The 72,089-nt window shown below is 37.1% G+C and overlaps 3 long non-coding RNA genes across 3 annotated transcripts; all 3 read left to right on the top strand.

Annotated features, from left to right (window-relative positions):
• Nucleotides 1–19,445: 19,445 nt before the first annotated feature.
• On the top strand, nucleotides 19,446–21,965 carry LOC141627812 (uncharacterized). Its single transcript, XR_012537062.1, has 3 exons — nucleotides 19,446–19,613; nucleotides 19,711–19,818; nucleotides 21,589–21,965. It is a non-coding gene; the product is annotated as an uncharacterized LOC141627812 (long non-coding RNA).
• A 6,372-nt stretch (nucleotides 21,966–28,337) lies between these two features.
• On the top strand, nucleotides 28,338–30,340 carry LOC141627818 (uncharacterized). Its single transcript, XR_012537064.1, has 2 exons — nucleotides 28,338–28,445; nucleotides 30,205–30,340. It is a non-coding gene; the product is annotated as an uncharacterized LOC141627818 (long non-coding RNA).
• A 6,351-nt stretch (nucleotides 30,341–36,691) lies between these two features.
• On the top strand, nucleotides 36,692–39,144 carry LOC141627814 (uncharacterized). The gene is made up of 3 exons (XR_012537063.1): nucleotides 36,692–36,857; nucleotides 36,955–37,062; nucleotides 38,828–39,144. It is a non-coding gene; the product is annotated as an uncharacterized LOC141627814 (long non-coding RNA).
• The last annotated feature ends 32,945 nt before the right edge of the window (nucleotides 39,145–72,089 follow it).

Below are 72,089 nucleotides of genomic sequence, written 5' to 3'. Positions count from 1 at the left end.
AACTGTCTAATATTACGCTTTTAACTCCGAAACATCTTAATAATGATAAATGAAAAAACTTTAATAATCGGTAGTAGGAGTATGACCATCGACGCACGTATCGTATTTATGCTTTCCGAAAGTCGAGATTTCGTTTGATGGTCTCGGTTTTAGGAAATTTTCAAACTGTCTAATATTGCCGTTTTAACTCCACGAATGTCTTAATAATGATAAATGAAGAAACTTTAATAAATGGAGTATGACCATCCGACGCACGTATGTTGATTTATGCCTTCCGAAACTCGAGATTTCGTTTGAGGGTCTCGGTTTTGGAAATTTTCAAACTGTCTAATATTGCGTTTTAACTCCGAAATGTCTCAATAATGATAAATGAAGAAACTTTAATAAATGGAGTAGGAGTATGACCATCAGACGCACGTATGTGTATTTATGCTTTCCGAAAGTCGAGATTTCGTTTGATGGTCTCGGTTTTTGGAAATTTTCAAACTGTCTAATATTGCAGTTTTAACTCCACGAATGTCTTAAAAATGATAAATGAAGAAACTTTAATAAATTGAGTATGACCATCAGACGCACGTATGTTGATTTATGCCTTCCGAAACTCGAGATTTCGTTTGAGAGTCTCGGTTTTTTGAAATTTTCAAACTATCTAATATTGCAGTTTTAACCCCATGAATGTCTTAATAATGATAAATAAAGAAACTTTAATAAATGGAGTATGACCATCAGACGCACGTATGTTGATTTATGCCTTCCGAAACTCGAGATTTCGTTTGAGGGTCTCTGTTTTTAGGAAATTTTCAAACTGTCTAATATTGCAGTTTTAACCCCATGAATGTCTTAATAATGATAAATGAATAAACTTTAATAAATGGAGTATGACCATCAGACGCACGTATGTTGATTTATGTCTTCCGAAACTCGAGATTTCGTTTGACGGTTTCGGTTTTAGGAAATTTTCATACTGTCTAATATTGCAGTTTTAACTCCATGAATGTCTTAAGAATGATAAATGAAGAAACTTTAATAAATGGAGTATGACCATCAGATGTACGTATGTTGATTTATGCCTTCCGAAAGTCGAGATTTCGTTTGAGGGTCTCGGTTTTAGGAAATTTTCAAACTGTCTAATATTGCAGTTTTAACTCCATGAATGTCTTAATAATGATAAATGAAGAAACTTTAATAAATGGAGTATGACCATCGAGACACGTATGTTGATTTATGCCTTCCGAAACTCGAGATTTCGTTTGAGGGTCTCGGTTTTAGGAAATTTTCAAACTGTCTAATATTGCAGTTTTAACTCCACGAATGTCTTAATAATGATAAATGAAGAAACTTTAATAAATGGAGTATGACCATCAGACGCACGTATGTTGATTTATGCCTTCCGAATGTCGAGATTTCGTTTGAGGGCCTCGGTTTTTGAAAATTTTCAAACTGTCTAATATTGCAGTTTTAACTCCACGAATGTCTTAATTTGATAAATGAAGAAACTTTAATAAATGGAGTATGACCATCAGACGCACGTATGTTGATTTATGCCTTCCAAACTCGAGATTTCGTTTGAGGGTCTCGGTTTTGGAAATTTTCAAACTGTCTAATATTACGCTTTAACTCCGAAACATCTTAATAATGATAAATGAAAAAACTTTAATAACTGGAGTAGGAGTATGACCATCAGACGCACGTATGTGTATTTATGCTTTCCGAAAGTCGAGATTTCGTTTGATGGTCTCGGTTTTAGGAAATTTCCAAACTGTCTAATATTGCAGTTTTAACTCCACGAATGTCTTAAATTTGATAAATGAAGAAACTTTAATAAATGGAGTATGACCATCAGACGCACGTATGTTGATTTATGCCTTCCGAAACTCGAGATTTCGTTTGAGGGTCTCGGTATTTGGAAATTTTCAAACTGTCTAATAGTACAGTTTTAACACCAGAAATGTCTTAATAATGATAAATGAAAAAACTTTAATAATGGAGTAGGAGTATGACCATCGACGACGACGTATGTGTATTTATGCTTTCCGAAAGTCGAGATTTCGTTTGATGGTCTCGGTTTTAGGAAATTTTCAAACTGTCTAATATTGCCGTTTTAACTCCACGAATGTCTTAATAATGATAAATGAAGAAACTTTAATAAATGGAGTATGACCATCCGACGCACGTATGTTGATTTATGCCTTCCGAAACTCGAGATTTCGTTTGAGGGTCTCGGTTTTGGAAATTTTCAAACTGTCTAATATTGCGTTTTAACTCCGAAAATGTCTTAATAATGATAAATGAAGAAACTTTAATAAATGGAGTAGGAGTATGACCATCAGACGCACGTATGTGTATTTATGCTTTCTGAAAGTCGAGATTTCGTTTGATGGTCTCGGTTTTTGGAAATTTTCAAACTGTCTAATATTGCAGTTTTAACTCCACGAATGTCTTAAAAATGATAAATGAAGAAACTTTAATAAATTGAGTATGACCATCAGACGCACGTATGTTGATTTATGCCTTCCGAAACTCGAGATTTCGTTTGATGGTTTCGGTTTTAGAAAATTTTCAAACTGTCTAATATTGCAGTTTTAACTCCACGAATTTCTTAATAATGATAAATGAGAAAACTTTTGAAAATGGAGTATGACCATCAGACGCACGTATGTTGATTTATGCCTTCCGAAAGTCGAGATTTCGTTTGAGGGTCTCGGTTTTAGGAAATTTTCAAACTCTCTAATATTGCGATTTTAACTCTATGAAGGTCTTAATAATGATAAATGAAGAAATTTTAATAAATGGAGTATGACCATCAGACGCACGTATGTTGATTTATGCCTTCCGAAACACGAGATTTGGTTTGAAGGTCTCGGTTTTTGGAAATTTTCAAACTGTCTAATATGCAATTTTAACTACATGAATGTCTTAATAATGATAAATGAAGAAACTTTAATAAATGGAGTATGACCATCATACGCGCGTATGTTGATTTATGCCTTCCGAAAGTCGAGATTTCGTTTGAGGGTTTCGGTTTTTGGAAATTTTCAAACTGTCTAATATTGCAGTTTTAACTCCACGAATGTCTTAATTTGATAAATGAAGAAACTTTAATAAATTGAGTATGACCATCAGACGCACGTATGTTGATTTATGCCTTCCAAACTCGAGATTTCGTTTGAGGGTCTCGGGTTTTGGAAATTTACAAACTGTCTAATATTACGTTTTAACTCCGAAACGTCTTAATAATGATAAATGAAAAAACTTTAATAATCGGGTAGGAGTATGACCATCAGACGCACGTATGTGTATTTATGCTTTCCGAAAGTCGAGATTTCGTTTGATGGTCTCGGTTTTAGGAAATTTTCAAACTGTCTAATATTGCAGTTTTAACTCCACGAATGTCTTAATAATGATGAATGAATAAACTATAAAAAAAGGAGTATGACCATCAGACGCACGTATGTTGATTTATGCCTTCCGAAAGTCGAGATTTCGTTTGAGGGTCTCGGTATTTGGAAATTTTCAAACTGTCTAATAGTACAGTTTTAACTCCAGAAATGTCTTAATAATGATAAATGAAAAAACTTTAATAACTGGAGTAGGAGTATGACCATCAGACGCACGTATGTGTATTTATGCTTTCCGAAAGTCGAGATTTCGTTTGATGGTCTCGGTTTTAGGAAATTTTCAAACTGTCTAATATTGCAGTTTTAACTCCACGAATGTCTTAATAATGATAAATGAATAAACTTTAATAAATGGAGTATGACCATCAGACGCACGTATGTTGATTTATGCCTTCCGAAACTCGAGATTTCGTTTGAGGGTCTCGGTTTTTGAAATTTTCAAACTCTAATATTGCGCTTTTAACTCCGAAAATGACTTAATAATGATAAATGAAAAAACTTTAATAACTGGAGTAGGAGTATGACCATCAGACGCACGTATGTGTATTTATGCTTTCTGAAAGTCGAGATTTCGTTTGATGGTCTCGGTTTTTGGAAATTTTCAAACTGTCTAATATTGCAGTTTTAACTCCACGAATGTATTAAAAATGATAAATGAAGAAACTTTAATAAATTGAGTATGACCATCAGACGCACGTATGTTGATTTATGCCTTCCGAAACTCGAGATTTCGTTTGATGGTTTCGGTTTTAGAAAATTTTCAAACTGTCTAATATTGCAGTTTTAACTCCACGAATTTCTTAATAATGATAAATGAGAAAACTTTTGAAAATGGAGTATGACCATCAGACGCACGTATGTTGATTTATGCCTTCCGAAAGTCGAGATTTCGTTTGAGGGTCTCGGTTTTAGGAAATTTTCAAACTGTCTAATATTGCGCTTTTAACTCTATGAAGGTCTTAATAATGATAAATGAAGAAATTTTAATAAATGGAGTATGACCATCAGACGCACGTATGTTGATTTATGCCTTCCGAAACACGAGATTTGGTTTGAAGGTCTCGGTTTTTGGAAATTTTCAAACTGTCTAATATGCAATTTTAACTACATGAATGTCTTAATAATGATAAATGAAGAAACTTTAATAAATGGAGTATGACCATCATACGCGCGTATGTTGATTTATGCCTTCCAAAGTCGAGATTTCGTTTGAGGGTCTCGGTTTTTGGAAATTTTCAACCTGTCTAATATTGCAGTTTTAACTCCACGAATGTCTTAATTTGATAAATGAAGAAACTTTAATAAATTGAGTATGACCATCAGACGCACGTATGTTGATTTATGCCTTCCAAACTCGAGATTTCGTTTGAGGGTCTCGGGTTTTGGAAATTTACAAACTGTCTAATATTACGCTTTAACTCCGAAACGTCTTAATAATGATAAATGAAAAAACTTTAATAACCGGAGTAGGAGTATGACCATCAGACGCACGTATGTGTATTTATGCTTTCTGAAAGTCGAGATTTCGTTTGATGATCTCGGTTTTAGGAAATTTTCAAACTGTCTAATATTGCAGTTTTAACTCCACGAATGTCTTAATAATGATGAATGAATAAACTATAAAAAAGGAGTATGACCATCAGACGCACGTATGTTGATTTATGCCTTCCGAAAGTCGAGATTTCGTTTGAGGGTCTCGGTATTTGGAAATTTTCAAACTGTCTAATAGTACAGTTTTAACTCCAGAAATGTCTTAATAATGATAAATGAAAAAACTTTAATAACTGGAGTAGGAGTATGACCATCAGACGCACGTATGTGTATTTATGCTTTCCGAAAGTCGAGATTTCGTTTGATGGTCTCGGTTTTAGGAAATTTTCAAACTGTCTAATATTGCCGTTTTAACTCCACGAATGTCTTAATAATGATAAATGAATAAACTTTAATAAATGGAGTATGACCATCAGACGCACGTATGTTGATTTATGCCTTCCGAAACTCGAGATTTCGTTTGAGGGTCTCGGTTTTTGGAAAGTTTCAAACTGTCTAATATTGCAGTTTTAACTCCAGAAATGACTTAATAATGATAAATGAAAAAACTTTAATAACTGGAGTAGGAGTATGACCATCAGACGCACGTATGTGTATTTATGCTTTCTGAAAGTCGAGATTTCGTTTGATGGTCTCGGTTTTGGAAATTTTCAAACTGTCTAATATTGCAGTTTTAACTCCACGAATGTCTTAAAAATGATAAATGAAGAAACTTTAATAAATTGAGTATGACCATCAGACGCACGTATGTTGATTTATGCCTTCCGAAACTCGAGATTTCGTTTGATGGTTTCGGTTTTAGAAAATTTTCAAACTGTCTAATATTGCAGTTTTAACTCCACGAATTTCTTAATAATGATAAATGAGAAAACTTTTGAAAATGGAGTATGACCATCAGACGCACGTATGTTGATTTATGCCTTCCGAAAGTCGAGATTTCGTTTGAGGGTCTCGGTTTTAGGAAATTTTCAAACTGTCTAATATTGCAGTTTTAACTCTATGAAGGTCTTAATAATGATAAATGAAGAAATTTTAATAAATGGAGTATGACCATCAGACGCACGTATGTTGATTTATGCCTTCCGAAACACGAGATTTGGTTTGAAGGTCTCGGTTTTGGAAATTTTCAAACTGTCTAATATGCGCTTTAACTACATGAATGTCTTAATAATGATAAATGAAGAAACTTTAATAAATGGAGTATGACCATCATACGCGCGTATGTTGATTTATGCCTTCCGAAAGTCGAGATTTCGTTTGAGGGTTTCGGTTTTTGGAAATTTTCAAACTGTCTAATATTGCAGTTTTAACTCCACGAATGTCTTAATTTGATAAATGAAGAAACTTTAAAAAATTGAGTATGACCATCAGACGCACGTATGTTGATTTATGCCTTCCGAAACTCGAGATTTCGTTTGAGGGTCTCGGGTTTTTGGAAATTTACAAACTGTCTAATATTACAGTTTTAACTCCAGAAACGTCTTAATAATGATAAATGAAAAAACTTTAATAACTGGAGTAGGAGTATGACCATCAGACGCACGTATGTGTATTTATGCTTTCCGAAAGTCGAGATTTCGTTTGATGGTCTCGGTTTTAGGAAATTTTCAAACTGTCTAATATTGCAGTTTTAACTCCACGAATGTCTTAATAATGATGAATGAATAAACTTTAAAAAAAGGAGTATGACCATCAGACGCACGTATGTTGATTTATGCCTTCCGAAAGTCGAGATTTCGTTTGAGGGTTTCGGTTTTTGGAAATTTTCAAACTGTCTAATATTGCAGTTTTAACTCCACGAATGTCTTAATTTGATAAATGAAGAAACTTTAATAAATGGCGTATGACCATCAGATGTACGTATGTTGATTTATGCCTTCCGAAAGTCGAGATTTCGTTTGAGGGTCTCGGTTTTAGGAAATTTTCAAACTGTCTAATATTGCAGTTTTAACTCCATGAATGTCTTAATAATGATAAATGAAGAAACTTTAATAAATGGAGTATGACCATCAGACGCACGTATGTTGATTTATGCCTTCCGAAACTCGAGATTTCGATTGAGGGTCTCGGTTTTTGGAAATTTTCAAACTGTCTAATATTACAGTTTTAACTCCAGAAACGTCTTAATAATGATAAATGAAAAAACTTTAATAACTGGAGTAGGAGTATGACCATCAGACGCACGTATGTGTATTTATGCTTTCCGAAAGTCGAGATTTTGTTTGATGGTCTCGGTTTTAGGAAATTTCCAAACTGTCTAATATTGCAGTTTTAACTCCACGAATGACTTAAATTTGATAAATGAAGAAACTTTAATAAATGGAGTATGACCATCGAGGCACGCACGTATGTTGATTTATGCCTTCCGAAACTCGAGATTTCGTTTGAGGGTCTCGGTATTTGGAAATTTTCAAACTGTCTAATAGTACGTTTTAACTCCGAAATGTCTTAATAATGATAAATGAAAAAACTTTAATAACTGGAGTAGGAGTATGACCATCGACGCGCACGTATGTGTATTTATGCTTTCCGAAAGTCGAGATTTCGTTTGATGGTCTCGGTTTTAGGAAATTTTCAAACTGTCTAATATTGCCGTTTTAACTCCACGAATGTCTTAATAATGATAAATGAATAAACTTTAATAAATGGAGTATGACCATCGACGCACGTATGTTGATTTATGCCTTCCAAACTCGTGATATCGTTTGAGGGTCTCGGTTTTGGAAATTTTCAAACTGTCTAATATTGCGTTTTAACTCCGAAAATGTCTTAATAATGATAAATGAAAAAACTTTAATAACTAGAGTAGGAGTATGACCATCAGACGCACGTATGTGTATTTATGCTTTCCGAAAGTCGAGATTTCGTTTGAGGGTCTCGGTTTTGGAAATTTTCAAACTGTCTAATATTGCAGTTTTAACTCCACGAATGTCTTAAAAATGATAAATGAAGAAACTTTAATAAATTGAGTATGACCATCAGACGCACGTATGTTGATTTATGCCTTCCGAAACTCGAGATTTCGTTTGATGGTTTCGGTTTTAGAAAATTTTCAAACTGTCTAATATTGCAGTTTTAACTCCACGAATTTCTTAATAATGATAAATGAGAAAACTTTTGAAAATGAAGTATGACCATCAGACGCACGTATGTTGATTTATGCCTTCCGAAAGTCGAGATTTCGTTTGAGGGTCTCGGTTTTAGGAAATTTTCAAACTGTCTAATATTGCAGTTTTAACTCTATGAAGGTCTTAATAATGATAAATGAAGAAATTTTAATAAATGGAGTATGACCATCAGACGCACGTATGTTGATTTATGCCTTCCGAAACACGAGATTTGGTTTGAAGGTCTCGGTTTTTGGAAATTTTCAAACTGTCTAATATGCAGTTTTAACTACATGAATGTCTTAATAATGATAAATGAAGAAACTTTAATAAATGGAGTATGACCATCATACGCGCGTATGTTGATTTATGCCTTCCGAAAGTCGAGATTTCGTTTGAGGGTTTCGGTTTTTGGAAATTTTCAAACTGTCTAATATTGCAGTTTTAACTCCACGAATGTCTTAATTTGATAAATGAAGAAACTTTAAAAAATTGAGTATGACCATCAGACGCACGTATGTTGATTTATGCCTTCCGAAACTCGAGATTTCGTTTGAGGGTCTCGGGTTTTTGGAAATTTACAAACTGTCTAATATTGCAGTTTTAACTCCATGAATGTCTTAATAATGATAAATGAAGCAACTTTAATAAATGGAGAATGACCATCAGACGCACGTATGTTGATTTATGCCTTCCGAAACTCGAGATTTCGTTTGAGGGTCTCGGTTTTGGAAATTTTTAAACTGTCTAATATTGCGCTTTAACTCCATGGATGTCTTAATAATGATAAATGAAGAAACTTTAATAAATGGAGTATGACCATCAGACGCACGTATGTTGATTTATGCCTTCCGAATGTCGAGATTTCGTTTGAGGGCCTCGGTTTTTGGAAATTTTCAAACTGTCTAATATTGCAGTTTTAACTCCACGAATGTCTTAATTTGATAAATGAAGAAACTTTAATAAATGGAGTATGACCATCAGACGCACGTATGTTGATTTATGCCTTCCGAAACTCGAGATTTCGTTTGATGGTCTCGGTTTTGGAAATTTTCAAACTGTCTAATATTACGCTTTTAACTCCAGAAACGTCTTAATAATGATAAATGAAAAAACTTTAATAACTGGAGTAGGAGTATGACCATCAGACGCACGTATGTGTATTTATGCTTTCCGAAAGTCGAGATTTCGTTTGATGGTCTCGGTTTTAGGAAATTTTCAAACTGTCTAATATTGCAGTTTTAACTCCACGAATGTCTTAATAATGATGAATGAATAAACTTTAAAAAAAGGAGTATGACCATCAGACGCACGTATGTTGATTTATGCCTTCCGAAAGTCGAGATTTCGTTTGAGGGTTTCGGTTTTTGGAAATTTTCAAACTGTCTAATATTGCAGTTTTAACTCCACGAATGTCTTAATTTGATAAATGAAGAAACTTTAATAAATGGCGTATGACCATCAGACGCACGTATGTTGATTTATGCCTTCCGAAACTCGAGATTTCGTTTGAAGGTCTCGGTTTTTGGAAATTTTCAAACTGTCTAATAGTACACTTTTAACTCCAGAAATGTCTTAATAATGATAAATGAAAAAACTTTAATAACCGGAGTAGGAGTATGACCATCAGACGCACGTATGTGTATTTATGCTTTCCGAAAGTCGAGATTTCGTTTGATGGTCTCGGTTTTAGGAAATTTTCAAACTGTCTAATATTGCAGTTTTAACTCCACGAATGTCTTAATAATGATAAATGAACAAACTTTAATAAATGCAGTATGACCATCAGACGCACGTATGTTGATTTATGCCTTCCGAAACTCGAGATTTCGTTTGAGGGTCTCGGTTTTTGGAAATTTTCAAACTGTCTAATATTGCAGTTTTCACTCCACGAATGTCTTAATAATGATAAATGAAGAAACTTTAATAAATGGAGTAAAATCATCAGACGCACGTATGTTGATTTCTGCCTTTCGAAAGTCGAGATTTCGTTTGAGGGTCTCGGTTTTAAGAAATTTACAAACTGTCTAATATTGTAGTTTTAACTCCACGAATTTCTTAACAATGATAAATGAAGAAACTTTATTAAATGGAGAATGACCATCAGACGCACGTATGTTGATTTATGCCTTCCGAAACTCGAGATTTCGTTTGAGGGCCTCGGTTTTTGGAAATTTTCAAACTGTCTAATATTGCAGTTTTGACTCCACGAATGTCTTAATAATGATAAATGAAGAAACTTGAATAAATGGAGTATGACCATCAGACGCACGTATGTTGATTTATGCCATCCGAAACTCGAAATTTCGTTTGATGGTTTCGGTTTTAGGAAATTTTCAAACTGTCTAATATTTTAGTTTTAACTCCACGAATTTCTTAATAATGATAAATGAGAAAACTTTTGAAAATGGAGTATGACCATCAAACGCACGTATGTTGATTTATGCCTTCCGAAAGTCGAGATTTCGTTTGAGGGTCTCGGTTTTAGGAAATTTTCAAACTGTCTAATATTGCAGTTTTAACTCTACGAAGGTCTTAATAATAATAAATGAAGAAACTTTAATAAATGGAGTATGACCATCAGACGCACGTATGTTGATTTATGCCTTCCGAAACTCGAGATTTGATTTGAGGGTCTCGGTTTTTGGAAATTTTCAAACTGTCTAATATGCAGTTTTAACTCCATGAATGTCTTAATAATGATAAATGAAGAAACATTAATAAATGGAGCATGACCATCAGATGTACGTATGTTTATTTATGCCTTTCGAAAGTCGAGATTTCGTTTGAGGGTCTCGATTTTAGGAAATTTTCAAACTGTCTAATATTACAGTTTGAGGGTCTCGGTTTTAAAAAATTTTCAAACTGTCTAATATTGCAGTTTTAACTACATGAATGTCTTAATAATGATAAATGAAGAAACTTTAATAAATTGAGTATGACCATCAGACGCACGTATGTTGATTTATGTCTTCCGAAACTCGAGATTTCGTTTGACGGTCTCGGTTTTAGGAAATTTTCATACTGTCTAATATTGCAGTTTTAACTCCATGAATGTCTTAATAATGATGAATGAAGAAACTTTAATAAATGGAGTATGACCATCAGATGTACGTATGTTGATTTATGCCTTCCGAAAGTCGAGATTTCGTTTGAGGGTCTCGGTTTTAGGAAATTTTCAAACTGTCTAATATTGCAGTTTTAACTCTACGAATGTCTTAATAATGATAAATGAAGAAACTTTAATAAATGGAGTATGACCATCAGATGTACGTATGTTGATTTATGCCTTCCGAAAGTCGAGATTTCGTTTGATGGTCTCGGTTTTTGGAAATTTTCAAACTGTCTAATATTGCAGTTTTAACTCTATGAAGGTCTTAATAATGATAAATGAAAAAACTTTAATAAATGGAGTATGACCATCAGACGCACGTATGTTGATTTATGCCTTCCGAAACTCGAAATTTGGTTTGAGGGTCTCGGTTTTTGGAAATTTTTAAACTGTCTAATATGCAGTTTTAACTCCATGAATGTCTTAATAATGATAAATGAAGAAACATTAATAAATGGAGCATGACCATCAGATGTACGTATGTTTATTTATACCTTCCGAAAGTCGAGATTTCATTTGAGGGTCTCGATTTTAGGAAAATTTCAAACTGTCTAATATTACAGTTTGAGGGTCTCGGTTTTAAAAAATTTTCAAACTGTCTAATATTGCAGTTTTAACTACATGAATGTCTTAATAATGATAAATGAAGAAACTTTAATAAATGGAGTATGACCATCAGACGCACGTATGTTTATTTATGTCTTCCGAAACTCGAGATTTCGTTTGACGGTCTCGGTTTTAGGAAATTTTCATACTGTCTAATATTGCAGTTTTAACTCCATGAATGTCTTAATAATGATAAATGAAGAAACTTTAATAAATGGAGTATGACCATCAGATGTACGTATGTTGATTTATGCCTTCCGAAAGTCGAGATTTCGTTTGAGGGTCTCGGTTTTAGGAAATTTTCAAACTGTTTAATATTGCAGTTTTCACTCTACAAATGTCTTAATAATGATAAATGAAGAAACTTTAATAAATGGAGTATGACCATCAGATGTACGTATGTTGATTTATGCCTTCCGAAAGTCGAGATTTCGTTTGATGGTCTCGGTTTTTGGAAATTTTCAAACTGTCTAATATTGCAGTTTTAACTCTATGAATGTCTTAATAATGATAAATGAAGAAACTTTAATAAATGGAGCATGACCATCAGACGCACGTATGTTGATTTATGCTTTCCGAAAGTCGAGATTTCGTTTGATGGTCTCGGTTTTTGGAAATTTTCAAACTGTCTAATATTGAAGTTTTAACTCCATGAATGTCTTAATAATGATAAATGAAGAAACTTCAATAAATGGAGTATGACCATCAGACGCACGTATGTTGATTTATGCCTTCCGAAACTCGAAATTTTGTTTGATGGTCTCGGTTTTAGGAAATTTTCATACCGTCTAATATTGCAATTTTAACTTCATGAATGTCTTAATAATGATAAATGAAGAAACTTTAATAAATGGAGCATGACCATCAGACGCACGTATGTTGATTTATGCCTTCCGAAAGTCGAGATTTCGTTTGATGGTCTCGGTTTTTGAAATTTTCAAACTGTCTAATATTGCAGTTTTAACTCCATGAATGTCTTAATAATGATAAATGAAGAAACTTTAATAAATGGAGTATGACCATCAGGCTCATGTATGTTGATTTATGCCTTCCGAAACTCGAGATTTCGTTTGAGGGTCTCGGTTTTAGGAAATTTTCATACTGTCTAATATTGCAGTTTTAACTCCATTAATGTCTTAATATTGATAAATGCCGAAACTCGAGATTTCGCTTAAGGGGTCTCGGTTTTAGAATTTCAAACTGCCTAATCTTGCAGTTTTAACACCATGAATGTTTTAGTAATGATAAATGGAGAGACTTTTGTAAATGGAGTATGAGCATCAGACGCACGTATGTTGATTTATACCTTCCGAAAGTCGAGATTTCGTTTATGGGTCTCGGTTTTAGGAAATTCTCAAACTGTCTAATACTGCAGTTTTAACTCCATGAATTTCTTAATAATGATAAATGAGGAAACTTTTGTAAATGGAGTATGACCATCAGACGCACGTTTGTTGATTTATGCCTTACGAAAGCCGAGATTTCGTTTGAGGGTCTCGGTTTTTGGAAATTTTCAAACTGTCTAATCTTGCGGTTTTAACTCCATGAATGTCTTAATAATGATAAATGAGGAAACTTTTGTAAATGGAGTATGACCATCAGACGCACGTATGTTGATTTATACCTTCCGAAAGTCGATATTTCGCTAGAGTGTCTCGGTTTTAGGAAATTTTCAAACTGTCTAATCTTGCAGTTTTAACTCCATGAATGTCTTAGTAAATATAAATGAGGAAACTTTTGTAAATGGAGTATGACCATCAGACGCACGTATGTTGATTTATACCTTCCGAAAGTCGAGATTTCGTTTATGGGTCTTGGTTTTAGGAGATTCTCAAACTGTCTAATATTGCAGTTTTAACTTCATGAATTTATTAATAATGATAAATGAGGAAACTTTTGTAAATGGAGTATGACCATCAGACGCACGTATGTTGATTTATGCATTCCTATAGTCGAGATTTCGTTTGAGTGTCTCGGTTTAGGAAATTTTCAAACTGTCTAATTTTCCAGTTTTAACCCCATGAATTTATTAATAATGATAAATTGGGAAACTTTTGTAAATGTAGTATGACCATCAGACGCACGTATGTTGATTTATACCTTCCGAAATTCGAGATTTCGTTTGAGTGTCTCGGTTTTAGGAAATTTTCAAACTGTATAATCTTGCAGTTTTAACTCCATGAATGTTTTCATAATGATAAATGGGGAATTTTTTTTAAATGAAGTATGACCATCAGACGCGCGTATGTTGATTTATGTCTTCGAAAGTCGAGATTTCGTTTAAATGTCTCGGTTTTAGAAAATTTTCAAACTGTCTAATCTTACAGTTTTAACTCTATAAATGTCTTAATAATGATAAATGAGGAAACTTTTGTAAATGGAGTATAACCATCAGACGCACGTAGGTTGATTTATGCCTTCCGAAAGTCGATATTTCGTTTCAGTGTCTCGGTTTTAGGAAATTTTCAAACGGTCTAATATTCCAGTTTTAACTGCATGAATGTCGTAAAAAAGATAAATTAAGAAAGTTTTGTAAATGGAGTATGACCATCAGACGCACGTATGTTGATTTATGCCTTCCGAAAGTCGAGATTTCGCTTAAGGGTCTCGGTTTTAGAAAATTTTCAAACTGCCTAATCTTGCAGTTTTAACTCCATGAATGTCTTAGTAATGATAAATGAGGAGACTTTTGTAAATGGAGTATGAGCATCAGACGCACGTATGTTGATTTATGCCTTACGAAAGTCGAGATTTCGTTTGAAGGTCTCGGTTTTAGGAAATTTGCAAACTGTCTAATCTTGCGGTTTTAACTGCATGAATGTCTTAATAATGATAAATGAGGAAACTTTTGTAAATGGAGTATGACCATCAGACGCACGTATGTTGATTTATTTCTTACGAAAGTCGAGATTTCGTTTGAGGGTCTCGGTTTTTGGAAATTTTCAAACTTTCTAATCTTGCGGTTTTAACTCCATGAATGTCTTAATAATGATAAATGAGGAAACTTTTATAAATGGAGAATGACCATCAGACGCACGTATGTTGATTTATTTCTTCCGAAAGTCGAGATTTCTTTTGAGGGTCTCGGTTATAAGAAATTTTCAAACTGTCTAATCTTGTAGTTTTAACTCCATGAATGCCTTAATAATGATAAATGGGGAAACTTTTGTAAATGGAGTATGACCATCAGACGCACGTATGTTGATTTATGCCTTACGAAAGTCGAGATTTCGTTTTAGTGTCTCGGTTTTTGGAATTTTTCAAACTGTCTAATCTTGCAGTTTTGACTACATGAATGTCTTAATAAAGATAAATGAGGAAACTTTTGTAAATGGAGTATGACCATCAGACGCACGTATGTTGATTTATACCTTCCGAAATTCGAGATTTCGTTTAAGGGTCTCAGTTTTAGGAAATTATCAAACTGTCTAATCTTGCAGTTTTAACTCCATGGATGTCTTAATAATGATAAATGAGGAGACTTTTGTAAATGGAGTATGAGCATCAGACGCACATATGTTGATTTATGCCTTCTGAAAGTCGAGATTTCGTTTAAGGGTCTCGGTTTTAGGAAATTATCAAAATGCCTAATCTTGAAGTTTTAACTCCATGAATGTCTTAGTAATGATAAATGAGGAGACTTTTATAAATGGAGTATGACCATCAGACGCACGTATGTTGATTTATGCATTCCGATAGTCGAAATTTCGTTTGAGTGTCTCGGTTTAGGAAATATTCAAACTGTCTAATTTTCCAGTTTTAACCCCATGAATTTCTTAATAATGATAAATTGGGAAACTTTTGTAAATGGAGTATGACCATCAGACGCACGTATGTTGATTTATACCTTCCGAAATTCGAGATTTCGTTTAAGGGTCTCGGTTTTAGGAAATTTTCAAACTGTCTAATATTACAGTTTTAACTCCATGAATGTTTTAATAATGATAAATGGGGAAATATTTCTTAATGGAGTATGACCATCAGACGCGCGTATGTTGATTTATGTTTTCCGAAAGTCGAGATTTCGTTTAAATGTCTCGGTTTTAGAAAATTTTCAAACTGTCTAATCTTACAGTTTCCGGTGGCTTTGGTTTTTGTTCTAGGTCGCACCGTAAAAGGAGGCCGATGAGCATTTACTGGGTCATTGTGATCTGTATCGAATGAAGAAAATAGGTCAACGGGATTGTCCTTTTATGTCATATTTTATCTCAAGGCCACTCGAGGAGTGATGACTGTGAATGCGTGGCCACGCTCGGATTAGATCTATAGTAGATTATCCGGTTAGACAGTCATTCTCCTGATCGAGGAAACCACTTGATGATATGATCACGTGCAAGAACGACCTGAAAGACATCTTGCATTGAGTGGGAGATATTATTGGACAAGAGAATCGGTAACGCACACTTGTGTCAGACAAGTGGCAGATTGTTGGAGTAGTGTCCTCCACAATGAGTGCGTTTACATATTAAATTTCGTAAAAGAAATATCAGGGATTTATTTATTTATTTGTCAGCTGGTCATCGTTAATCGGTAATGATTGGGTGACTAGAGTTTGACATTACTTGTCGTGTGACGACGCGGTGATGATCGCTTGATCCCTTTAGGTCACACCTATAGGATGACGCCCAAATAGAATTAATTAATTATTTGTATGAGATACGAGATAATTAATTCCTTGTATTATTTGACTTTTAACAAGTCATGTGAATATATTATTTGATGACGAGTTACGAACTCGGGCCAAGGGGATTTATTATTTAATTATTTGATAATTAATTAATAAATTTATTAATTAATAGTTAATTAACACGATATGTGTATATGTTTTGAGGTGGAATTAATTGGCTATTAAAATTTACAAGAGGTTGTAAAATTAGCTAAATGGGTTAATATTGACACATTGTATGTTGATAAAATGGTCTTATGATTACTTAATGGTTAAGTAGTCATTGGTAGTTAATTTATATTATTTAAGGGTTAAATAATTAAATTTATATTTAATTATGTAAGATAATTAAATATAAGACTTATAAGCATTTGTGGGGCAAATATCGTAAACCGAAATGGAGCCATTTGGTCCACTTAAATTTGGTCTTATGAGAGGACAACAATTGTCCAATATGTGGCATTTTGCCACTCATATTGTCTCCCATAATTGTCTTCTTATACCCATAATTTTCCACTAACAAAGTGGTGGAAGAATTGAGTGAAAAAAATTGAAGAAAAAAACTTGGTCTTTGTTCTTTAGTTTGGCCGAATTAATCACCTACAAGAGACCAATTTTTCTTCTTATTTTCTTCATCATTTTTCATCTTATAACACATATTAATACCTACTAATAATATTATCAAAGTAATAATATTAATTAGTACATCAAATATACAATTACAAGGATTACTACTATTTTTTACCTAGTTAGTAATATAGTAGTTTTTGGGTTGATTCTTGGGATGCTACCTTAGGAGATTACCAATTTTGGTAATTAAGGTGTTGGAGGATCATCCTTGTTGGAATAGCTCAAGAACAACATCAAGGAAGGAGTCCTTGAGTTGTGCCCATTTTGCCTTATAGTAATGTAAGGAACTTTTGTCTTAAGATGGTTTAATACCATCTTTTATACATTTTATTTGCATGCATGTAGATTTAGACCACATTAAATTAACTTGTAATTTTAATATCATAAGATGAGTATTTATTTGGTCTAAATAACTAACAAGTGGTATCAGAGCATTGTTAAATACATGCATGTTGTCTTAAGACGATTTTAGTAATTTATGAGATAAATTTATAAAATTGATATTATGTTACTAAAATTCGTTTTATCACATAATATAGTCTTGCATGTAAATAATCTGGTCTTAGGATGATATGGGACGAAAATTTGATTTTTGTTAAATTTTTCCATTTTTTATAACTTAAATTGGCATAAAATTGAGTAAAAATGCATTTAGATTAATTAAGAGTTAATTAAATTGGGTTGCATGTTAATTTTATGCATGTTTATTTAGAAATAACCACGTGCATGTTCTATTTATGAGATAAGTGGTTACTATAAATTAATGTGATTAATTTAGGTTGTTTATTAATTTTTATTTGATAAAAATGGGTAAATAATGGTTATTTTGTAAATAAATATTGATTTAACTTTAGGGCTCGAAATTTCTGAATTTTTAGCTCCTGGAAATTGTTCCAAAATGTACAAAATTTTATTTTAAGTCGTTTCAATTTTTATGGTTTGATTTAGAATTAAATCGTAAAAATTATCGCTTTACCGATTAAATTGTGAAATCATTTTAAATAAATTTTAAAAACAAAAATTTTCACTTGCATGGCATTTTTGGTGTAAGAACAGAATGTTCATGGTTTTGAAATTTATTTTTCCATAATTTTTTATATTAAATGGAATTTTATATGATAATTGTGAATTATTAAATCTTTTTTTTGTCACAATTGTGTTTTAATTCCCATATAAATTCAAGATAATTGTTGAGAATGATAATTTTGATATTAGACCAGATTAGTATGATGAGTAAGTCTTAAAATTGTTTTAAGAAATGATTATGAATTTTTATTGGTAAAAAAATTCCGTCAAGGCAAGCTCATATGATCGTTGTTGGTAAGTTAGACGATTTGGCATGTCATTTTCCATAATGCATTTTATTATTCATTTAGATGAATGGTTTTTAGAATTATAATTATGTAATTTTTCCTAATATGGCCATAGGTAGAAGTTGGTATTTCCCGAAATGTAAGGGAATATCGACTTGTTTTGTAATTAATTGCGATTTCGTATCGCCTAATTTGTAATTAATTAATAGTTTTATTTTAATTTTATTACAAATTGTATAATAGGGTATTGTTATGTAATTTAATTATTAGTAATTAGATAAAGCTTCAAAAGACAGAGTTTTCATGAAGACGGTGTTTTCGGAAAGGCGTTCCGAAATCCTAAAGAAGGAGGCCATTTTATGAAGACTCAAGGGACCAAGGAGTTGGTTTCCGAAGTGTAATAATTTTAGTTAATTAGATTAACTAGGTGGCCATATTAGGACTTGTTTGTTTTAATTCTTCTATGCATTCATGCCAAATCGTCACTACATGTTTTATTTTTGTTGTTATCGATTTAATCGTCTAGCATTCACTAATTTTGTTCACTTAAAAGTGATAGACAATTAAATTGATAAGATCTCTCACATTTGTTTAAAATTGAGATTAAGTGTAACGCCCCGTAAATTTCGGACCGTTAATATATTTCGAAAATAATTAATTAATCAAGTAAAATTTGACAATAATGTATTTAAAGTAAAAATAATTCAAAGAAATATAATTTTATTATATTTTGAAGAAAAGTATTTATTTTGATAGTTTGGAAATGTTTAAAAATAGTTTAAACCGTGTAAAATCTTTTATTTCGAAATAAGGGCGTATCGGGGGGAAAATGACAATTCGTTTGAACGTTGGGTAAACGAATTTGGAAATGGGTCGAATGAATACTCAAATTTATTGTAATCTCGTGTTTAAAGACTTTGGACTTGACGGAATTTGCATTTGACTTACGGATTTAATTATTATTGAAACGAGTCAAAACCGACTCGTTAAAAATCCCGACTAAAAATCCCGCACGTACTTTTTCCTCCTTTCTTCTCTCACGCGCGGCATCCCCTCCCCCCTATTCTTTCTTTTTCTGATTTTGTTCATCATCATCCTCAACATATTACAAAAACACCAAAACACCATTAACATAAAATCAAGCTTAAAATCGCCATAAAATCTTCGTTTCTTGTCCGTTTTTCGCATAATTTACCTTTCCGGAATCCCCTCGCCGCGATCTACGACTTAGTATGTTCTAATTTCAGTTTTCATTAAGTTATTTTAAGACCAATTTTCGGAAATTCGGTATTTTTGCTTAATTATTGTGTTTTAATTGTTTATTTAGGTGAAGGATTGGAAGACGAGTTCGGGGACTCGTATATTGTAGAGGATAGCGGTTAGTTGTGGTTAGGGTTTCGGTTTTGAGGACTAATTGCTCATTTTCTAGCTTAAGGTAACATATTTCGAGTTACTCGACGAAAGATCGTCACATGTTTTTGATTTTTGTATGTTTGGTGAATTTTTGTTTGGGTAGTAATTTTCACATGTTAAACTTAGTTGCATGCAAGCTTAATTTGTGCCTTTTGGTAGTTTAAATTATCAAAGTTGAATTGGGGACGATTAATTAATTTTCAGACGGTCTTATAATGTATAAAAATGAAAAAAAAAGAGAAGAAATGGTGCGGCGGGGGTCGCAGCAGAATGGCAGCTGCCCACGGCAGCCCCGGCCGGTCTTGGGGTTGGCCCGGGTCGGTCCGTTGCTTGTTTCGCGGTTTTCCATGCTTTGTCCGTCATTTTAGGTTCATCATGGATATAATTAGAATGAGTATACATGGTTAAATTTGTTAAGAGAATCATACAAGTAGCTAAAAGTTATGCTAATGGTAGAAAAATTATGTTATATTGACAATTATCACATGTTAGGATAATTTACAAAATGAAATGGTAATTAATAAGCTCAAAATGAATTTTATAGTGATAATTGTATTGTTTTGTTGATTGTGCCGAAAACTGAGCCTTAGTCCCTTTGACTGATGCGATGTCAGTTAATTGAGTGATTGGTCAGCCGCAATTTGACCCGTGCACTGTCCGCAGGTCTGGGGTTGCGGGTAAAAATTCGGTTGAATGAATTAGATAATCGGCCTTTTTCTTGTTTTAGGCCATTTATTATATCTCTATTTCACATGTGTAATTAGTTGAATTTAAATAGTTTCTTATTTAGTTAGTTGAATTTAAATAGCTTCTTATTTTGTAGTAATGGCCCTAGTTTCCCCTAAAGCCTTTTATATTGTTATAATTGCTAGGATTGGAAATTAGTATTGAATTCTTATTGAGGAACTGTTGGGATTGTATGCTGTAAATAGACATTTATATAGCTTTCACATGATAGAATGTTAGAATTTATGTTGGTAAGTAGGACTTTTTGCCCTCTTAAGGTTAAGTGGGTGTCTTACTTGACTTATGTGGTGAGTTTTGGGTGGTGTGGGCTGAAATATTCAAGCTGGGACTAGCTGTGACTAGGTCCTAGGTGAGTATTTCGGCCTTCATCATAGATAGGTCTTTATAGTCTCTGACGAGTATATGTTCACTGCTTGATAGCCTTTGTGTTCCTGACTAGTGGATGTTTATCCAAGTTGGGGCATGACCTCAGGTACTAATTTTGATAGTATGGGGTCAGCTTAAGTACTAGCCGACCCTTCGGTGGTGTCCTTAGGGTACTCACTTCACTTTGTTTTAAAAAAAGTTGTGAGTCTTGGGTGCGGTGGTGTGTATCCGCATGTCTAGGTCTCTGTGATTTTAGGCTAGGGTTGTGTTGTCTCTTGGCCATGTTTTCTTAATAGTAACCGCTGAGCCAAGATACCGGTTCGATTACCTTCCCTACCTCGTGGTATAGACTTGAGTTACAAAGTGACTATTGACGGGACTAATAACTTATGCCTGTCTTTGTTATATTGCCCTTTCTTGTATGGTGATTTTATGAACTGTAATAGGTGAGATGTAAGCCGGTTACAGTTGATAAAGTTTGGATTACTATTTGTTATCTGATTCACATGATAGTTTAGTTTGGTCAGTTTAGGGGTCATTTGCTAGAATACATGATAAGTAAATGGGTTATCAAATTGTTTACATGTTACATTAATTTTGACGATTCGTGGCTGGGAGGACTCGAAGTTACTCCCCACTGAATTGTGGCTTTCGTGTTTGTATAAAATGCGATTGACAGGTTGTTGATGCTTTGTTGGGGGTCACAGACGGCTAGTGAGCAAGGAACCTTGGACCTAGTTTTGGCTATTTTATTAGTAAACCTTTTACACTTTTGGTTTGTATATAATTTGAAGGGACATATGTCTCTCTTTCTATTTTTGGGTTGTATCTTTATATTTCCGCGCCTTAAGCTATGTATGTAAATTAGTTTATCAGTTGTTGCAGGGTTTCTGACACTCTTCTTGAGTTGGAATTGGTTGTGAATGGTTTAGTTAGAAAATTTTTGAAATTGCAGGTTTTTGGACTAGTTGAACCATTTACAAACATATCCTACCAGTTTTTCTGTAGAAATTACGCATTTAAGTAATTAGATAACTCTAAATATCAAGGGTGTCACAGTTGGTATCAGAGCCTATTGCTCCCGATGCACGTTTGTGCACCCCACTTAGAAATCACTTGACCTTAAAATAATAAACTTGAGAGAAGGGTAGGATGGGTAGAATTAAGATTTTATGTGGTAGTCTGTTTGTGATTGTTAATTGTTAGGTTTGTTGATTGTTAGTTATTAGTTTTGGTGCCACTAAAGGTTGGTTATGCCAAATGTAGAATGCTTCCACTTTCTTGATATTTCTTTTCGTATTCAGTGTATCTTACCTTAATCTTCCATTTTCGTTGGTCATTCGTCTTTCAAATTCCTCTTATCTCGCCTAGGTAACTACCTTTCAATTCTTTCTCCCGTTTCATCTTAGGTTCGTCTTCTTCTTATAATAAAGTCCATGTGGACACTTTCCTTTTATACCGCAGGATAGTTCCCTTGTCCAAGAGAACCCAGTTTTGAGAGAATGTAACTTTGGAGGGCGTGAACGAGTTGAGAAATTGATTGGTTAAGGTTTGAGTGGTATAGGAGAATATAACTTGGGATCCTTTGGTTAATCTTGTTAGTTGTGCATAATGTGAGAGTTTAGTGAGTTGAGAAAATACCTTGGGATTTATGTCTATAGAGAGCTTGTTTGTTATAGATGATTCAAAGATGGGTACTAACTTAGAACATAGGATGGAATGAACCTAAGCTACTCCATTTGAGAGTCTCGATATTTCTTGTGGAGAATTAAAGGTATGATAGTTAGCCCTAATCCTTGTGGGCCTTGAAAGGAATACAATAGGACATTGATGTTGCTTAATGGATTGGTATTGTACTTTTGAATTAGTTAGTTTGTTAAACCTTTTAAGTTGACCAAATCTAGTATAGAGTAGCCCTTGTTGACCTTATAAAACATATCTGAATTTGGGAATTTTGGTGGAATGTTGTTCGATATAGTTCGTGAGTTCAAGGATGTGATTCCAATTTATGGTATCGGAAACTAGAAGTATTAAGTAGTGAGATGATGGAGTAAACAAGCCAGGGTACTTGGAGATGACATAGTAAGTGAAGTTCAATGACGAGAATTGTAAAGGAGATACTTTGGGACATGGATGGTAACAAATGAATTTGTGTGGTGAATTGATTTTGGCTCTTAGAATCAATTGAGTTGAGGAATACTTACCATTGTGGAATCCTTGCTAGTCCTACGATGTAGTAGACATTTAGGGCTTTGTTGAGCACCTTAGTGAAGTAACCTTATCATATCGATCATAAGCTTTGATGAGTGTTTAGTAAGCGGTAACCCTTTCATTGTGCCGCTTCTATTCTCCTTTCCTTCTCTTTAACGATCGTTGAACCTTGTCTTTATGCTAAATTTTACGTATCTTCTTCTTTCCCGAGATATCTTCTTAACTCGAATACCTCTTATTTTTGTCAACCGTTGTCTTTACGGTCGACTCCTTAGTTTCCTAACTTGTCGATGCATGCACCCTTCAGAAATGTTTTATCTGTTACTTTATTCCGTTATCACTCCTTACCTCCTTAAGTATAGTTGGTACCTGTTGACCATGTTTACAGAGTTTGTAAGATGTGATTTGAGGATATAGGTTTGACTAAGTAGCCGAGTTTGGGTTGGGCTTCCATAATCATTTTGGATATGAGGGTTTGATAGTGTATATGTTATCATGTGGGAAATGTTAAATGTGGGATTATTTGTTGGTTTTAGAGGGTGATATTGATTACTACTTGAAGTATGTTATGAGAGTGAGAGTAAGCTACATTGTTGGGAAGTCTTAGCACTTGTTTTGGTAACTAGAAAGGGTAATGGTATGGATGACACCAATTGTTAGGCTAAGGAACCTAATTTCAATTTATGGTTTTAGAAACTCCGAGGTGATAAAGTGTTGTTACAATTATGACCTTGTACCTTGAGAATTTGATGGTAAGTAAGTTTAGGATATCAAATTTGAAAGAATACTCCTTGGGGATGTTGATGACCAGAATGGTTTGGTGATGTGATTTGGCATTCTAGTTGACTCTTGAGAGTTCTTGAGTTTAGAGAGACTTAGTGTTGAGAAGAATTTGTTAATCCTATAGTTTTATAGACCTTGAGGTCGCATTGAGTGCTTGAGATGATGAGACAATGTTGGAGCTGGGTGTAGTTCTGCTTTTGAGAATCCTTAATAAGTAAAAGGATAGAGAAACTTGAGATCCTATTGATTTTTCATAATTTGAGGTTGGTATGTTACTACCTTGTTTTGAAATGAGAACCTTGTGGAATTTTTGAGGAACCTTCTCTTGGAGTTTAGAGCATGGTATTGGGACTCTTGATTGAAGGTTTACTTTTTGAGGAACCCATAGTTGACACTAGTGGGATACAAATACAGCTTTGTTGGAAGTTTTGACCTTAGGCTTGTGAAAGTCGTTTCGGGATGTTTGAGAATTTGGAGCGTTGAGATCACACTTATAGTGAAATATCTTGTTCCAGGGAATATGTTAGGAAGAAGTAACATAAGCGATTGAGGAGACTCTTGGGAGTGATGTTGTTATTGGAGATATGAGTGTCTGGCGTTTCCTTGGTGTCTAATCTCCCTTTTTCCTTGATCATGAGCGTTACCGCTCATATCTCTCTTCCTTACATCATCATACTCCTCTCGTAAGTTTGATGTTGGTAACCTATGAAACTCTATCTTTGACATCCTTGTAATTATGACTTCAATTCTTACCCCATAAAATTCATCATAGCTTTTTTTGATTAGTTAAGCTTGAATCCTTTTAGCATACCTGCTCCTATGAGGTCTAAGTTACTTTTCACTTCAGGGAATTTCTAAATATTTCAAGCTACCAGTTTCGATTCATTCTTGAAAGTTTATGTCACTTCTGCAAACCTAACCTATTTTTAAGGATTTGAAAATGAAATTTTGATTTATTTCCGTAAGGTATTCCTTTTTCTTACTTTTGTTCCGAGTTTCTAAGCCTTGTATAATCATATTTAGTAAAGATAGTATTCTTACTATAGAATTTTAAACTAAAAGGTTGAAAAGGCTTTTATGATTTTCAATGGTTTTAACATTAGTGAATGTTAAATCTCGTTGTTGGAGACGTCCCAATAATGGATTTTCTCATTTATTGGTGTAGAAATATTTTTATATCTTGATATGAATATGGATGTTCTTGTCTGATCAACAAGAGTATCACCGTTTCATTGAAAAGATACCTATATTTTCTTATAACTATAATTTCTCCTTCTAAGTTTCGAGGGCGAAACTTTTTGAAAGGAGGGGTGATTGTAACGCCCCGTAAATTTCGGACCGTTAATATATTTCGAAAATAATTAATTAATCAAGTAAAATTTGACAATAATGTATTTAAAGTAAAAATAATTCAAAGAAATATAATTTTATTATATTTTGAAGAAAAGTATTTATTTTGATAGTTTGGAAATGTTTAAAAATAGTTTAAACCGTTGTGGACAGCGGGCCGCCCACGGGGGCGCTTGGTGAAGGGGCTCGAAAACAAGCGTTTGCATTTTGTATGGAGTCGCCACCAATTTTTATGGGAAATTGGAACCGTTCGAATACCTCATGTCATGTCAAGACATAAAGTAGTGACATGAACACTAAGCAATCGTTACCCTTAGCATTCTATGTCTAGAATGACTCTCGTGGATGCCAATGAACACGGGTGCTCACGGAGATCTGGAGTAAGGGGTGAGGGTACGTATTAGGAAGCTCTTTTGATCGAACACCTAATCCCGCCCGCCTCGATAGCGGCCTCTACTAATGATTAGGGAAGTTATTTATACTTGATATATCGTCGGCTATATGCATGCAATGCAACATCCATAGATTAATCCTAGCATGTGAGAATTAGACTAAGTCGGTTGACATGTAATTAGCAAACAATTAATGTCGAAGTAGGATTTAATATTGATTTACATGTGAAAACATACAAACAATAAAAGGAATACAATAATGATAAAATACAATAATGGAAATTACATTAATTACAACGGATTAGGCGATTTATGTCGAAAATACCTTTAAAACGGGTAATTTGAGAAAAAGAAATAAGAATAAAACACGACAGATCAGAAGGTGATAATACAGATATTAGTTGATTAATACGCTTACTAATTAAACTACGTCAAGGCAGAAAAGGAGTTCAGGGACAGAAATCACCCTGGAACAGGCGCAGCAGGCACTGCGCCCTTTGGAAGAGGCGCAGCTGTTGCTGCGTCTGTTCCAAGGGTGAGTTCTGGCTGTGAAGCCGGAACTGCAAACCGTTAATGTTAATTGGTAAATTAATGGATTGATTGATTTTAGACTCGGATAAAAGTGATTAATATATTATTTACATATGATTGAGGTCATAAAACAGTAAAACACGAATGAGACGGAAATAAACGGATTAATTATGTGAAGGGTCGATGTTAATGAATGATTAATTAAACTAACTAACTAAACGAATTAGACTAAACATGATGAATGACGACGGAGTAATGACTAAACAGGTGAAAATATATCAACAATGAATCCCAGAAACTCAACATGAACGAATTGAATCCCTAAAACTCGAATTGAATTTAATGACGAAAAACCCGCAAATATTGATTATTAGGGATTTAAGTCGGATTTATGACGATTTAAACATGTTAATGATGATGGTTAATATACATATGAATTATTAAACTATCATGTGAACGAATTAACAGACGAACAAAACAAGAGAAATAAATTTGATACGAATTACAGAGGACGGAGGAAGAAGAAAAAAAGAAGCGAGAATCATGGCCCTCACGAAGAGGCGCAGCAGTGCCGCGCTCCTTCGAAGAGGCGCAGCGGTTGCTGCGTCTTTTCTCGACGTCTGTCTACTGGAAATCCGCAAAAAAGGTTTTAAAGACGGTTTTAGAAATCGGTTTTAATGAGGTACTTTCGACATAAACCTTACAATTGTTATAAATACAATAAATAAAAGAGAGATCAATACACCCTCAGACTTACATGTTGACGGAACGAGATGAACTAAGAAGATCGATTAGTGATGCTCGACGCGAATGCAAGGAAAGAGTGCCCTCGAAAGAGGAAAACGATTTAACCAGTTGATTAATTAGATTGATTGAGTGTAGTGGTCAAATTGGTCGGTCATGCAACGGAAAGGCTGGTACCCGGAAGGATCCGAGCTTACGTGGTCGAATGTTCAAGCACGTAGGCGCCAATTAGTAAGAACGAAGTCTAGAATGCAAAGGGAGAAGAGAAGGGCGGACACTCGCGTGAGAAATATGAGGAACGAAAGCTCCTATTTATACTAATCACGTGAAGGAATAGGGTTTCGGAGACTCTTTGGAAGTGAATCTCGGAAAGATATGAAAAAGATACGTAAATCATGCAAAGAAGGGCCTGGGAAGAGGCGCAGCAGCCACTGCGTCTCTTGGAAGAGGCGCAGCACCTGCTGCGTCTGTTCCCAGAAGGTTTCCTCCTACTTAAGAAAGATTTCCGTGTTTGAGTTATGGTAGGACGGAAATAATCCGATTATCTTTAAATATTTCGGGATATTATTTGCCAAAAGATAAAATTTATGAAAATATGGAATAGAAATATCCGGAACATTCCAGAACATTCCGACTCGGGATTTAACAGCTATCATAAAATGGAGACGGTTTTTGACCCGGACTCCGAATGTACTCTAATTACTGCCAAAACGACCGTATCGGGACGTAGATGACTTTTAAGAGGTTGACATTAATATTTGAGCAATCACTTGACGATAATCTTACGAACTGTCACAAATCGTTCCGCGAACCAAACATGCGGCCCAATCATCACCGGGTGGTTTGCGAGGGGTGCAGAAACGAGGTGTCTACAACCGTGTAAAATCTTTTATTTCGAAATAAGGGCGTATCGGGGGGAAAATGACAATTCGTTTGAACGTTGGGTAAACGAATTTGGAAATGGGTCGAATGAATACTCAAATTTATTGTAATCTCGTGTTTAAAGACTGTGGACTTGACGGAATTTGCATTTGACTTACGGATTTAATTATTATTGAAACGAGTCAAAACCGACTCGTTAAAAATCCCGACTAAAAATCCCGCACGTACTTTTTCCTCCTTTCTTCTCTCACGCGCGGCATCCCCTCCCCCCTATTCTTTCTTTTTCTGATTTTGTTCATCATCATCCTCAACATATTACAAAAACACCAAAACACCATTAACATAAAATCAAGCTTAAAATCGCCATAAAATCTTCGTTTCTTGTCCGTTTTTCGCATAATTTACCTTTCCGGAATCCCCTACGCGATCTACGACTTAGTATGTTCTAATTTCAGTTTTCATTAAGTTATTTTAAGACCAATTTTCGGAAATTCGGTATTTTTGCTTAATTATTGTGTTTTAATTGTTTATTTAGGTGAAGGATTGGAAGACGAGTTCGGGGACTCGTATATTGTAGAGGATAGCGGTTAGTTGTGGTTAGGGTTTCGGTTTTGAGGACTAATTGCTCATTTTCTAGCTTAAGGTAACATATTTCGAGTTACTCGACGAAAGATCGTCACATGTTTTTGATTTTTGTATGTTTGGTGAATTTTTGTTTGGGTAGTAATTTTCACATGTTAAACTTAGTTGCATGCAAGCTTAATTTGTGCCTTTTGGTAGTTTAAATTATCAAAGTTGAATTGGGGACGATTAATTAATTTTCGAGACGGTCTTATAATGTATAAAAATGAAAAAAAAAGAAGAAATGGTGCGGCGGGGGGCAAGAAATGGCCAGCAAAGCCACGGCAGCCCCGGCCGGTCTTGGGTTGGCCCGGTCGGTCCGTTGCTTGTTTCGCGGTTTTCCATGCTTTGTCCGTCATTTTAGGTTCATCATGGATATAATTAGAATGAGTATACATGGTTAAATTTGTTAAGAGAATCATACAAGTAGCTAAAAGTTATGCTAATGGTAGAAAAATTATGTTATATTGACAATTATCACATGTTAGGATAATTTACAAAATGAAATGGTAATTAATAAGCTCAAAATGAATTTTATAGTGATAATTGTATTGTTTTGTTGATTGTGCCGAAAACTGAGCCTTAGTCCCTTTGACTGATGCGATGTCAGTTAATTGAGTGATTGGTCGGCATGCAATTTGACCCGCACTGCCGCAGGGGTTGCGGGTAAAAATTCGGTTGAATGAATTAGATAATCGGCCTTTTTCTTGTTTTAGGCCATTTATTATATCTCTATTTCACATGTGTAATTAGTTGAATTTAAATAGTTTCTTATTTAGTTAGTTGAATTTAAATAGCTTCTTATTTTGTAGTAATGGCCCTAGTTTCCCCTAAAGCCTTTTATATTGTTATAATTGCTAGGATTGGAAATTAGTATTGAATTCTTATTGAGGAACTGTTGGGATTGTATGCTGTAAATAGACATTTATATAGCTTTCACATGATAGAATGTTAGAATTTATGTTGGTAAGTAGGACTTTTTGCCCTCTTAAGGTTAAGTGGGTGTCTTACTTGACTTATGTGGTGAGTTTTGGGTGGTGTGGGCTGAAATATTCAAGCTGGGACTAGCTGTGACTAGGTCCTAGGTGAGTATTTCGGCCTTCATCATAGATAGGTCTTTATAGTCTCTGACGAGTATATGTTCACTGCTTGATAGCCTTTGTGTTCCTGACTAGTGGATGTTTATCCAAGTTGGGGCATGACCTCAGGTACTAATTTTGATAGTATGGGGTCAGCTTAAGTACTAGCCGACCCTTCGGTGGTGTCCTTAGGGTACTCACTTCACTTTGTTTTAAAAAAGTTGTGAGTCTTGGGTGCGGTGGTGTGTATCCGCATGTCTAGGTCTCCATGTGATTTTAGGCTAGGGTTGTGTTGTCTCTTGGCCATGTTTTCTTAATAGTAACCGCCGAGCCAAGATACCGGTTCGATTACCTTCCCTACCTCGTGGTATAGACTTGAGTTACAAAGTGACTATTGACGGGACTAAGAACTTATGCCTGTCTTTGTTATATTGCCCTTTCTTGTATGGTGATTTTATGAATCTGTAATAGGTGAGATGTAAGCGGTTCTGATTGATAAAGTTTGGATTACTATTTGTTATCTGATTCACATGATAGTTTAGTTTGGTCAGTTTAGGGGTCATTTGCTAGAATACATGATAAGTAAATGGGTTATCAAATTGTTTACATGTTACATTAATTTTGACGATTCGTGGGTGGGAGGACTCAAGTTACTCCCCACCGAATTGTGGCTTTCGTGTTTGTATAAAATGCGATTGACAGGTTGTTGATGCTTTGTTGGGGGTCACAGACGGCTAGTGAGCAAGGAACCTTGGACCTAGTTTTGGCTATTTTATTAGTAAACCTTTTACACTTTTGGTTTGTATATAATTTGAAGGGACATATGTCTCCCTTTCTATTTTTGGGTTGTATCTTTATATTTCCGCGCCTTAAGCTATGTATGTAAATTAGTTTATCGTTGTTGCGGGGTTTCGACACTCTTCTTGAGTTGGAATTGGTTGTGAATGGTTTAGTTAGAAAATTTTTGAAATTGCAGGTTTTTGGACTAGTTGAACCATTTACAAACATATCCTACCAGTTTTTCTCAGAGAAATTACGCATTTAAGTAATTAGATAACTCTAAATATCAAGGGTGTCACAGTTGGTATCAGAGCCTATTGCTCCCGATGCACGTTTGTGCACCCCACTTAGAAATCACTTGACCTTAAAATAATAAACTTGAGAGAAGGGTAGGATGGGTAGAATTAAGATTTTATGTGGTAGTCTGTTTGTGATTGTTAATTGTTAGGTTTGTTGATTGTTAGTTATTAGTTTTGGTGCCACTAAAGGTTGGTTATGCCAAATGTAGAATGCTTCCACTTTCTTGATATTTCTTTTCGTATTCAGTGTATCTTACCTTAATCTTCCATTTTCGTTGGTCATTCGTCTTTCAAATTCCTCTTATCTCGCCTAGGTAACTACCTTTCAATTCTTTCTCCCGTTTCATCTTAGGTTCGTCTTCTTCTTATAATAAAGTCCATGTGGACACTTTCCTTTTATACCGCAGAGATAGTTCCCTTGTCCAAGAGAACCCGCTTTGAGAGAATGTAACTTTGGAGGGCGTGAACGAGTTGAGAAATTGATTGGTTAAGGTTTGAGTGGTATAGGAGAATATAACTTGGGATCCTTTGGTTAATCTTGTTAGTTGTGCATAATGTGAGAGTTTAGTGAGTTGAGAAAATACCTTGGGATTTATGTCTATAGAGAGCTTGTTTGTTATAGATGATTCAGTATGGGTACTAACTTAGAACATAGGATGGAATGAACCTAAGCTACTCCATTTGAGAGTCTCGATATTTCTTGTGGAGAATTAAAGGTATGATAGTTAGCCCTAATCCTTGTGGGCCTTGAAAGGAATACAATAGGACATTGATGTTGCTTAATGGATTGGTATTGTACTTTTGAATTAGTTAGTTTGTTAAACCTTTTAAGTTGACCAAATCTAGTATAGAGTAGCCCTTGTTGACCTTATAAAACATATCTGAATTTGGGAATTTTGGTGGAATGTTGTTCGATATAGTTCGTGAGTTCAAGGATGTGATTCCAATTTATGGTATCGGAAACTAGAAGTATTAAGTAGTGAGATGATGGAGTAAACAAGCCAGGGTACTTGGAGATGACATAGTAAGTGAAGTTCAATGACGAGAATTGTAAAGGAGATACTTTGGGACATGGATGGTAACAAATGAATTTGTGTGGTGAATTGATTTTGGCTCTTAGAATCAATTGAGTTGAGGAATACTTACCATTGTGGAATCCTTGCTAGTCCTACGATGTAGTAGACATTTAGGGCTTTGTTGAGCACCTTAGTGAAGTAACCTTATCATATCGATCATAAGCTTTGATGAGTGTTTAGTAAGCGGTAACCCTTTCATTGTGCCGCTTCTATTCTCCTTTCCTTCTCTTTAACGATCGTTGAACCTTGTCTTTATGCTAAATTTTACGTATCTTCTTCTTTCCCGAGATATCTTCTTAACTCGAATACCTCTTATTTTTGTCAACCGTTGTCTTTACGGTCGACTCCTTAGTTTCCTAACTTGTCGATGCATGCACCCTTCGTAAATGTTTTATCTTTGTTACTCTATTCCGTTATCACTCCTTACCTCCTTAGTATAGTTGGTACCCTGTTGACCATGTTTACAGAGTTTGTAAGATGTGATTTGAGGATATAGGTTTGACTAAGTAGCCGAGTTTGGGTTGGGCTTCCATAATCATTTTGGATATGAGGGTTTGATAGTGTATATGTTATCATGTGGGAAATGTTAAATGTGGGATTATTTGTTGGTTTTAGAGGGTGATATTGATTACTACTTGAAGTATGTTATGAGAGTGAGAGTAAGCTACATTGTTGGGAAGTCTTAGCACTTGTTTTGGTAACTAGAAAGGGTAATGGTATGGATGACACCAATTGTTAGGCTAAGGAACCTAATTTCAATTTATGGTTTTAGAAACTCCGAGGTGATAAAGTGTTGTTACAATTATGACCTTGTACCTTGAGAATTTGATGGTAAGTAAGTTTAGGATATCAAATTTGAAAGAATACTCCTTGGGGATGTTGATGACCAAAATGGTTTGGTGATGTGATTTGGCATTCTAGTTGACTCTTGAGAGTTCTTGAGTTTAGAGAGACTTAGTGTTGAGAAGAATTTGTTAATCCTATAGTTTTATAGACCTTGAGGTCGCATTGAGTGCTTGAGATGATGAGACAATGTTGGAGCCGGGTGTAGTTCTGCTTTTGAGAATCCTTAATAAGTAAAAGGATAGAGAAACTTGAGATCCTATTGATTTTTCATAATTTGAGGTTGGTATGTTACTACCTTGTTTTGAAATGAGAACCTTGTGGAATTTTTGAGGAACCTTCTCTTGGAGTTTAGAGCATGGTATTGGGACTCTTGATTGAAGGTTTACTTTTTGAGGAACCCATAGTTGACACTAGTGGGATACAAATACAGCTTTGTTGGAAGTTTTGACCTTAGGCTTGTGAAAGTCGTTTCGGGATGTTTGAGAATTTGGAGCGTTGAGATCACACTTATAGTGAAATATCTTGTTCCAGGGAATATGTTAGGAAGAAGTAACATAAGCGATTGAGGAGACTCTTGGGAGTGATGTTGTTATTGGAGATATGAGTGTCTGGCGTTTCCTTGGTGTCTAATCTCCCTTTTTCCTTGATCATGAGCGTTACCGCTCATATCTCTCTTCCTTACATCATCATACTCCTCTCGTAAGTTTGATGTTGGTAACCTATGAAACTCTATCTTTGACATCCTTGTAATTATGACTTCAATTCTTACCCCATAAAATTCATCATAGCTTTTTTTGATTAGTTAAGCTTGAATCCTTTTAGCATACCTGCTCCTATGAGGTCTAAGTTACTTTTCACTTCGGGGAATTTCTAAATATTTCAAGCTACCAGTTTCGATTCATTCTTGAAAGTTTATGTCACTTCTGCAAACCTAACCTATTTTTAAGGATTTGAAAATGAAATTTTGATTTATTTCCGTAAGGTATTCCTTTTTCTTACTTTTGTTCCGAGTTTCTAAGCCTTGTATAATCATATTTAGTAAAGATAGTATTCTTACTATAGAATTTTAAACTAAAAGGTTGAAAAGGCTTTTATGATTTTCAATGGTTTTAACATTAGTGAATGTTAAATCTCGTTGTTGGAGACGTCCCAATAATGGATTTTCTCATTTATTGGTGTAGAAATATTTTTATATCTTGATATGAATATGGATGTTCTTGTCTGATCAACAAGAGTATCACCGTTTCATTGAAAAGATACCTATATTTTCTTATAACTATAATTTCTCCTTCTAAGTTTCGAGGGCGAAACTTTTTGAAAGGAGGGGTGATTGTAACGCCCCGTAAATTTCGGACCGTTAATATATTTCGAAAATAATTAATTAATCAAGTAAAATTTGACAATAATGTATTTAAAGTAAAAATAATTCAAAGAAATATAATTTTATTATATTTTGAAGAAAAGTATTTATTTTGATAGTTTGGAAATGTTTAAAAATAGTTTAAACCGTTGTGGACAGCGGGCCGCCCACGGGGGGCGCTTGGTGAAGGGGCTCGAAAACAAGCGTTTGCATTTTGTATGGAGTCGCCACCAATTTTTATGGGAAATTGGAACCGTTCGAATACCTCATGTCATGTCAAGACATAAAGTAGTGACATGAACACTAAGCAATCGTTACCCTTAGCATTCTATGTCTAGAATGACTCTCGTGGATGCCAATGAACACGGGTGCTCACGGAGATCTGGAGTAAGGGGTGAGGGTACGTATTAGGAAGCTCTTTTGATCGAACACCTAATCCCGCCCGCCTCGATAGCGGCCTCTACTAATGATTAGGGAAGTTATTTATACTTGATATATCGTCGGCTATATGCATGCAATGCAACATCCATAGATTAATCCTAGCATGTGAGAATTAGACTAAGTCGGTTGACATGTAATTAGCAAACAATTAATGTCGAAGTAGGATTTAATATTGATTTACATGTGAAAACATACAAACAATAAAAGGAATACAATAATGATAAAATACAATAATGGAAATTACATTAATTACAACGGATTAGGCGATTTATGTCGAAAATACCTTTAAAACGGGTAATTTGAGAAAAAGAAATAAGAATAAAACACGACGATCGAAGGTGATAATACGGATATTAGTTGATTAATACGCTTACTAATTAAACTACGTCAAGGCGAAAAAGGAGTTCAGGGACAGAAATCACCCGAACAGCGCAATGAAAGTAATCGCGCCCTTTGGAAGAGGCGCAATTGTTGCTTGCGTCTGTTCCAAGGGTGAGTTCTGGCCGTAGTTTTTAATCGCAAACCGTTAATGTTAATTGGTAAATTAATGGATTGATTGATTTTAGACTCGGATAAAAGTGATTAATATATTATTTACATATGATTGAGGTCATAAAACAAGAAAAACACGAATGAGACTAAATAAACGGATTAATTATGTGAAGGGTCGATGTTAATGAATGATTAATTAAACTAACTAACTAAACGAATTAGACTAAACATGATGAATGACGACGGAGTAATGACTAAACAGGTGAAAATATATCAACAATGAATCCCAGAAACTCAACATGAACGAATTGAATCCCTAAAACTCGAATTGAATTTAATGACGAAAAACCCGCAAATATTGATTATTAGGGATTTAAGTCGGATTTATGACGATTTAAACATGTTAATGATGATGGTTAATATACATATGAATTATTAAACTATCATGTGAACGAATTAACAGACGAACAAAACAAGAGAAATAAATTTGATACGAATTACAGAGGACGGAGGAAGAAGAAAAGAAGCGAGAATCATGGCAAACCCTCACGAAGAGGCGCAGCAGTGCCGCGCTCCTTCGAAGAGGCGCGGTGTTGCGCGTCTTTTCTCGACGTCTGTCTCTTCACCGGAAATCCGCAAAAAGGTTTTAAAGACGGTTTTAGAAATCGGTTTTAATGAGGTACTTTCGACATAAACCTTACAATTGTTATAAATACAATAAATAAAAGAGAGATCAATACACCCTCAGACTTACATGTTGACGGAACGAGATGAACTAAGAAGATCGATTAGTGATGCTCGACGCGAATGCAAGGAAAGAGTGCCCTCGAAAGAGGAAAACGATTTAACCAGTTGATTAATTAGATTGATTGAGTGTAGTGGTCAAATTGGTCGGTCATGCAACGGAAAGGTGGGTACCGGAAGGATCCGAGCTTACGTGGTCGAATGTTCAAGCACGTAGGCGCCAATTAGTAAGAACGAAGTCTAGAATGCAAAGGGAGAAGAGAAGGGCGGACACTCGCGTGAGAAATATGAGGAACGAAAGCTCCTATTTATACTAATCACGTGAAGGAATAGGGTTTCGGAGACTTTTTGGAAGTGAATCTCGGAAAGATATGAAAAAGATACGTAAATCATGCAAAGAAGGGCACGGGAAGAGGCGCAGCAGCCACATCGTCTCTTGGAAGAGGCGCAGCACTGCTTGCGTCTGTTCCCGGAGAGGTTTCCTCCCGCTAAGAAAGATTTCCGTGTTTGAGTTATGGTAGGACGGAAATAATCCGATTATCTTTAAATATTTCGGGATATTATTTGCCAAAAGATAAAATTTATGAAAATATGGAATAGAAATATCCTGAACATTCCAGAACATTCCGACTCGGGATTTAACAAATTATCATAAAATGGAGACGGTTTTTGACCCGGACTCAAATGTACTCTAATTATCGCCAAAACGACCGTATCGGGACGTAGATGACTTTTAAGAGGTTGACATTAATATTTGAGCAATCACTTGACGATAATCTTACGAACTGTCACAAATCGTTCCGCGAACCAAACATGCGGCCCAATCATCACCGGGTGGTTTGCGAGGGGTGCAGAAACGAGGTGTCTACAACCGTGTAAAATATTTTATTTCGAAATAAGGGCGTATCGGGGGGAAAATGACAATTCGTTTGAACGTTGGGTAAACGAATTTGGAAATGGGTCGAATGAATACTCAAATTTATTGTAATCTCGTGTTTAAAGACTTTGGACTTGACGGAATTTGCATTTGACTTACGAATTTAATTATTATTGAAACGAGTCAAAACCGACTCGTTAAAAATCCCGACTAAAAATCCCGCACGTACTTTTTTTCCTCCTTTCTTCTCTCATGCGCGCATCCCCTCCCCCTATTCTTTCTTTTTCTGATTTTGTTCATCATCATCCTCAACATATTACAAAAACACCAAAACACCATTAACATAAAATCAAGCTTAAAATCGCCATAAAATCTTCGTTTCTTGTCCGTTTTTCGCATAATTTACCTTTCCTAATCCCCTCGCCGCGATCTACGACTTAGTATGTTCTAATTTCAGTTTTCATTAAGTTATTTTAAGACCAATTTTCGGAAATTCGGTATTTTTGCTTAATTATTGTGTTTTAATTGTTTATTTAGGTGAAGGATTGGAAGACGAGTTCGGGGACTCGTATATTGTAGAGGATAGCGGTTAGTTGTGGTTAGGGTTTCGGTTTTGAGGACTAATTGCTCATTTTCTAGCTTAAGGTAACATATTTCGAGTTACTCGACGAAAGATCGTCACATGTTTTTGATTTTTGTATGTTTGGTGAATTTTTGTTTGGGTAGTAATTTTCACATGTTAAACTTAGTTGCATGCAAGCTTAATTTGTGCCTTTTGGTAGTTTAAATTATCAAAGTTGAATTGGGGACGATTAATTAATTTTCGAGACGGTCTTATAATGTATAAAAATGAAAAAAAAGAAAGAAATGAAATGGTGCGCGGCGGCGGCAGCGACGGCAGAGGCCACGGCAGACCCGGCGGTCTTGGGGTTGGCCCGGGTCGGTCCGTTGCTTGTTTCGCGGTTTTCCATGCTTTGTCCGTCATTTTAGGTTCATCATGGATATAATTAGAATGAGTATACATGGTTAAATTTGTTAAGAGAATCATACAAGTAGCTAAAAGTTATGCTAATGGTAGAAAAATTATGTTATATTGACAATTATCACATGTTAGGATAATTTACAAAATGAAATGGTAATTAATAAGCTCAAAATGAATTTTATAGTGATAATTGTATTGTTTTGTTGATTGTGCCAAAAACTCGAGCCTTAGTCCCTTTGATCGATGCGATGTCGATTAATTGAGTGATTGGTCACCGCAATTTGACCCGTACTGTCGCAGGGTGGGGTTGCGGGTAAAAATTCGGTTGAATGAATTAGATAATCGGCCTTTTTCTTGTTTTAGGCCATTTATTATATCTCTATTTCACATGTGTAATTAGTTGAATTTAAATAGTTTCTTATTTAGTTAGTTGAATTTAAATAGCTTCTTATTTTGTAGTAATGGCCCTAGTTTCCCCTAAAGCCTTTTATATTGTTATAATTGCTAGGATTGGAAATTAGTATTGAATTCTTATTGAGGAACTGTTGGGATTGTATGTTGTAAATAGACATTTATATAGCTTTCACATGATAGAATGTTAGAATTTATGTTGGTAAGTAGGACTTTTTGCCCTCTTAAGGTTAAGTGGGTGTCTTACTTGACTTATGTGGTGAGTTTTGGGTGGTGTGGGCTGAAATATTCAAGCTGGGACTAGCTGTGACTAGGTCCTAGGTGAGTATTTCGGCCTTCATCATAGATAGGTCTTTATAGTCTCTGACGAGTATATGTTCACTGCTTGATAGCCTTTGTGTTCCTGACTAGTGGATGTTTATCCAAGTTGGGGCATGACCTCAGGTACTAATTTTGATAGTATGGGGTCAGCTTAAGTACTAGCCGACCCTTCGGTGGTGTCCTTAGGGTACTCACTTCACTTTGTTTTAAAAAAGTTGTGAGTCTTGGGTGCGGTGGTGTGTATCCGCATGTCTAGGTCTGCGCAGATTTTAGGCTAGGGTTGTGTTGTCTCTTGGCCATGTTTTCTTAATAGTAACCGCTGAGCCAAGATACCGGTTCGATTACCTTCCCTACCTCGTGGTATAGACTTGAGTTACAAAGTGACTATTGACGGGACTAATAACTTATGCCTGTCTTTGTTATATTGCCCTTTCTTGTATGGTGATTTTATGAACTGTAATAGGTGAGATGTAAGCCGGTTACAGTTGATAAAGTTTGGATTACTATTTGTTATCTGATTCACATGATAGTTTAGTTTGGTCAGTTTAGGGGTCATTTGCTAGAATACATGATAAGTAAATGGGTTATCAAATTGTTTACATGTTACATTAATTTTGACGATTCGTGGCTGGGAGGACTCGAAGTTACTCCCCACTGAATTGTGGCTTTCGTGTTTGTATAAAATGCGATTGACAGGTTGTTGATGCTTTGTTGGGGGTCACAGACGGCTAGTGAGCAAGGAACCTTGGACCTAGTTTTGGCTATTTTATTAGTAAACCTTTTACACTTTTGGTTTGTATATAATTTGAAGGGACATATGTCTCCCTTTCTATTTTTGGGTTGTATCTTTATATTTCCGCGCCTTAAGCTATGTATGTAAATTAGTTTATCAGTTGTTGCAGGGTTTCTGACACTCTTCTTGAGTTGGAATTGGGTGTGAATGGTTTAGTTAGAAATTTTTTGAAATTGCAGGTTTTTGGACTAGTTGAACCATTTACAAACATATCCTACCAGTTTTTCTGTAGAAATTACGCATTTAAGTAATTAGATAACGCTAAATATCAAGGGTGTCACATTAAGCCTTACCAAATAATAGCACCTATGAATCCCTTCTTCATTAGAGGTAGGTTCGGATCACCGAGGTACACTCTTTTTACGTTGGGTAAGTAGGGTAATAAAGGTTATTAAGCGTGAAAATTGGTTGGACTCAACGGGATAAATATGGGTTGAATCGGTCCACCGTGCCCATATTTATTCTCGGGCTAAAAGATAGATTTTAAGAAAATCCGTCAACCAAGAGTTCTAGTAGTAGAATCAATCAAAGTTGTTGACTCACCAAATTTATATAAATATGGGTTGAATCGGTCCACCGTGCCCGTGTTTATATAAAATTGGATCTTGGAATCATTTATATAATTCAGTGGGAGATCATTATATAAATGCGAACTTGTTAAATAGTTTTACAAGTTAAATATTTCTAGATGATAAATGTTAAATCTTTCCTTTATTTCCTTTGTAGTTATCACGATGGATTCTACTAGTCAAACCGCCACCATAGCTAGAGATTCATGGCTACGTTCTTTTATGGACAAATATGTATTAAAAGCCGACGGTAGTAATTTTAAAGATTGGGAGGAACAACTTCGATTAGCTGCCACAGGTGATGGCAAATTACGCTACCTTGTCGATCCCTCTCCCCCTTCGCCTAGTACTAGGGCCACTGTCGATGTAAGGGAGGCTTTTACAAATTATCAAAAGGATTCCGCTGCAATAAAAAAATGTTTTGATTTTTTCAATGGATCCTGCTTTACAAAGGCAATGTGTCAAGTTTCGCGATGCACATGAAGTATTTTCGAGGCTTTCAACTATGTTTTCTCAAGCCCCGAGAATAATTCAGTATGTGTGGACAAGGCCCTCGGGAACTGCGTCCGCGGGATCCACACTAGGCATAATCGACTCGAGGTTCTTTCGAATCGAATTAAGACAAATTAGAGTCGCCACCAAGTTTTTTGGGAACTTGGAACCGTTCAAGTCAACTTTACACCTTTCATCGAAAAGCATAAAGCCAATCGACTACGAGTGATTAAAGATAAAGACTTGTACCCTATATCACTCGATTTGAATGACTCTCGTAATCCAATGGTATTTAGACGGATCCACAAACCATAGATCTTGAGTAAGGGGTGAGGGTACGTGTTGGGAAGCCCATAAGGACACCCAACCCCGCCCGTCAATAACGGCCTCTACTAAGTCAAGTGTCGGATTTCAAACAAGGTCATAGCTACTACGATATATGATATGCAAACATCGTTTTAAAACCCTAACATGTGACAACAATTTCTATGTCGTTTTAGATGCAACTAAACTAACTTTGTCAAAGTTGTAATTTAACATGTGGATTGATTGATCTAAGCAACATACAAAGCAAACAAGGCTTAAAGGGGAATGGGGGAGCCGTTGGGATCTACCTATTACAACCCAGGCATTTCATGCCGACACAACGAGAAATTAAAGATACAACTCGATCTAAAATACAATGCTATACACAAAACCATACACGACGCATTACACGGCCAATTCGGCCTAGGAAACCGTGCACAAAGGGGTGGCCCACGGCTTACATGACTCACGGCCTTAGGTCACTCCTCGTAATGTGTGCTTTCACTTAATCTCATCGAATTAGACATAGGGCCACGCACCAAAGCATGCATTAGCATAAATCGGGCCATGTCGCTTTAAACAACATGCGATTTACTACGCTCTTACTTGCATTGGGACACAACCATCTAACCAAACAAGACTAAGGTTTTTTGAAAAAGGTTTTGACTCAATAAAAGAAAGCTAGCTTGAAACGATAAATTACAACTCGATGCACAAACGATAAATTACAACTCGATGAACAAACGATAGATTACAACTCGATGAACAAACGATAGATTACAAGCGACAAAACAATAAAGAACAACTAACATAAAACAAACGAAATGAGAAAAGGCACGGCCACCCTCACGGCCTAAAGCCACGTCCACCCTAGTTCCTAGGTTAGATTCATTAGGTTCGATAGATGATTGCGAAAAGGGATAGGAAACAAGTTAGAAAACGAGTTAGAAACAACGTTGATTGATTGTCGCGCAAAAGTGTATTCTACACGGCCTAAGGGGTCAAATTAGGTCAAGTTCGCTAATTAAGTTAACTCATCGAGTGTTAATAAGAAGGTGCTAATCACGCACTCTTATACTAGCGAGATATTAGGTGAAAGAAAGGGATGCGTTCAATTAGATTACAGAATCGTCGATTGATTTTAGAAGCTATGTCGAAGCACCCTAACATGTCTAATTAGGTTATTTAAATGATCGAATGTCGTCTAAATAAGTCATATGTTAAAAATCAGAGGTCGTATTAACATGTAAATGGTCCAGGGGTAGGTCGAATCACACGAGAGAAGAGAGGGGTCAAAAGACGAAGAACGAAGTTAGAAATCGTTTTATTAATGCCCTACCTTGAACACGAGGATATGTAAATGAGACGGGGGTGTACGACCGACTGATGTAGCGGTTTCTTTTCCCATCTCAAGTCAACGCGGGTGTTCATGGTGGTACTTTAACTCATACTCGGACTAAACTAGTTTCATAGTTAATTTAAACGATAAATAAAACGATAAACGAAATAAACGAAACAATAAAAAACAAACATAAAAAAACGAAATAAAAGAGAGAAAGAGGAGGATTTGATGCACCCTCAACCTACATGTATCGTTGACACCGTCTTGGGTCGTAATCGATGGTAGATTTTATCTCGAGAGGCCGTCGTCGACGAAGAAACAAAGCAAACAACACGTTTTTATCGAATCTGGACAGCAACTTTCAAACAGCGATTTCTCTCTCGTTTCACGGTGAAAATTTGATTTAAAAGATGTTTTGAAAACTAGAAAGAGAGGAGAACAGAGATCTTAAAACAATCCCTGCTCGTTTTGAATTATTGGGCACGAAAAACGAGCACAAACAGAACTGGACAGACAGGAAAAGCCGCGAAAACAGAGTGTATAACACTCTGTTTTTCGAGGGAATTCGTGTACTCTCAAAGGCAATTTGGCTCGTAAATCTTTATCTAATGTGTATATGGATGTTGTATGGTTAATTAGGAACAAGAAACTCGAACTTTGATGGAGGTTTGATGGAGGAACGAATTGTTTTTCGAAGAGGACACACAAACTGTTTCAGTTTGTATGTCGGTTTTGTTTAGGGTTTTTGGGAGGTAGTTAGGGTCTGTTTCTGGACTTTAAAGCTTGTGAGTGAAGGTAATATGTATGTAGAACTTAGAGGAATGAATGTATGGTGAAGGGGTGGTATTTATAAGGAGTTAAAGTAGGGCAAAAGGGGGGAGAGAGGCAGACGGGCCTGCTGAGCATAGCTGCTGTCCAGCAGCTTTGGGGGGTTTTCTAGGGTTCGTTTGGGGGGTTTTCTTGGTGGTTAAGGTAAGGTAATATGGGTAGGATATTAGGGTATGGGTTAGGGTTAATGGGCATGTGTTTTGGTGGTGTTTGGAGCGGGTTTTGGGCTCGGGATTCATCACGCAAAACAGGGGGTAGGCTGTTTGTATGCGGGCTGTTTGGGGTGATTTGGGATGGGATTTGGGCCGTGGTTATGGGGGTTCGAACTGGGTTGGATGGGTAGAGGCTTAGGTTGGTTAGTGTACTCGAGATTCGTGCCAACTCGTAAAGGAAACGGGCTCAAAAACCGAGCTAAAATCGCGCTCCAAAACGCGTGTTCAAAACGAGTTTTACTCGATTTTTAAATCGATTTTTCAAATCAATTAACACATTAAAATAAATGATTTTTCAAATCAAATATACTCATAAAATGATTTTTCAAATCAAATATTTATTTTATTTTCAATAAAATAAACTTAAGAAAATAAATTCAAAATAAAATAAAATAAAATAAATTGAAATCACCTTAAAAAAGACCTTAATTTAAATATCATTTAAATTAAAATACTCCGTCGACAACGCTCATTCTACATCGTAAAACGAACCCAAATAATGACAATGACAACTAAATAAATACATGTGTCCTATCATCATCGGGTGTTTGTCGGGTTCTCTATAAATTCCAATATCGACGGATACGGGTATCTACAGAGCCCCCACTTTGACTGAGGCTTGGACAAGGCGAAAGTCAAAGTATACCCCAGGTCCCTCTCGACCTGAGGATTCTTCGGGTCGTTTATAGTCCATTAGACTTGCGTATGTAAGCTCGCCAGCCATAAGAAGAGATCATACCTGAAACTTCGTTGGGGACTAACTCTTGCTTATATTGCGTCAAATCATCATCGTTGGTCATCGACCCATAAATTGCATATATGGTGGATTGAGCCTTATCCTTAGGCGCCTACGTATCCGTTTCTGACGGAATCAAACCCGCGTCGTAGTTCGGCCACTGCCGACACATGCCCAAAGTTTATCATCTGCGGCATTTGTCCAAAATTCATCATCTGTGACACTTGCCCAAAGCTTATCATCCGCCGCGGTGCTCAAATGGGACGAGACTTTCCGAGGAGGTTGCCGCCACTTTCATCACTTGCTTTCACTGGGAATTCTTCCATTTCTTACTCTTGTATTGAATTGAATTCTTGGTGGATGTCATCCTTTACATCTTGATAATGGTCTCTCAAGCCAACGGCTTCGAGCCCCCATTTGCTGATGGCTCTAAAGTCGAAGACTTTAGAGCCCCCAGTTGAAGCATATCCTGCTATATTTGAAGCATAGAAAATGTACTAGCAATAATCATCACATAAGCACATTTGGATCATCGATCCTAAAATTGGATCATTTGAAAGATTGGGTCATCGACCCGAAAATTGAATTTGAAAATTTTGAATAATTGGGTCATCGACCGGAATTTTGAATTTGACATCACTTGGAATGTTGGGCCGTCGACCCAAAATTTGAATTTGAAATTTTGAATTTTGAAAGATTGGGTCATCGACCCGAAAAGATTCCATTATTTGGATCATCTATCCACAATTCGCAAAAAGTTTTCGGAATTTTGAAATTTTGAATTTTTTTTTTGAAATCGAACCTTGATGGGTGAGCATGAAACACGACACGGACACATTGTGTGACTTGCAAACAACGTGGGCGTAGCCCGCTACCGTAAAACAAAAAGGAAAATAAAACCGTAAGTGTGCCCGGGTTTTAATTCGATTATTGACTTGTTGTGGGTAGAAATGTAAATTGGCCATTCTGGCGCACCCAAAAGATGGCAAATAGGAATCACAAGGCCATCGGACTTGAGACACAGATATCGTATGGCATGGGCGTGCTCCCGAGGGCACATGGGGATCAAGATCACTTGGCATTGACAAGGTGGATTAAAATCACAGAGCAACAACGTTGGCTTCGCCCGACACTAAACACAGACTGATCTTATGAAAGCACTTAGGCATCACACATCACTCTTGTTGGGAACATTCTGTCACTCTTCTCCTCGCCTCCTTTCTTTTCAGCGAGTTTTCATTATTTCTTGCCACCGCCTTCTTTCTTTTCAGCGGGCTTTTACTATTTTTCTTCCACGCCTTCTTTCTTTTCAGCGGGTTTTTCATATTTTCTGTTCCCAACACAAACTCACATCTATATGACTCGGCATCTTTACCTACGCCGTTCGATAAAGCTCATTCTGAGACTTGATACTATTCATCTGAACCTATATCCTTATCCTAGCCTACATCGAGTGCTAAGACCGACTCAAACAAAGGTGGCTTCATTTGGACTTGGTTAAGACCCATAAGAAACCGACAAGATGACAACTTGGATGATGGGTGGATTGAATCCCTTATTCTGAAGGATTGCCTACGTATTCGCGTGGAGCGAAATCAAATCCGACGTAGTTCGATCTTGGTGCATAAACTTGGCATTTTGATTGTGTGTACACACTCGAAGGTTTCACCTAAGGTATCATGTCATATCCCATTCTAGCCTGTAAGGTACCGTTGTATCCCGTGTCTAGGGTTAGGTGTAAAAGGCTTGGATCCTTTGGGATGTGGAGCTGGGTAATAAAAAGTTGGAATGGTTGACCATCATTCTGAAGGTTTGTTTTGTGGTGCTAAGGCCAAGGGCTATGGCTGCTGATGTGGTTGGAATTGGTGTCTCGGGTTTGATGAACCACGAGTGCAAATGGGTTGGAAAATGATGTGGGTTCAAATTTCCATGTCTGGACCCTAACGGCTTGGGTGTACTAACACAAGCTGATTGATTCTCAGAATCCCTAACAATTTCCTCGTAAATGCCTCGGGACGGACTTAGGGGTATGGATAACTGCTGATGGTACTACCTGACCATTTTGGCTTCGCCTTTGAACTTTGATCAATATTTCTTTTTCCTTTTCTTCTTCTTCTTCTTCTTCTTCTTCTTCTCTTTTTTTTTCCTTTTTTTCTTTTCTTTTTCTTTTTTTTTTTTTTTTTTTTTTTTTTTTTTTTTTTTTTTTTTTTTTTTTGAAAATGGTCTTCTACTCATTCTCCTAATCACAAATGGATACACTTTGAAAACTTGGCTTCGCCAATTAATTTGGGTCAGAACTAACAATTCCTTGTTAGAACGGGTTGATATATTCTCTCTTCGAGAAGGGATGATTTTATGGGGAAAAGGCTTGCCTTCCGTCATCGATAGGGGAAACAAGGAGCTAGTCCGGGTTCGTCATAGAATCATCTAAAAGCTTGTCATAAACACTGGTTCTGATGGAGGTTTTCTACCGCCAGACATGGAATAGGTAAAGGAATCAAACACGGGATCCTATTGTACCTTCATTTTGAAATGGGACATATTTCCACCCCAGGGATGCCTTTGAGTGTGTTGTGCATTTTATCATGTTTTCGGAATGATTGAGGATTGAAAACAAGAGATATTTGGAAACGAAACTGCAACTTTTTATTGGAACGACAAAAGCTTAACAGACTCGAAAGAACGATTCCTAGGACACACCCTAGGTCATCGCGGAACAAACGACTCAACTTTAAGAAGAGAAAGTCCTAGACTCGACTCGACTAAGATAAGAAAACAGATCCCGACTCATACTCTAGTTTTGAGCTTTCCCTTATTCAGTTGTCAACTTAGATGCTCGGCTCTTTTCCTTGATCCCTGTGATGGTTTGCCTCCATCCCGAGGTAGTCCTCTGAGGATCTACGCTAGTGATGGAGGTTGGTGAATCGAATTGTCTTTTATTAACTTCGTTAATGAGAGGAGAACATTCCATAGCAAGACTCCCGTCATGAATTTCATTCTTCGGGTTTGGCAATAATTCAAAGCAATCCACAAATATTTTCCCGATAAACACCCCTTTCAAGTGACATGGGCGGATAAGATGGGAATAATCGACATTGTCTTCGACAGAAACAAAGTTGGCATGATCGCCAAATGGATTGGTGATGTTATTGGGTTTGACAGTTGGGATCGGGAGTGTTCCATTCTCAATCATGTCTTGGATTTCGTGCTTCAGTCGATAACACCTTTCAGTATCATGGCCTTTCCCTTGATGAAAGGCACAGTAGGCATTTGGTTTATACCATTTACCTTGTTGATCAGCGGGAGGGTCTGGAGTTGGACCAATAGGCTTCAGCTTTCCTTGGGCTATGAGCCTTTGGAGAGCGTATGTATAAGTGCATCCGATATCGGTGAATGCCCTCGGAGCTTGGCGCTGCGGATTCTTCGATTTCCCTTCTAAGAGATTGATGGCTTCATCCAAATGGGTCGTTGCTGGGGCCTTGGCCTTAGACGATGAGGCCCCTTGGTACCCTTTCGGCTTTTCAGCCTCTGCCCTTATGACATCATCTTCTACCTTTATCCCAATTCTTATCAATTCTTTGAAAGAACCAAAATTCTGGTATTTCAGAGCATTACGGTAAACAGGTCGTAGATTCTTTACGAACTTATCTACCATTTCAACTTCATCAGGCTTCTTGGCTAGTTTCACGCTTTCAGCGCGCCATCTTGCGAGGAATTCAGTAAAGCCTTCTTTTTCCTTCTGTGTCATAACCTCTAGCGTTCTTATATTGGTCCGAATCTCGACATTGTCAGCATAGTGCTTACAAAACTCCACCGTGATATCTTCGAAAGTAGGGAAGTTCTTAAGGTCCAGATTGTAGAACCACGCCTTCGGGTGTTCATCCGAGAGATTGGGCAAAAATTTCAGAGAGCATGTCAAAGAGTACTCCCTTCGATGCTAAGTACCCTTTATAGGCCTTAACATGGTGGACTGGATCTTTGGTGCCCTTGAACTTTGGGATGTCAGTAAGTACCATGTTTGTGGGCAACTTATCTTGAACTGGGGCATAGGCCCTAGCATTCTCATAGTGGATGTTCTTCCCCTGGGAGAGTTTCAAACGGTCTTCGATGAACTTGAACCGTTTCTCCAGATCAGTCAGAGGTGGGGTAAATGGAGGGGAATCTTCACCTAGCTTATATTTGATTGCCTCCATGCGGGTCATCATGAGGTTCACGGCCTCAGTGAGCTTGTTCACAGCATCTTCCATTGCTTGACGTCGGGTTTTTGGCGGCCTTTCTACAAGAAAACCCCGTACTGAGTCAATATTTAAAGTAAGAGCCCCTGCACACTTAAGGACACGACCTCAACTGACTCAAACAAAGACTCGACTTGGGATTGACTAACCAAAGGTTCGACTCACGGTTGGATCTAGACCTTGGTTTATTTTAGACTCGACAAAACGACATGACTCAAACTGTCATAAATCGGTTATAAACCGGACTCGGTGTGACCAAACCCGTGATTGGACTAACATAGCCCATAGGTTCGGGTGAAATGCCCTAAATGGCCTAGCTTGGGCGTTTTTGTGGACTATCCTAGACCAAAAGTTCGACCAACATGACTCAAGGCCCAAGAGGTGAGCTTGGGTGACCCAACAAGGTCGTGTTCTAGACTCTTAGAACGAAACACACCCGGCCTAACACGGCCATGACCCGGACACGACTTGACGCATTTCATGCTTGGTTGAAGTTCGAGAAACATTTTGGATTGAATTTGGAAAAAACGAATAATTGATTTGAAAATGAGATTTGAAATGGGCAGCATGCCGGCTATAAAAGCTCATTTTGGCCGAAAATTCTAGTCCTATTTGGGCAGCATTCCGCGTTTTTAAAACCATGCTATTTTGAAAGTAAGTTGTTCAAAAGTTTGGTTTTGAAAAGGACATGGGAAATTTCGAAAAGACTCGGGAAAACAATTTGCACATTGTCATTCTCATGTTATAAGGATGTATGCTCCTAGACATCTCTAAGTCTCGGCAAGTCTTCTACAAGAAGGTCTATGCCCTCCATCCTTTTGCGGTCTTATAGAGCAAGGTGTCTTAAGGTAGAGTACCTAGAAGATCGTCCCCACCATCAAGAACCACGCGAGGTGAAGTGGAAGCGAGCAATGTGCAGCTTCCTAGCATAGTGGGACGTCGCCCCCACGCATCACGAAGAAACGCTGGGACGGCCCGGCAAGTCCTTAAGGGTTTATGCATGAATCGTAGCACTATGAGTAATGTTTTACTTTCCAACACTTTCTTTTCAAGTTTCACCTCGGAGGAAAAGACCCTAGAAACAAAGTGTAACTAGTCCTCTTTTCCCAAATGAGTCGCCAAATCAGGGACAAGGCCCTCGGGAACCGCGTCCGCGGGATCCACACTAGGCATAATCGACTCGAGGTTCTTTCGAATCGAATTAAGACAAATTAGAGTCGCCACCAAGTTTTTGGGAACTTGGAACCGTTCAAGTCAACTTTACACCTTTCATCGAAAAGCATAAAGCCAATCGACTACGAGTGATTAAAGATAAAGACTTGTACCCTATATCACTCGATTTGAATGACTCTCGTAATCCAATGGTATTTAGACGGATCCACAAACCATAGATCTTGAGTAAGGGGTGAGGGTACGTGTCGGGAAGCCCATAAGGACACCCAACCCCGCCCGTCAATAACGGCCTCTACTAAGTCAAGTGTCGGATTTCAAACAAGGTCATAGCTACTACGATATATGATATGCAAACATCGTTTTAAAACCCTAACATGTGACAACAATTTCTATGTCGTTTTAGATGCAACTAAACTAACTTTGTCAAAGTTGTAATTTAACATGTGGATTGATTGATCTAAGCAACATACAAAGCAAAAAAGGCTTAAAGGGGAATGGGGGAGCCGTTGGGATCTACCTATTACAACCCAGGCATTTCATGCCGACACAACGAGAAATTAAAGATACAACTCGATCTAAAATACAATGCTATACACAAAACCATACACGACGCATTACACGGCCAATTCGGCCTAGGAAACCGTGCACAAAGGGGTGGCCCACGGCTTACATGACTCACGGCCTTGGGTCACTCCTCGTAATGTGTGCTTTCACTTAATCTCATCGAATTAGACATAGGGCCACGCACCAAAGCATGCATTAGCATAAATCGGGCCATGTCGCTTTAAACAACATGCGATTTACTACGCTCTTACTTGCATTGGGACACAACCATCTAACCAAACAAGACTAAGGTTTTTTGAAAAAGGTTTTGACTCAATAAAAGAAAGCTAGCTTGAAACGATAAATTACAACTCGATGCACAAACGATAAATTACAACTCGATGAACAAACGATAGATTACAACTCGATGAACAAACGATAGATTACAAGCGACAAAACAATAAAGAACAACTAACATAAAACAAACGAAATGATAAAAGGCACGGCCACCCTCACGGCCTAAAGCCACGTCCACCCTAGTTCCTAGGTTAGATTCATTAGGTTCGATAGATGATTGCGAAAAGGGATAGGAAACAAGTTAGAAAACGAGTTAGAAACAACGTTGATTGATTGTCGCGCAAAAGTGTATTCTACACGGCCTAAGGGGTCAAATTAGGTCAAGTTCGCTAATTAAGTTAACTCATCGAGTGTTAATAAGAAGGTGCTAATCACGCACTCTTATACTAGCGAGATATTAGGTGAAAGAAAGGGATGCGTTCAATTAGATTACGTAATCGTCGATTGATTTTAGAAGCTATGTCGAAGCACCCTAACATGTCTAATTAGGTTATTTAAATGATCGAATGTCGTCTAAATAAGTCATATGTTAAAAATCAGAGGTCGTATTAACATGTAAATGGTCCAGGGGTAGGTCGAATCACACGAGAGAAGAGAGGGGTCAAAAGACGAAGAACGAAGTTAGAAATCGTTTTATTAATGCCCTACCTTGAACACGAGGATATGTAAATGAGACGGGGGTGTACGACCGACTGATGTAGCGGTTTCTTTTCCCATCTCAAGTCAACGCGGGTGTTCATGGTGGTACTTTAACTCATACTCGGACTAAACTAGTTTCATAGTTAATTTAAACGATAAATAAAACGATAAACGAAATAAACGAAACAATAAAAAACAAACATAAAAAAACGAAATAAAAGAGAGAAAGAGGAGGATTTGATGCACCCTCAACCTACATGTATCGTTGACACCGTCTTGGGTCGTAATCGATGGTAGATTTTATCTCGAGAGGCCGTCGTCGACGAAGAAACAAAGCAAACAACACGTTTTTATCGAATCTGGACAGCAACTTTCAAACAGCGATTTCTCTCTCGTTTCACGGTGAAAATTTGATTTAAAAGATGTTTTGAAAACTAGAAAGAGAGTAGAACAGAGATCTTAAAACAATCCCTGCTCTTTTTGAATTATTGGGCACGAAAAACGAGCACAAACAGAACTGGACAGACAGGAAAAGCCGCGAAAACAGAGTGTATAACGCTCTGTTTTTCGAGGGAATTCGTGTACTCTCAAGGGCAATTTGGCTCGTAAATATTTATCTAATGTGTATATGGATGTTGTATGGTTAATTAGGAACAAGAAACTCGAACTTTGATGGAGGTTTGATGGAGGAACGAATTGTTTTTCGAAGAGGACACACAAACTGTTTCAGTTTGTATGTCGGTTTTGTTTAGGGTTTTTGGGAGGTAATTAGGGTCTGTTTCTGGACTTTAAAGCTTGTGAGTGAAGGTAATATGTATGGAGAACTTAGAGGAATGAATGTATGGTGAAGGGGTGGTATTTATAAGGAGTTAAAGTAGGGCAAAAGGGGGGAGAGAGGCAGACGGGCCTGCTGAGCATAGCTGCTGTCCAGCAGCTTTGGGGGGTTTTCTAGGGTTCGTTTGGGGGTTTTCTTGGTGGTTAAGGTAAGGTAATATGGGTAGGATATTAGGGTATGGGTTAGGGTTAATGGGCACGGGTTTTGGTGGTGTTTGGAGCGGGTTTTGGGCTCGGGATTCATCACGCAAAACAGGGGGTAGGCTGTTTGTATGCGGGCTGTTTGGGGTGATTTGGGATGGGATTTGGGCCGTGGTTATGGGGGTTCGAACTGGGTTGGATGGGTAGAGGCTTAGGTTGGTTAGTGTACTCGAGATTCGTGCCAACTCGTAAAGGAAACGGGCTCAAAAACCGAGCTAAAATCGCGCTCCAAAACGCGTGTTCAAAACGAGTTTTACTCGATTTTTAAATCGATTTTTCAAATCAATTAACACATTAAAATAAATGATTTTTCAAATCAAATATACTCATAAAATGATTTTTCAAATCAAATATTTATTTTATTTTCAATAAAATAAACTTAAGAAAATAAATTCAAAATAAAATAAAATAAAATAAATTGAAATCACCTTAAAAAAGACCTTAATTTAAATATCATTTAAATTAAAATACTCCGTCGACAACGCTCATTCTACATCGTAAAAAGAACCCAAATAATGACAATGACAACTAAATAAATACATGTGTCCTATCATCATCGGGTGTTTGTCGGGTTCTCTATAAATTCCAATATCGACGGATACGGGTATCTACAGTATGACACCGTTGTTCGTTTCTTTGAGGCTAACCTCAAAGATGGTCAACCTGTAAGTTCACACGTACTTAAATTGATTGAGTACGTGGAAACTTTAGAGGGGTTGGGATGCAAGATCCCCGACGAACTTGTGGTGGACCGAGTGCTCCACTCTCTCTCGCACGTCAAGGGATTTACCCAATTTAGGGTAAATTATAACATGACAAACATGAGAAAGAGTTTACATGAGCTCCATTCTCTGCTTGTGCAAGCAGAGAAGGACACGGGATTGAGTGGGAGTACAAGGAAAGATGTGCTTGCGATTAATGTGAAGGGGAAGAAGCAGTTTAAGAGGAATGCAGGTAAGAAGCTTGTTCAGGCGGAGGGCAAAGGTAAAGCAATTGCGAATTGCTCTACCAAGCCAAAATCCATAAAGGGTAATCCTCTTAAAGATACTTGTAATTATTGTAATAACAAGGGACATTGGAGACGTAATTGCACTAAGTACCTGGATGACATAAAAGCTGGCATTGTGAAGCCGACATGTAATTTCTCAACTGAATCTTTTATGATAGACATAAATTATGCTTCAAATACAACTTGGGTATTAGATACTGGTTGTGGTTCTCACTTGTGCAATCATTTGCAGGGCCTAAAAAGCATAAGAAAGCTAAACAAGGGTGATGTCGATCTCCGAATGGGAAACGGGTCTAAAGTAGATGCCGTCTCGGAGGAACTTATGTACTTAGTTTAGCTTCGGGTTGGAGTTGCATCTTAATAATTGTTATTTTGTACCAACATTATCTAGAAATATAATATCCATATCTGTGTTAGACACAGAAGGGTTTTCCTTTGTAATTAAAGACAAGTGTTGTACTTTTTCCCTTAATGGGATTGTATATAGTCAAGCTATTTCAATCAATGGTATTTATATTCTAGATACTTGCAACGATGTTTATCATTTAGATAGTAAAAGACTCAAAACAGGTGATCCCGATCAATCTTATTTATGGCATTGTCGATTAGGACACATTAACGAGAAGCGCATTAAAAGACTAGTGTCGACTGCTGTAATTAAACCTTTTGATTTCGAATCATTTGGTACATGCGAATCTTGTCTTCTTGGCAAGATGACTCGTTCACCTTTTCTAGGAAAAGGATCTCGAGCTAGTGAGTTATTGGGTTTAATACACACTGATGTGTGCGGTCCAATGACAGTCACTGCTAGAGGTAATTATGACTATTTCATTACCTTTACCGACGACATGAGTAGATATGGGTATATCTACTTAATGAGGTATAAAAGTGAAGCCTTTGATAAGTTCAAAGAGTTTCAGAATGAAGTAGAAAACCAATTAAATAAGAAGATTAAAGCATTACGATCAGATCGTGGTGGGGAATATTTAAGCAATGACTTTAAAGATCACCTTATAAGCTACGGTATTGTATCTCAGTTAACTCCTCCTGGCACACCACAATTAAATGGTGTGGCTGAAAGGAGGAATCGAACTTTATTAGATATGGTTCGATCGATGATGAGTCAAACAGAGTTACCTAAGTCATTCTGGGGTTTTGCCATCTTATCTGCTGTACAATCACTTAATAAAAGTCCCACTAAAGCAACTGACAAAACTCCATATGAGATATGGAAAGGGAAAGTCCCAAATCTGCGATACATGAAAGTGTGGGGTTGTGATACTTATGTCAAGAGCAAGTCTGACGATAAGCTTGCACCTCGTTCTGAAAAGTGTATTTTTGTAGGCTACCCTAAGGAAACTTGTGGATATTACTTCTACAATAGTAACGAGAACAAAATGTTCGTGGCTCGTGAAGCTGTCTTTCTAGAAAAAGGAGTTTATTTCTAGAAGACAGAGTGGGAGAAAATTTGAACTTGACGAAGTTCAAGAGCCACAAACTGATATGACAATACAGGAAGATGTTCCTTCTACGTCTGAATCGGTTATTGTTCCTTCTGAATCTAGGAGGTCAGAAAGGGTTAGTCGCCAGCCTGATAGATACCTTGGTATTATCGAGGAAGTTGGTGACTATAAGGTTTTACTTTTAGAAAGTGATGAACTTAAGACCTATAAAACAGCTATTATGAGTTCTGACTCTAAGCTATGGCTCGAGGCCATGCAATCCGAAATGGATTCCATGTACGATAATCAGGTATGGGACCTGGTTGACTTACCTAAAGATGTTCGGCCTCTTCAGTGTAAGTGGATATTCAAGATTAAAATCGGCATGGATGGACATAAAGATGTCTACAAAGCTAGATTGGTTGCAAAAGGTTTCACTCAGGTTCATGGTTTACACTATGATGAAACTTTTGCACCAGTTGCTATGCTTAGATCTGTTCGGATAATGTTAGCGATTGCTGCATTTCATGATTATGAAATATGGCAAATGGATGTCAAAACCGCTTTCCTGAACGGGTTTCTGGAAGAGGAAGTGTTCATGACACAACCTGAGGGTTTTATGGATCCTAAAAATCCTAACAAAGTATGCAAACTTAAGAGATCCATTTTGTGGACAGCGGGCCGCCCACGGGGGCGCTTGGTGAAGGTCGAAAAACAAGCGTTTGCATTTTGTAAGGAGTCGCCACCAATTTTTATGGGAAATTGGAACCGTTCGAGTACCTCGTGTCATGTCAAGACACAAAGTAGTGACATGAACACTAAGCAATCGTTACCCTTAGCATTCTATGTCTAGAATGACTCTCGTGGATGCCAATGAACACGGATGTTCACAGAGATCTGGAGTAAGGGGTGAGGGTACGTATTAGGAAGCTCTTTTGATCGAACACCTAATCCCGCCCGCCTCGATAGCGGCCTCTACTAATGATTAGGGAAGTTATTCGTACTCGATATATCGTCGGCTATAATGCATGCAATGCAACATCCAAGTTTTAATCCTAGCATGTGAGAATTAATACTAAGTCGGTTGACACGTAATTAGCATACAATTAATGTCGAAATAGGATTTAATGCTCATTTACATGTGAAAAACATACAAATGATAAAAGAAATACAATAATTATAAATTACAATATTGAAAATTACATTAATTACAACGGAATAGGCGATTTATGTCGAAAATACCTTTAAAACGGATGATTTGAGAAAAAGAATAAAAGAATAAATCAAAGAAATTAACGAACAGGAATTAGCGTGATATTACGGTTAGTAGTTAATTAATACGTGGACTAATTAAACTAGGTCAAGGCAGAAAGGGAGTTCAGAGACAGAACTCATCTCGAACAGCGCAAGAGATCGCGCCCTCTGGAAGAGGCGCAGCGATTCTGCGTCTGTTCCAAGGGTGAGTTCTGGCTGTGAAGCCGGAACTGCAAATCGTTAATGTGAATTGATGAATTTAAGGATTGATTACGACAATTGACTCGGATGAAAGTGATTTAATGTATTATTTACATATGAAGGTGTCATAAAAGCAGTAAAACATGGATGAGATGAAATTAAGATGAATTAATTACATGAAATAATGATTAATGAATTAAACAAACTAAACAAATTATTTAGGTTAAACATGATGACGAATTAACGATGAGCATGTGAATAAACAGATGAAGACTATATCAAAGACGAATTCCAGAAATCCAATATTGATGAATTGAATCCCTACAACCCGGAATTGAATTTAATGACGAAAACCCGCAAATATGAGATTACTTGGGATTTAAGTCGGATTTAATGAATTAAAACATATTAATGAATGATGAATAATATGATACAATATACATGTGAATTATCAGTGACGATTATATCAAAGAATTAACAGACGAACAAATAACAAATAAAAAGAAAGCGAATTACAGAGGACGAGGAAGAAGAAAAGAAGCGAGAATCTGCGGCCCTCACGAAGAGGCGCAGCAGAATCTGCGCTCCTTCGAAGAGGCGCGCGATTCTTTGCGTCTTTTTCTCGACGTCATCTCTGGAAATCCGCAAAAACAGAGTTTTAAAGCACGGTTTTAGAAATCGATTTTAATGGTGTTTTCGACATAAATCTTACAACGATGATTCAATAAATAAAATACAATAAATAAATAAGGATTATACACCCTCAGACTTACATGTTGACGAAACGAGAAGGACTAAGATATCGATTAGTGAATGCTCGACGCGAATGCAAAGAGAGTGCCCTCGTAAGAGGAAAACGATTGATTAATTAAGTTGATTATTGGTGTAGTTGGTCAAATTGGTCGGTCATGCAACGGAGAGGCTGGTACCCGGAAAGATCCGAGCTTACGTGGTCGGAAGTCCAAGCACGTAGGCGCCAATTAGTAAGAACAAAGTCTAGAATGCAAAGGGAGAAGAGAAGGGCGGACACTCGCGTGAGAAATATGAGGAGCGAAGGCTCCTATTTATACTAATCACACGACGGAATTATGGTAAGACTAGGATACAGAAGGAAAGATCCGGAAACAACCGACTTAGGTTAAACACGGAAACTTGGACAAAAAGAAAGCCCTGGGATACACGAATGTATGGGGTTGTGATGCTTATGTCAAGAGTAAATCTGACGATAAACTTGCACCTCGTTCTGAAAAGTGTATTTTTGTAGGCTACCCTAAGGAAACTTGTGGATATTACTTCTACAATGGTAACGAGAACAAAGTGTTCGTGGCTCGTGAAGCTGTCTTTCTAGAAAAAGAGTTTATTTCTAGAAGACAGAGTGGGAGAAAATTTGAACTTGACGAAGTTCAAGAGCCACAAACGATATGACAATACAGAAGATGTTCCTTCTACGTCGAATCGGTTATTGTTCCTTCCGAACCTAGGAGGTCGAAAAGGGTTAGTCGCCAGTCTGATAGATACCTTGGTATTATCGAGGAAGATGGTGACTATGAGGTTTTACTTTTAGAAAGTGATGAACCTAAGACCTATAAAGCAGCTATTATGAGTTCTGACTCTAAGCTATGGCTCGAGGCCATGCAATCCGAAATGGATTCCATGTATGATAATCAGGTATGGGACCTGGTTGACTTACCTAAAGATGTTCGACCTCTTCATTGTAAGTGGATATTCAAGATTAAAATCGGCATGGATGGACATAAAGATGTCTACAAAGCTAGATTGGTTGCAAAAGGGTTCACTCAAGTTCATGGTTTACACTATGATGAAACTTTTGCACCAGTTGCTATGCTTAGATCTGTTCGGATAATGTTAGCGATTGTTGCATTTCATGATTATGAGATATGGCAAATGGATGTCAAAACCGCTTTCTGAACGGGTTTTGGAAGAGGAAGTGTTCATGACACAACCTGAGGGTTTTGTGGATCCTAAAAATCCTAACAAAGTATGCAAACTTAAGAGATCCATTTATGGTCTTAAGCAAGCGTCAAGGAGTTGGAATAATCGTTTTGATCATGTTATTAAACAGAATGGTTTTTCTCGAAGTGTTGAGGAACCATGTTTATACATGAAGTTTAGTGGGAATAAAGTTGTTTTCTTACTTCTTTATGTGGACGACATATTACTCATTGGGAATGATATTGATATACTTGCTTCTATTAAAAAGTGGTTGGGAAATCACTTCCAAATGAAAGATTTGGGAGAAGCTCAACGCATCTTGGGTATCCGGATCTATAGAGATAGACCCAAAAGGATATTAGCATTGAGTCAAGAAGCCTATATCGATAAGATTCTTGACCGATTCAATATGAAAAACTCTAAGAGAGGTTTTCTACCTATGGGTAGTGGGATCACTTTGAGTAAGTCACGGTGTCCTCATCGAGCCTAAGGATATTGAACGCATGAAATCGATTCCCTATGCTTCCGTTGTTGGATCGATCATGTATGCTATGATGTGTTCTCGTCCCGACGTCTCGTATGCTTTGAGTATGACGAGTCGTTTTCAAAACTCCGGTGAGAGTCACTGGATAGCCGTCAAGAATATTCTGAAGTACTTGAGAAGGACTAAAGATTCATTCTTAGTGTTTGGAGGAGAATCCGAATTACGTATAAGAGGTTATACGGATGCCAGTTTCCAAACCGATAGGGATGATTTGAAATCCCATGCTGGTTTTGTCTTTTTGTTGAACGGAGGAGCGGTTTGCTTTGGAGAAGTTTTAAAGAGTCTGTGACTCTTGATTCTACAACGGAAGTGAGTACATTTCACCTCTGAAGCCGCAAAAGAGGTTTTGGATTAGGCAATTTTAGAGGGACCGAAAGAAGTTCCGACCGCCGAGGATCCTATCACTTTGTATTGTGATAACAATGGGGCTATTTTTCAAGCAAAAGAGCCCAAGTCTAGTAACAAGTCTAGGCATGTACTTAGAAAATTTCATGTAATTAGAGATTTAATCGAAAGGAAAGAAATTACGGTTTGTAAGGTTGGGACAAATGACAACATCGCCGATCCCTTAACCAAGCCATTATCTCAAGCTAAACATGATAGTCATGTAGTTTCGATGGGGTTGAGACGAATGCCGAAATCATTGTAAATTATTTGATATGTAATAATCAAATATTGTATTTATTATTTCATATGTGATAAGTTGCATTTATCGTTATATTCGCTTTTATGTCCGAATTTATATACTTTGTTTTCTCCAAATAGGTTGTAAAGACAATGTCGAACCCTATTAAGTGAACTGGATTAACATTGTATTTTGTCCCTAGTTACTTAATGAGGTGACGTCTCGGAGTGACTAGATTGTAAGGCGATAGATGACAGTTCGATCATGTCATATGGTCATAGTGATGACGGTCGATTGCATAGGCATATTGTGAGACAATTTTTCTGGACAAAGGACCGTTTATAGAGTCCTTTAGTTGCTTTGGTCGTGGCGAGGATTTCTATTTATTCCTTCGAGTCAATTCTTTAGACTGGTGACTATTTGTCTGAGTTGGTATGGTTTTCCAGTGGCTTTGGTTTTTGTTCTAGGTCGCACCGTAAAAGGAGGTCGATGAGCATTTACTTTGGGTCATTGTGATCTCAGATCGAATGAAGAAAATAGGTCATCGGGATTGTCCTTATAAGTCATATTTTATCTCAAGGCCACTCGAGGAGAGATGATCGTAAATGCGTGGCCACGCTCGGATGAGATCTATAGTAGATTATCCGGTCAGACGATCATTCTCCGATCGAGGAAACCACTTTATGATATGATCACGTGCAAGAACGACCCGAAAGACATCTTGCATTGAGTGGGAGATATTATTGGACAAGAGAATTGGTAACGCACACTTGTGTCAGACAAGTGGGAGATTGTTGGAGTAGTGTCCTCCACAATGAGTGCGTTTACATATTAAATCTCGTAAAAGGAATATCGTGGGATTTATTTACTTTTTTCGTCACCGGTCATCGTTAATCGGTAATGATTGGTGACTAGAGTTTGACATTACTTGTCGTTTGACGACGGTGATCAGCTGATCCCTTTAGGTCACACCTATAGGATGACGCCCAAATAGAATTAATTAATTATTTGTATGAGATACGAGATAATTAATTCCTTGTATTACTTGACTTTTAATTAGTCACGTAAAAGTATTATTTGATGACGGGTTACGAACTCGGGACAAAGAGATTTATTATTTAATTATGTGATATTTAAATAATAAATGATTAGAATTTATTAATTAATTGTTAATTAATTAATTTTATACGATATGTGTATATGTTTTGAGGAAGAATCAATTAGCTATTATATTTTACAAGAGGTTGTAAAATTAGCTAAATGGGTTAATATTGACACATTGTATGTTGATAAAATAGTCTTATGATTACTTAATGGTTAAGTAGTCATTGGTAGTTAATTTGTATTATTTAAGTGTTAAATAATTAAATTAATATTTAATTATGTAAGATAATTAAATATAGGACTTATAAGCATTTGTGGGACAAATGTCGAAAATAGAAATGGATTAAATAAATCCACTAGTGCCATCGTTTTTCATGTGATTAGAGTCATCACATGGTTAGAAAAAATCCACTAGTTTTTGTCCTCCAATTGTTTACATTTGATGTAAAACTAACCCACTAGTTTTTGTCCTCCAATTGTTTACATTTGATGTAGTCTATAAATAGTCTCATATACACACATCATACGTGATTTTTTAAGACAAAAAAATTCTTCATGAACAACCAATAATAAATAGTCTCATATACACACATCATACGTGATTTTTTAAGACAAAAAAATTCTTCATGAACAACCAATATTATTAGTGTAATAATATTAAATAATACAAGGTTACTACTAAAAATTACCTAGTTAGTATTTTAGTAGTTATTTGGGTTAATCTTGGGTGCTACCTTAGGAGATTACCTATTTTGGTAATTGGTGTTGTTGGAGGATCATCCTTATTACATTAGCTCAAGAACAACATCAAGGAAGGAGTCCTTGAGTTGTGCCCAAAACTTACCTTATACAATGTAAGGAACTTTTGTCTTAAGATGGTTTAAATACCATCTTTTATAATTGTTATTTGCATGCATGTAGATTTAGACCACTTTGAATTAACTTGTTATTTTCATATCATAAGATGAGTATTAATTTGGTCTAAATAACTAACAATATAATCCCATTACAATAAGATATTTATATTCTCTCTCACTAGTAAATTGTTCACTTTTAAGGAATTGATTACCTCGTATCGTCATACAATTAATCAATTTATCCATTAAGGGAATTGTCCTTTAGGTGTGACCTTAAGGGATCAACTGACCACCACCGTCACACGACAATAATGTCAAACTCTAGTCAGCCAATCATTACCGATTAATGACGGTCAGTCGACTTTATAAATTATCATCCCTCACGTATTCTTAGTATGAGATTTAATTATGATTTATTTAAATCATGTGATCGCACTATTGTTGAGGACACATTTCCCAACAAGAACGACCTGAAAGACATCTTGCATTGAGTGGGAGATATTATTGGACAAGAGAATCGGTAACGCACACTTGTGTCAGACAAGTGGGAGATTGTTGGAGTAGTGTCCTCCACAATGAGTGCGTTTACATATTAAATCTCGTAAAAGGAATATCAGGGATTTATTTATTTATTTGTCAGCTGGTCATCGTTAATCGGTAATGATTGGTGACTAGAGTTTGACATTACTTGTCGTGTGACGGTGATGTGATCACCGATCCCTTTAGGTCACACCTATAGGATGACGCCCAGATAGAATTAATTAATTATTTGTATGAGATACGAGATAATTAATTCCTTGTATTATTTGACTTTTAACAAGTCATGTGAATATATTATTTGATGACGAGTTACGAACTCGGGCCAAGGGGATTTATTATTTAATTATTTGATAATTAATTAATAAATTTATTAATTAATATTTAATTAATACGATATGTGTATATGTTTTGAGGTGGAATTAATTGGCTATTAAAATTTACAAGAGGTTGTAAAATTAGCTAAATGGGTTAATATTGACACATTGTATGTTGATAAAATGGTCTTATGATTACTTAATGGTTAAGTAGTCATTGGTAGTTAATTTATATTATTTAAGGGTTAAATAATTAAATTAATATTTAATTATGTAAGATAATTAAATATACGACTTATAAGCATTTGTGGGGCAAATATCGTAAACCGAAATGGAGCCATTTGGTCCACTTAAATTTGGTCTTATGAGAGGACAACAATTGTCCAATATGTGGCATTTTGCCACTCATATTGTCTCCCATAATTGTCTTCTTATACCCATAATTTTCCACTAACAAAGTGGTGGAAGAATTGAGTGAAAAAAATTGAAGAAAAAAACTTGGTCTTTGTTCTTTAGTTTGGCCGAATTAATCACCTACAAGAGACCAATTTTTCTTCTTATTTTCTTCATCATTTTTCATCTTATAACACATATTAATACCTACTAATTGTAGACACCTCGTTTCTGCACCTCCCGCAAACCACCCGGTGATGATTGGACCGCATGTTTGATTCGCGGAACGATTTGTGACAGTTCGTAAGATTATCGTCAAGTGATTGCTCAAACATTAATGTCTACCTCTTAGTTGTCATCTACGCGCCGATACGGTCGTTTTGGCAGTAATTAGAGTACATTTGGAGTCCGGGTCAAAAACCGTCTTCATTTCCTAAAAACCGTCAAATACCGAGTCAAAGCAATGTGCTTATCTACCTAAGGTTAGGATGTCATAAAATGTTGAGATTATATCTCATTTTGAGTCCCATGTCACTTCATTAGGCTAAGCTTAAAGTTTACATTACAAAATGTGCATTTCATTTAGCTAAAATGACAACCCGACCTTTAGGCCCGTTTTACGAGGTGATAACCACTTTTTTGGGTGAGGCCTATTTCACAGAAAGTTCTAGATCTTTCTTTTAGCTTTCCAACGCCACCGAAATCACCTAAATACGAGTCTTGTAGAGAAAGTTATGCCTAAAATACGACAGGCAAAAACGCGTTTTCTACGCGCAGAGGGACCTACCCGGGAAAGGACGCAGCAGGTGTTGCGCCTCTTCCAAGGGACGCAGTGCCTGCTGCGCCTATTCCCAGGGTTTTCTTTTTGTCCAAGTTTCCGCGTTTAACCTAAGTCGGTTGTTTCCGGATCTTTCCTTCCGTATCCTAGTCTTACCATAATTCCTTCACGTGATTAAGTATAAATAGGAGCCTTCGCTCCTCATATTTCTCACGCGAGTGTCCGCCCTTCTCTTCTCCCTTTGCATTCTAGACTTCGTTCTTACTAATTGGCGCCTACGTGCTTGGACTTCCGACCACGTAAGCTCGGATCTTCCGGTACCGGCCTCTCCGTTGCATGACCGACCAATTTGACCAACTACACAATAATCAATCAACTTAAATTAATCAATCGTTTTCCTCTTACGAGGGCACTTTCATTGCATTCGCGTCGAGCATTCACTAGTCGATTCTTAGTTCATCTCGTTTCGTCAACATGTAAGTCTGAGGGTGTAATAATCTCTCTTTTATTTTATTGTATTTTATCTTATCGTATCACTCATGTAAGATTTATGTCGAATACACCATTAAAACCGATTTCTAAAACCGTGCTTTAAAACTCTGTTTTTGCGGATTTCCGAGAGATGACGTCGAGAAAAGACGCAAGAATCGCCGCGCCTCTTCGAAGGAGCGCAGCTTCTGCTGCGCCTCTTCGTGAGGGTCGCCGCAGCTTCTGCCGCGCCTCTTCGTGAGGGCCGCCGCAGCTTCTCGCTTCTTTTCTTCTTCCTCGTCCTCTGTAATTCATGTGTTTTCTTATTTGTTTTAATATATTTGTTCTTTAATTCGTTCACATGATAGTTTAATAATCATATGCATATTATTCATTCATCATTAGCATGTTTAATTCATCATTAATCCGACTTAAATCCCTTATAATCAATATTTGCGGGTTTTCGTCATAAATTCAATCCGGGTTTTAGAGATTCAATTTCATCAATATTGGGTTTCTGGAATTTACCTTTTGATATATTTGCATCCATACTCATCATTAATTCGTCATCAATTCATCATGTTTAGTCCAATTAATATGTTTAGTTAGTTTAATTCATTAATCGTTCATTCATGTAAATTAATCCGTTTGCATCCGTCTAATCCATGTTTTACTGTTTTTATGACTTTAATCACATGTAAATAATATGCTAATCACTTTCATCCGAGTCAAATAATTTAATCCATCCTTAAAATTGACAATTAACGTTAACGGTTTGCAGTTCCGGCTTCGCAGCCAGAACTCACCCTTGGAACAGACGCAGCAACTGCTGCGCCTCTTCCAGAGGGCGCAGTCTCTGCTGCGCCTGTTCCAGGTTGAGCTCTGTCTCTGAACTCCCTTTCTGCCTTGACGTAATTAGTTAGTTTACGTATTAATTGACTAATATCCGTATTATCACCCTAATTCCTGTTCGTAATTTATTTATTTTATCCTTTTATTCTTTTATTCCTTTTTATCAAATTATCCGTTTTAAAGGTATTTTCGACATAAATCGCCTATTCCAATGTAATTATTGTAATCTTCATTATTGTAATTTTGTTGTATTTATTATATTTCTCTTATTCATTTGTATGTTTTCACATGTAAATTGAGTATTAAATCCAACTTCGACCCAATTGTATGCCTAATTAATTGTTCACCGACTTAGTATAAATTCTCACATGCTAGGATTAAACTATGGATGTTGCATTGCATGCATATAACCGACGATATATCAAGTACGAATAACTTCCCTAATCATTAGTAGAGGCCGCTATCGAGGCGGGCGGGATTAGGTGTTCGATCAAAAGAGCTTCCTAATACGTACCCTCACTCCTTACTCCAGATCTCCGTGAGCACCCGTGTTCATTGGCATCCACGAGAGTCATTCTAGACATAGAATGCTAAGGGTAACGATTGCTTAGTGTCTATGTCACTACTTTATGTCTTGACATGACATGAGGTATTCGAACGGTTCCAATTTCCCATAAAAATTGGTGGCGACTCCATACAAAATGCAAACGCTTGTTTCTCGCTCCTCACCAAGCGCCCCCGTGGGCGGCCCGCTGTCCACAGTTTGGCGACTCCGCTGGGGATAATACACTTATGTGTAGCCAAGGGTGAAACTTGAACAAGGTTAGGGAATAGTTTGTACAAGACAATTGTCGGTTTTCATAACTCGGTCTTCCTAAGACCGTTTTATTCGGCCTTCCTAGGCCCAACCCAACCCATTCGACCAATCGTCTCGTCTAAACGGTCCTAATTCTTATTTGGGCCTAAGGATGGATAGCGATTGACGTCATCCATACCATGATGCTTACTCTTGTTTGTATCAAGGGCCTTCACTACTTGAGGAAATGGACTAGGAATCGGCCTTACTCTTGTTTGGCACGAGCCTCTCCACAGACTTCGGGTTTGATGGTTCGGTATGGCAACCCACCCTTTTAAACCAAAACCCTTCTAAATGCACTCAGCATCCTGTTATAATGCTTGTATAAATGTGTAAACCCTACGTGATCACCATTTCTAAAACAGAACTATGACAAATTTTCAAAAATCAAAATCCTTTTTTCAAAACAAGAATTTCGAAAATAGGGCCTTCATATTAGCACAACACAAGTCGAAACTCTGTCCATATGTCGAGTCAAACTTCGGGCCTAAAACCCATTTCAAAACTAAAAACAAAAGAAAAACCAAAAACGAAAAAAAAAAAAAAAAAAAAAAAAAAAAAGTCCAAAAAAAAAAACGAAAAAAAAGAACAGAAAAAAAAAACCAAAAAAGAATGTTTTAATATTTTTCAAACCATGTACATGTAAATATGTAAATTCAATTGGGCTAAGTTAGAGTCAAAATCCAAACCGACTATGTCCTAGTCGGAACCCTGTCAAGTCATTAACTCGTCTTCCTTTACATTTTGGGTCTTTTCAAAATTCAAGTTAAGTCCTAAGGCGTCACGCCGTCATTTTGGACCCCCTACCCCAATTCAGTTAGGATCTAAACACTCGAGTCACACGTTCCGAGGCTTAACACACGAGTCTCAATGGGCCTCATATTTGAGTCTAAACTACAACAGTCTTCTTAGCACCTATAAGCAAACCTCGAGTCTAGAATCAACATGTGTCATCAATCCCGTCAATAAGGTCAATCACATAAACATCACTCTGTCAAAGTCAACACTCGAGTCTAAAGGTCAAGGTCAAACACCGTGAATTCGAACACGAGAAGTCGCTCACGACATTTCACGAGTTCACAAGTCAAGTCTAGATGTGTCATCTCATCCCTTCCTTTGTTTGTTGCTCTAGTATGCGTGATCCCATGTCAAATCAAGTTGTAACGCGCATCGTTTTCTTCTCGGTAGGAATTCCGCAATTTCCAATGAAAGTGTTCAAGAACGTTTATCTGTCGAAGTCGAGGGACTAAGTGCTGCAGTCATTAAGCTTCAGGCCACCATTGAAGACTTGAGAACTCGTGTCACCAATATGGAAGACAAGATATACATGACGAAACCTTTACCGTCTTCTCATACCCTAAGGCCAGGGCATAGCTTCAACACGATTCACCCATCTAAAAAGGCCAATGAAGGAAAGGGAGTTAACCTCTTGGAAACTCCACCCAGAAGGCCGGGACGAGCTCATAGGGAATTCGTTGACCTCGGAACCACATATGAAGTAGCTCTACAAAGACTGATTTCCCAAGGAAAACTTCATCCAATTGGTCCAACCCCAGACCCTGAAAAGATATTCCCTAGATGGAAGGGCGATTCATATTGTCAGTACCATCAAGGTAGGGGACACGATACAGAGGAATGCTTTTGTCTAAAGCATATTATTCAAGATATGATTGAAGAGGGCAAGCTTCCTGTGCCACCTTCCGCCAAGAAATCCAAGAAAATCGGCCCTCTTGGGTCCAATATCATTAAACATGATGAAGAATCATTCCTAGATTGTTCTCATCTCCTCAATCATCATGATAACGAAGAGATCAATGTCCTCGAAGATGAAGATATCCAAAATGGAATGCTCATGCTTTCCATGGCCTTCAACAATAAATTCTCCAAAATAGAGGGAGCTATTGATGGCCTAAATTCTCGACTTTCCAACATAGAGAAACAGTTTGCTGAAATGGGTAAGAAGTTTGATGCCCAACCTCTTAAGATGAAAAGTGTCCAGACAAACCCTCAATTTGACAATCCTAAGGAGAAAGTAACTAGTGAACGATCTATTCCTTACAACTCTCCAAGGTCATTTACAAAGGCTTCCGAAAATAAGGGCACACCTCCTAGGAAATTTACCAACATTGGTATTACATACACCAATGCCCTTCAGAGACTCATGGAGCGACGAATGTTGAAGCCTATAAGACCTACTCCCGAACCCGAAAGGAAATCCAAATTCTGGGACGAGAACTCGTACTGTGAATACCATAGAGGCAAAGGGCATGATACAGAGAAATGTTACAAATTAAAATATGTCATTCAGGATATGATCGAAAGCGGGAGGTTGTCCCTCTCAACCTTTAACCCACAAGGTAGCTTAGGCAATCCTCATGGATATACCACTTATCAAGAAACTTTTCTTGATTATTACCCTTTTAGTGTTCCCAATGATGAGGACGAGGTGCTCAAATGGGTGAATGCTCAAAGCCGGATGTCGAAGCCCGTTGCTGGAAGAGAAAATGTTCAAGCGTGGGCCGATGATTACGAGTCTAGTTCTAGGATCGAGTCAAAGTCCGAGTCCGAGTCCGAGTCCGAGTTTTAGGCTTTCTATCTCATATTTGTTCTAGTAACTTTCTTCGTGTCCATTTCCTTTCCTAGTGGCAACCTGGGGGCTGTCCCACGAGTCACATGTCTTCTCAAATCTATGTTAAATACTTTCATTATCCATTTCAATAAAAGTACAATCTTCAATTCACATATTCTATCATATCTCTTCCTCTACCCTTTTCCTGTGACAAAAAGAATTGATTTGAGACATTTTTTAAAATAACAACAACAACGCATGACAGTCGATGTGAGTGCACTTAGATGATGTTCCGTTCCATGTTGTAGAGGACCTGAAACTCCGTGTTCTTTCTTTACCTATTCCATGTCTGGCAATAGAAACCACAATATAATCCTAATTTAGGACGAGCCTATCTCAAGAGATTCTAAGACGAATCCAGACCATCTCCCTTGTTAACGATCCATGACGGAAGGCAAGCCCATTCCCCACAATAAACAACCCTGTTACTAAAGACCAGCCCATTTCACACCAAAAGTGCTAGTCTGACCCAAATCCATAGTAACAAGAAAATCCTAGACGATACGAGCCATGATCAAAGACAAAGGCTCAATCAAGAGAAATGACCAAGCTCGATATCCGAAACCGCGGTTACGCCCATAGCCCAAGACAAAAGAGTCAAAATAAGAATAAGGCTCAATCAAGCAAGCCAATGTCAATATCCAAAGTTAAAGTTATCTTCAAAAACCTGAATCAAAAATCTGAGGTATATTCCAGACCAAGAATCTGAGTCTGAATCAGAGAACAAGCCTAAAATCAAATATTGAAAGGAATACTGCTGAAGTCTATATAGGCTCAAGACATCAATGAAGATGGTCAGATAGCACCCTCACTTAGCCTTTCACACATCATACCCCTAAGTCCTTCTCGAGACCGTTACCAGGGAGATAGTTAGGAATTTTGAGAATCCTCTCAAGCTCGTCAAGTATACCCATCCTTTAGGGCCAAGACATGGAAACTTGAACCCACGTCATTTTAACCCACCTTTATGTGCTCAGGCTACATCCAGCCAAGAGACCCCATTTCCAAGCCACATTACAAGCCATAATCCCATCAAGCCTTAACACCACAAAATCAAGCTCCGGAGATTTGTTCATCAAAGCCTCTTATTACCGAGCTCCACATTCCAAATATCCAATCCAGTTTCACCTTGACCCAAACACGGAGTCTTCAAAACTTTGCTACCCAGAACGGGACGAACCCAATTCATCCTTAGGGTCCACTTCTAAGTGTGCTCACACGACAAGGAAATTTTTACAAACTTAATTATAACTCTTTGGTCTATGATCGGAGGGAGTTATCTCAAATCGATTCTTCGAGTCACCAAAGGAATATTACCCTTGTGACCTATGCACTTTAAGGTCCTAACAACATAGCTTAGGCACACACCTGAACTACGAGCATGGTTTGATTTCACCTTTTCAGGTGGATACGTAGGCAGTCCTTTCTTACACAAGAAGGATACAACCACAACACCCAAACAAAATTTACCAAACCTCAGAACTACGATCTGGTTTGATTTCACTTCACGTGAATACGTAGGCAGTCCTCAAGGACACAACCATCCCCACTCCCAACTTTCAACCTCAATTATCAACCATCCCAATTTTCACCTTCCAACCTCAATTAACATCCCTACCACAATTTCCATTTTTGCCTCTATACTGGGGGCTCCTTATTGTCGCCCAACCTCTTTTTTTTTACCAAAATTCCAGAGTCATCTTCTCATCCTGGGGGCTTCTATTCCGAGATGCCACCCTTCCTTTATTCCTCTAAGTCTAGCTAGTACTCGGTCCGGACAACGACAAAGGTCTTAGATCAATTCTCCAAGTCATCGTGCCTCAAGAGGAGTCTCTTTTACAGCAAACGGTGGCGAAAGAAGTCCTAGTAGACAGATGATCCATGGCTTATGCCTTGCCTTTATATGCCTTCATCATTCTTGCAATTCTTCTACCTTTGAAACTGATACGCATTGTCACCCACACCTGGCTAGGGGTTGCGCATACTTAAGCAAAGTCTGTCAGAGTCATCTCTGTGTCGCGTCAAATCTAAGTTAATGTCGCGTCAGTCAAGCCTAAGTCTACATTTCGCGTCACGTCCATATAAGGTCTACGTCGCGCCAGTCCTATATCTAAAGCCCATTTGAATATGCATAACGCATTACAAACGACGAATTTCTTTGAACAAGTTTTAAACGACTTTTATAAAGAAACAACTTTTGCTAAACCTATGTGTTTCCTCATTCGAGGTCCATGTGATAATTGCTTACGTGCATATATTAGATTGCATTCTTGTGTGGCTACTAACCATGCAGGTGAACTTCCAAATACAAAGAAGATTTTTGCGATTTGCTCAATTCCTTATATCCAAATAAGCAAGAAGATTTTGCAAAGATTGCTCAAATCCTTATATCCAGTAAGAATGATTTTGAAGTATTGCTCAAATCCTTATATCCAGCGTAGTAGTATTTTGCAGTATTGCTCACTCAAGATTTCTCCCATGACGATCAAGATGTTCCTAGTCGTCAATTTAATCACCCAACGAGAGTTTGCTTGAGGACAGAGACAGGCAGATTCCCCAAAGTCATCACTTTAATCACCCGGAGAGTTTGCTTGAGGACAGAGAGCAGTGATTCCCAAAGTCATCGTTTTATTCCCCGGTGAGAGTTTGCTTGAGGACAGAGACAGCAGATTCCCCAAAATCATCGTTTTGTTCCCCAGTGAGAGTTTGCTTGAGGAGAGAGACAGACAGATACTCCCAGGCGATCAGTAATCTTTCAGTTAAGTCCCCTTCCAGTCTTCTAGAGAGAATCATCTTTCAGCCTTCCCTTTAGAGAGAGGTAGCCTTCAGAGTTAGCCTTCAGAAGTATTAAGAGATTCCATCAGGTTCCCTGTGACCCCTAATGCCTTCAGACACCAAGTTATCTTCGGACCAAAGAGTTTTGTCGAAGCGTCTTCTATCCCGTTTCACCCAGGGGTATCTCGGGTATGGTCTCTTCTTATGGTCAAGCGAGCTTCCTTACGTAGTCTAATGGACTTTAAACGACCCTCCCCGATAGTCGACGGACTCTAAAATGTTCCCGACGACGGTCCTTGGTTCGGACCCCTTGAGCGCCTCGCGTCGCCATAGTCGTCAGGTTGTAATCTTCGATTGACCTGATGGCTATACTTTGACTTTCGCCTTGTCCAAGCCTCGGTCAAAGTGGGGCTCAGAGACACCTCGTTTCTGCACCTCCCGCAAACCACCCTGTGATGATTGGACCGCATGTTTGATTCGCGAACGATTTGTGACCATTCGTAAGATTATCGTCAAGTGATTGCTCAAACATTAATGTCTACCTCTTAGTTGTCATCTACGCGCCGATACGGTCGTTTTGGCAGTAATTAGAGTACATTTGGAGTCCGGGTCAAAAACCGTCTTCATTTCCTAAAAACCGTCAAATACCGAGTCAAAGCAATGTGCTTATCTACTTAAGGTTAGGATGTCATAAAATGTTGAGATTATATCTCATTTTGAGTCCCATGTCACTTCATTAGGCTAAGCTTAATGTTTACATTACAAAATGTGCATTTCATTTAGCTAAAATGACAACCCGACCTTTAGGCCCGTTTTACGAGGTGATAACCACTTTTTTGGGTGAGGCCTATTTCACAGAAAGTTCTAGATCTTTCTTTTAGCTTTCCAACGCCACCGAAATCACCTAAATACGAGTCTTGTAGAGAAAGTTATGCCTAAAATACGACAGGCTGTCAAACGCGTTTTCTACGCGCAGAGGGACCTACCCGGGAAAGGACGCAGCAGGTGTTGCGCCTCTTCCAAGGGACGCAGTGCCTGCTGCGCCTATTCCCAGGGTTTTCTTTTTGTCCAAGTTTCCGCGTTTAACCTAAGTCGGTTGTTTCCGGATCTTTCCTTCCGTATCCTAGTCTTACTATAATTCCTTCACGTGATTAAGTATAAATAGGAGCCTTCGCTCCTCATATTTCTCACGCGAGTGTCCGCCCTTCTCTTCTCCCTTTGCATTCTAGACTTCGTTCTTACTAATTGGCGCCTACGTGCTTGGACTTCCGACCACGTAAGCTCGGATCTTTCCGGGTACCAGCCTCTCCGTTGCATGACCGACCAATTTGACCAACTACACAATAATCAATCAACTTAAATTAATCAATCGTTTTCCTCTTACGAGGGCACTTTCATTGCATTCGCGTCGAGCATTCACTAGTCGATTCTTAGTTCATCTCGTTTCGTCAACATGTAAGTCTGAGGGTGTAATAATCTCTCTTTTATTTTATTGTATTTTATCTTATCGTATCACTCATGTAAGATTTATGTCGAATACACCATTAAAACCGATTTCTAAAACCGTGCTTTAAAACTCTGTTTTTGCGGATTTCCAGTAGACAGACGTCGAGAAAAGACGCGAGAATCGCTGCGCCTCTTCGAAGGAGCGCAGCTTCTGCTTTGCGCCTCTTCGTGAGGGCCGCCGCAGCTTCTCGCTTCTTTTCTTCTTCCTCGTCCTCTGTAATTCGTGTGTTTTCTTATTTGTTTTAATATATTTGTTCTTTAATTCGTTCACATGATAGTTTAATAATCATATGCATATTATTCATTCATCATTAGCATGTTTAATTCATCATTAATCCGACTTAAATCCCTTATAATCAATATTTGCGGGTTTTCGTCATAAATTCAATCCGGGTTTTAGAGATTCAATTTCATCAATATTGGGTTTCTGGAATTTACCTTTTGATATATTTGCATCCATACTCATCATTAATTCGTCATCAATTCATCATGTTTAGTCCAATTAATATGTTTAGTTAGTTTAATTCATTAATCGTTCATTCATGTAAATTAATCCGTTTGCATCCGTCTAATCCATGTTTTACTGTTTTTATGACTT

This window comes from Silene latifolia, chromosome 2 (genome assembly GCF_048544455.1).
Source record: "Silene latifolia isolate original U9 population chromosome 2, ASM4854445v1, whole genome shotgun sequence".
Lineage (NCBI taxonomy): Eukaryota > Viridiplantae > Streptophyta > Magnoliopsida > Caryophyllales > Caryophyllaceae > Silene > Silene latifolia.
The sequence above is the reverse complement of the archived record's forward strand: the minus strand, read 5'-3'. Positions and strand labels throughout refer to the sequence as shown.